General features: G+C 42.9%; 1 protein-coding gene across 1 annotated transcript; it reads left to right on the forward strand.

Moving 5' to 3' along the window:
• Window positions 1–3520: 3520 nt before the first annotated feature.
• Window positions 3521–34991, forward strand: Edem1 (ER degradation enhancing alpha-mannosidase like protein 1). The gene is made up of 12 exons (XM_051203808.1): window positions 3521–4168; window positions 12169–12241; window positions 16524–16627; window positions 17861–18032; window positions 19551–19734; window positions 21332–21506; window positions 23691–23811; window positions 24815–24985; window positions 26561–26634; window positions 28098–28194; window positions 29929–30132; window positions 31131–34991. Exons 1-12 carry the CDS (start codon window positions 3675–3677, stop codon window positions 31218–31220), a joined length of 1959 nt encoding a protein of 652 aa, XP_051059765.1. The 5' UTR covers window positions 3521–3674; the 3' UTR covers window positions 31221–34991.
• Window positions 34992–72089: the final 37098 nt, after the last annotated feature.

Consider the following 72089-nt stretch of genomic DNA (forward strand, 5'->3'; position numbering starts at 1 on the left):
AGGTCACTGACATTCTAGATAGTGTGCAATGAGTAGACTCTTAATCTCAGCAATATTGGAAATCATCCATTACACCATTTCATTAACAAGGTCTCACTCAAAACAGAGTTACCACACTTAGGTGGTGTAGATCTTCCAGCGGGAATCACAAGGGAAGAAAGATACCCCAGCCTCATTTTCCTGGGTCTTACAGGACATGGTGTCAGTAAAAGGGTTGTGGGGAAGAGGTCTCAGCTTAACATGCTGATGTAGCCTGATTATGGACAATCCCCCCCCCTTTTTTTTTTTTTTTGTTATTAACTGGTGGTATCCCTGGTGAGTTCCTGAAGCCCCAACTTTCCAGTCTCCCAAATGAGGAGAATTTCTAACTCAGCTTCTTAGAGTGATTCTGGCAGATTAGAGATCTGGACAGTAGTTAGACCAGACATATAGAATGCCTACTTGCCTAGTGACTGTGTTAGTGTTTTATGTGCCATCTACTTGAAAATACAGAAATTTTTACACACCCCCAGCTTAGTTTTAATACAGTGAAGGAAGGGCTAGTCATCACAGTTTACAGAATGATGCAACAACTTAGATTTGAAGGAAGTGCTGTTAACAAAGGCTTTACATTTGGAAAGGCATTTATAGTTGCAGGTGCTGTGTCAATTAAGGAAACTAAGAATTTTGGACTAAACTGCTTAGAATCAATATGTAACACTTCATAGCTGCTGTAGGCTCAGCAAGAATTTCAATTTTGAGAAACCTGAAACATTTAGAAAATACTTGCTTTCAAACTAAGGGAGGGATAAGGAGCCAAGCAGACCTCTGCCTTTGCTGTTGACATGGGGCAGAGAATGCCAGTCATTATTCTCCCTCCCTCCCCTTCTTTTGTCATCTGCAACAGTGAGTGGTCTGCCCTCAGTTGTTACACAATATGTCCCACACAATGGGTTATTTTGTTTCTGTGTTTTGTAACTTCATTTCTATTCACATTCTGCAAGGAGAAATTCAAATTACTTTTGGCTGCTATACCATTTGCCACACTTCACAGAAAGACTGAACATTAAGGTGATTTCTCTTTGTGACAGTTAAGTAATGAGCTGGGGGTCTGTTACATAATGTCAGTTCTTCATGGGTAGGTGCTACACTTGGGATAGCTAAAACTGGCTGAGAGAAAGTTCACTACTGTTATTTTTGGACAATGGACACACTGATGCTTAGGCTAGTCTTAGCCTTTTGGTCTCAAAGGCACCCTCTTGCTGTAGCATCCTCAGTAGGGCTTTGGGCATGTGTTGCTGTGCCCAGTTATCCCTCCCCCCACCCCATTACATATTTTTAAATAACTTTTGTTTTTTGAGATGGGGGACTCACCATGTATTTCTGACTTCCTGATATAAAGACCAGGCTGCCTGGAACTCAACAGGATTCTCCCTGCCTCTGACTCAAGTGCTGAGATTAAAAGTGTGAGCCTCCACAGCTGGTTGAGTAAGTTCATTTTTAATATAAAGTCCCTTGTTTACACAAGACATTATCTTGGTCCCACCCACATAAAGGTAACCTCTGGCTGGTGGGTGACATACCAGTTTCCTATTCATACAAAATGCAGTCTCATTAACAGGGCCAGCTGTGAGTATAGCACTGTTGTGTGAGTGTATGAGAGTTTGTGGTAAGTCTGTTCTTACCTTAAAATGGGAGGTTTTTTTTGCAGCTGAGGAAACAGGTGCGGAAACTAACTTATTAGCAAGGCACTCAGAGAGTCTGACTGGGTTCTCGCTGTCTGTCTCTTCGTGGTAGCTGCACAGTAAAGTCGTTTTTAAAATGAAAGTAATGACTTCTTATACCAGTCCCATGATGCTCTTGTGAGAATGTATTTGGAAAAATCTATCACCAACTTTTTCCTATTTTTTTTTTAAGCTGGGTATGGTGGTTCAAACCTATAATTGGAAGCTGAGGCAGAAGGATCACAAGTTGGAGGCAAAGAGATTAGAGAGTCAGATCCTGTCTCAGAACTTTTTAAGGATGTATTTTCTGATTAGATGCAGATGTCTGTTTCATCAGCTACATTCAATCTGAAAAGTCTTAAAGGGACAGTCGCAGATGCTCCACTTTCAGGGATTTCCACAAAGAGTGGAATTACATGATAGTGTCCCTAAAACCTGTCTTCTGGCACCTGTCGTCACTTGTGCCAGGAAAAGCATTTTTTTATACATTGACTGGTTTTCTCTAGCTTTTAGATTTTTTTTTTTTTTTTTGAGAACAGGCGCTGTCATCAGTGGCTGACAGCTGACTAGAGTGCAAGATAAATTTAAGCTAAAATTTGCACAAAAGTAGGAAACAAAGGGAATCTTAATATTAATTCACATTCAGTTTATGTCAGCTTGGGGAGGTAGAATCTAATAGTTCATAGTCAAGAGCTGGAGTTGGACTTCTGGAACTCTCCCCAGACGCCTTCTCCCTCCCTTCTTCCTTCCCTCCCTCTTTCCCCTTTTCTGCCCCCTCCCCCTTTATATACTGCTTGGGCCTTTGTCTCTCCCAAAATAAACTCTTAACAACCCCAAGAACTTTACTGTTCGCTGACTGCGCTATTGTACTCTGTGGCACTTCAGGAACTCCTTTGACCTTAAAAGTGGAATGAGACTGTCACAGGCGATTTACCTAAATACTCCCCATCAGAGCCTCGATGATTGGTGACATGGACCACGTTTGTAAACTTAGGGAAGGCAAAACTGATAGGTGCTCCCAAGTGTTGAGTCTTTACACGAAAGCCACAGTCCTTAAGAGATACAATATGTAACCTGCTTAATTATAGGCTTTAGGGCTTAAAGAGATTATACCCCAAATCTGCCCTACATTTCCTAGGTCGCTGCTGCCTTATACTGTAGAGATGATGGGAGGCTCAGGTAAGACTGTTATTTAAAATAGTGTTAATGAAAATGGTTTGGTGTTAGCCCCACCTCCAGCCCTATTGGGATAGGACGTGATCTCGGAGTATTGTAGACTGTCAAGCATGATTCTTCAAATTAAGGCGTTCCAATAAAAAAACCGATGGAGTATTGTCTGAGACGTTGGGCGTCCCACTCCCACCCAAGCTAAAAAAAAAATCTTTCCTGGATATACGCAAATCGCCTTTGCCTAACGGCCCAGGCCCTTAACTTTCTCACCCCTTCTACCCAAGACATGGAGAGGCTTTCTCCCACACAACCTGAGACCAATAAACATTCTAGGGGCATCATTTACCCGATCTAGGGCGGGTCAGGGGCCGCGTCCGTGACCTTGCTCGGAGTTCCCGTGCTGCGCTCCTATTGGTTGGAAGTTCTCTCTCCCAAACCTAATGAGACCTAGGCTCGCCACGCCAGCCCGACCTGACTCGGACCCGCCCAGGGGGCGTGGTCCTCTGGCGGGGCGGAGCCTTGAGGTCCGGGCGGCCTATAGAGCGGGAGGGAGTCCCCGGCCGCGCCCCTCGAGGCCGACCCGGGTGAGGCCAATCCCGGGCGGCCGGCGGTCGAACGTGGGGCCTGGCGGGCCTGGCCGGGCCGGGCCGCGGGGCGGGGGACAATGGGCCAGTTCCTGGTGCGTCACGAGGGAGTTCCTTAAAGGGGAAGTGAGCGGGTTCCCGGGCGGACGCGCGGGGCGGCGGTCGGCTGGGGACGCGCCCGGCCCTTCAAAATAATGCCCGCGGCAGCCGCGCGACCATGCAATGGCGAGCGCTCGTCCTGGGGCTGGTGCTGCTGCGCCTTGGCCTCCACGCGGTGCTCTGGCTGGTCTTCGGGCTGGGGCCCAGCATGGGCTTCTACCAGCGCTTTCCGCTCAGCTTCGGATTCCAGCGCTTGAGGGGCCTCGACGGCTCGGGGCCGGTGGGTCCTCCCGGAGGCCCGGCCTGGCTGCATCGACCAAGACGCGGGACGGAGGGGCCGCTCGAGACCCCGTCGGAGCCGGGGCCGGAGCCCGGGCCCGGCATGTGCGGCCCGGCGCACTGGGGCTACGCTCTGGGCGGCCGTGGCTGCGGCCCGGACGAGTACGAGCGGCGCTACAGCAGCGCCTTCCCGCCGCAGCTGCGTGCCCAGATGCGCGACCTGGCGCGGGGCATGTTCGTCTTCGGCTACGACAACTACATGGCTCACGCCTTTCCGCAGGACGAGCTCAACCCCATCTACTGCCGCGGCCGGGGGCCGGACCGCGGGGACCCGTGAGTAGCCCACGCCCGCCGGACGCCCCGCGCGCCGCCCTTCCGCCCCTCCGGGTCCTCTAGGGGATACCAGGGTCTTTAAGGTCCGCCACAGTCCGAGGTCCCCGCTCCCCGCCGCCCGGTGGACTGCCATCCTCTTGGTTCTCCCGGACCCTCCAAACTTCAGGACAGCAGACCCTGTCACTCTCCGTGGTACATGGGGAAACTGAGGGTCAGAGTCCGCAAGGGACAGTCCCAGTGGCAAAGCATGCCGTTGCTCCAGGTGGACCTATTATCTAAGTGCCAGCTATAGGCTTCTTTTGAAAGAAAGCGCAGCTTCAGAACCAACCCAACCCCACTCCAGATCAGAACGCCACACCCTAGGCTTTTTAATACAAAGAAGGAACCGGATCCGAAAAGGGAGCCATCCAGTAAATTGGGCACAGGGGATGGCGTGGGGAGGTTAGCGTTCCTCATTCTCAGGGGCTGCTGCCTAGGCTGAGGAGAGCTAGTTGGGAGGGATGGGTGTTGCCTGGCCCAGACTTGCTATCTGGATCCTCGAAGGATGATTTCTTAGGCACTGAATTGGCGACTGACACTGTCATTGCTTGGTCCCATCGTAAACACTAGTGGGGTGAGGGTGCTGTCAGGAGGTCAAGCTGTCCTCTCAGCCTGTTAGCCACGTATGGGAAGGTGGAGTTCCAGGGTTACTCGAGTGACTTCAAAGTCCAAGAGAACAGAGCACCCAGCCAAGGTTCCCCTCCTTGAAGGGTGCGCACTGTCACTGACCCAGTCAGGCCTGTCGGTGACGGTGGTGTTTCTGGTGGTGTTTCTCTCTCCTTAGGTGGGAGTGGAGTTGGGTTGTTTATTGTCCTGACACTATATATGAGCACCCTTGGACACCTGGTGTATTTTCCTTCTGCTGTTGGGAAGCAGAGGTTTTGAAAGAAAAGCTAAGGGCTGATGAGATGGCTCAGCCAGGAAAGGCTCTTGGCGCTAAACTCAGGAATTGAGTTTGATCTTCCAGGACCCACATGGGGGAAAGAGAAAGAGAACTGAGAAGACTCCCAGAGTTGTCACCTGACCTCTACACACCTCTGTGACACTCATGCACACCAGTCCCCAAAACACTAAAAGAAAAACATTTTAAAAGGGAAGCTAATACTCTAAAAGGACATTAAGAGTTGGTTAAGTGTAAATTTGTGTCTTAATTTGCAGCCTGATGAGCTAATAGCAAGGGAGCATCCCACACAGAGGCACTGGGCCTTGCATTGTTCCATGGGTCGGATGAACTATTTGTCTTTCTTAACCATATCAGCTTTTGAACATACAACCCTCTCCCTCTCTTTACAGCTTTCTCTCAGGCATTCAGGGAATCAAACATGTGACTCTATGCAGCTCTTTACAGCTGCTACATTTCAGCTCTTCTTTCTTTCGTATGGATATCTTCCCTTAGTTTCTTTGGGGGGAAAAAACTAATTTTTTTTTTTTTAAAGTAACACCACTCCTTTTTTGGATTATAGGGAGTTGTCTCACTCATAAGAGTCACAAGGGACACTTCATATCTATGGTTATGTTTTCTTCATTTCTGCCTCCCCCCCCCATCTTGTGAGAATAAATTTCTTTAAATATGGGAGGGGAAACTGAAAAATCTCGATGGTTATTTTCAGTAGCTCTTTTCTTGTCCATATGGTGACACATTTTATTTATTTGTTTATTTATTTTTACATAGTTGACCTTAAGTGTGTTCCTATTTTGGATTTTTTTTTAAATTTTACAAAGACAGTATTTTTATTTGTGTACCAATAAGGTTGACAATTGACACCCAGACACAAAAAAGCTTGGAAAAGCTGTAGATGACCACTGTTGAGTTGAGCCTCCCTGGAGTATTTTACAGAGCATTTCTGATACAGTCCCAACTGAATCTTAAGCATGACCTGTGTTCAGGTGACAGGATTATGACTCCCTTCCGTTAGGCCTCATTGCCTTTCTTTATTCTCCTTTTTTCCTGGAGTAGGAGCTACTGTCCTGATGACGTGGCTGTGGCACTTCCTCAGAAAGTGACTCTTAACACGCTTCTTTTTCCCCTTTCTTTGTTCCTCTTTCTTCTGTCTGCTGGTCTGTCTGTCTGTCTTTCATACTGAGGATGGTTCCTAGCTTAAGGAGAATGTTACAATAAAAGCTCTGGCTCCAGCTGCCCTCATAAACTGGGCTTGGTCACTCATCCCAAGGTGCCAATTAAGGAGACAATTACTGGCACAGAGCACCAACAAGGGAATTAACATCCTGGGAAGGGGGACAAATAAAGGGGTCCAGCAGTCCCCGAGTTGGGCTTCAGGACCTTGCCATGAGCCTTCGGTTCAAGTGGAGGAAGGGTTGGGAAGGAGGGTAGGAGAGAGTAGTAGTCTGGATCAAGCTGTGGTTTTGGCCACTACAGTATCTTCTCAGATCCTGCACAGTGATACTGTGTATTTAGTTGTCTTCGCCTAAATCTAGTTTTTGTAAGGTGATCTGCTTAGGGTATAGACTCCCCATCATAGATGAGTGGTCTCATTCTGTGCAATCTAAGGTAAACATGGGTTTAAGACAGTGCTTGTAGTCTTACAAGAATGAGAGAGGGTGTGAATCACTGGTTTTACACAGGCACTCCTGGAATGATTAACATGGCTGTGTATAGAGAAGCAGGGTGACCCAAAGGAAAGGAAAAGGGAAGATGGGAATGGCAGGCCTTCTCCCTCCTTTTAGTTTCTTTGTGAGCTCAAGTGAGAAGATGGAGCTTTTCAGCAGCAGCAGCTTCTAAGTGCCTGTTGTTACACTAGGGCCTTGTGCATGCTAAGCAAGTAGTCTACCATTGAGCCAGACACCCAGCTTCTTCTTCGCTTTCTATTTTGAGACAGTCTTTTCAAGTTGAACAGGCTGGCTTTCAACTTGTCCCACAGCTCAAACAGGCCTTGAATTTGTGATCTTGATTCAGACTCACGAGTAGCTGGAGTCATAGGCCCTGTGTTACTGGGCCTCCTTTAACGACTTTATTTTCTTTATTATATATATATATATATATATATATATCCATAAGAACTTTCTGGAGCGTTTAGGGGTGGGGGTGGGGACTTGTCAGCAAAGTGAGGTGTGGTGGTTGGTTGAAGTTGTTGGTCCCAGTGATGTCTTGGGGTGCATCGGCCTTTTTAGAGGTCTATGGTAAGTGTAGTGGTTTGCTTTGGTTATACAGGGGCAGTTTCTGTAACTTGAAGTCAGGTCTCTGGGATGATGGCATTAGGAATATTGGGGAATGGTAGCATTTGTCTTCCGGTTGGCAAGCCTTTGTGCTTCTGACATGGTAAGAGAGCATTGGGACTTTGTGGCCTTGAGCAGACCTCACACTGGCTCATTCAAGGAGCAGAAAGCTTAGCTTTGTTTTTTGTTTTGTTTATTTAGCTCACTCTCTGTAATGTAGTTCCTCTTGTGCTTTGATATTTTTAGGAGAGTTTCAAGCCTGTGCTTTGTCATTCTGGTTCTGAACAAGTAGGAAATGTTACATTTCCCAAATAAGGTGTAATAAAGAGGCTTAAACATACTCTTTTCTAATACCTGAGAATTGAACCCAGGGCTCACACATTCCAGATAAGTGATCTCCTAGTAAGCTACATTCCTGGCCCTGTAAAAACTAGACTTTAATTGTCAAAAGTGCCTGCTACTCTTACAGAGGACTGAGCCTGTCCTCAGCACTCAAAACTACCTGTAACTCGAGCTCCAGGCGATCTTCTGGTCTCCATGTGGACTCAAGCATGTACACACATACAAAGTAAAATTTTATTTTGAGGTCTGGGGACCTATTCTAGTGGTATGGTACTTGCCTAGCATGTAGGAGGGCCTTAATTCAATATTAGTGCTGCAAAAAATAAAAGTAACAAAAAAATTGCTGTGAGACAGAGTCTACCATGCTGTACTCAAACTTAGGATTCTACTGCCTCGGCCTGGAGTTCTTACAAAGTGTGCCTTTACTGTGCCCAGAAAAAGATCTTAAAAAGACTTCAAAATTCAAGTAGGTTCATTATCATTATCTAATATTAATTTCAAAAGAATGAAATTGACATTAGAATACTATCTAAAACAGTGAAAAAACAGAATGTGGATGCTGTCTCTCTCTCTCTTTTTTTTTTTTTTTTTTTTTGGAGACAAGGTCACGTGTAAAACAGACTGACCTTCAGCTCAGCTGAATAGGTTGGCAGAGGATGACCTAGGCTCCTGACCCATCTGCCACAGTACCTGGCTGTGTCATTTCTCTTTAGTCACATCCTCTTGATGCTTATCTTGATAGACATGGGCCCTGTGTTACCATGAAGTAAACAAATCTTGAACCCTGTGAAAACAGCCACTCTCTGTCCAGCTCCTGATAGCTGAGTAAATTTAGATATTTCTGTAGTCCTGTGCATGGCAACTATAAACTTGGGGTTTAGGCCTGTGACTATGTTTGATTCCACCCTGTCCCTCAAACCACATTCTTAAAACAAAAAGATTCCAAATGAACAGATCAAATATCAGTTCCTCACCTAGTTTGTTCCTAGACACTCTAGCTTAAGATGGCAAGATGGCCTCTTGGGCTAAGGAGATGGCTCAGTGGTCAAGAGTGTTGGTGTAAGTATGGAGACTTGAGTTTGAATCCCTAGCAAGCATGTAAAAAGCTGGGTGTAGTCACTCCTTTGTCTGTAACCCAAACACTGTGGGGTGGAGACAAGAGGGTTGCTGGGGCCTGCTGACTGCCTGGTGAGTTCCAGGTTCTGTGAGAGACCCTGTCTCAAGGCAATAAGATGGAGAGGGCTGGACACTAGAAATCTTGCTCGGGCTTCTTACCTACCATTCGTAAATTTGTATGCCCTCACACACATGCATATATATGTGTGTTTTGAGCCATCGTTCCCCATTTTAACTGAGGATTGAGTCCTGTCTCCCTTGCTTCTCTCTGGACTACTAAATCCTTGAGTGCTCAGTTACTGTTTGTTGTGTTATCTCTCTACCCACACAGAAAAGATAAGATTTCCAAACAGCTGTTACAGGTTGAGTATATGCAAGCACAGGTGTTTTTTGTTTGTTTGTTTTGTTTTTCAACATGTCTGCTTGATTTTTATTAGCTTCCTAATCAAAAACTTTCTAGCAGAGGCCTTGGTCTTCATCTTTGTTGTCTCCTTTTATTCTGTTACGCCCTCCTCCTCCTTTGCTGTCTTCTTTGCTTTTGTTTGTAGGTTTAAAGGTTCTAAGAACTTCAGAGTGTCAAAGTGTAATGATTGTCATGAACTTTTATGCACATGTGATGAATTAGTGGGGAGTTGAGTTGTGATTGTCAGCAGCTTACACAGGACCACTTGTACTCTTGATTTTTGCCTTGAACTGCAAGACTGGCTTCTTCAAGAGAGGTGAGACAGGTCTACAATAAGCATGTCCACAGAGCAGAGCTGTGTTGTCTGCAGGGTGGGCTGACAGATGGAAATGTCTTGCTGTAGGGCTAGGACCAGTTCTGTGGAATCTTGATTTTTCCTTCATTTTCTACCCTCTCTTCCCTACTTTGGTAATTTGTATTATTAATTTTATGGTTATTATTTTTTTTTTCTTCTGAGATGATCTTGCTGTATACGCATTATTTGGTAGGAAAGAATTAAAACTGTTCTAGGTGAACATTCTAGGTCTGTAAGTAGATTTTCCAAATAGAGTGGAACTATTACAGTTACTTTAAATACATTTAAAAAACAAAACAAAACAACAACAACAACAAAACCCAACTCTGGTAATAGGTACCAATTGTTCCTGACTCTCTTTGGCCAGTTTTACTGAGGATTTATCTTTGTTTTGGGAGGGTAAGGGCTGAGGTTCAAACCCAACATCTCAACATGCAAGACATGCGTTCTGCCAGTAGCTGTGTACCCAGCTCGAACATTGTGTCCTTTTTATGTGTGGACTAAGAGGAAAAGCACAGTAAACATAGAAAGCAGCTCAAAACTACTCGTGCCTGCCATGGCCCTGAGCAGCTCATGAGAGTGCCACTTGCCACAGGTTAGGATGTAATGCCAGGTGATATGGAGTGTTTGCTTGCTCAGCTTTTTCAGTTGGGCTCCTAACTGATATGGCAACCGTTTTTCTGGTGAGTGTTTGGAGCTCACTGTTTCAGAGCAGCATAACCCTGAGGTTAAATATTTAACCACAACTAGGCATTCTTGAGGACACACTTGAACATGAGGATGTCTGCTTTGACCCTCCTCCAACTATAAATAAAAGGCCCAGACAGATATTAGGGTTCAAACTGAAGGTCAGGGAAGCAAAAGGTCAGCCACCAGCTGTCACCTCTAGCTCAGGCTAAAGGGCTGATCCATGTGCATGCTCTTCACCAAGTCTCAAACTGCTGCCTCTCCTCAGTGTGTCTGGAGAATGAATGCCTCATACTGACTATTGAAGACCTGCTTCTATCTTTTATACCTTCTAGTGCTGGGATTAAAGGTATGTGACCTGTTACTCTTTTAGACTGATTCAATCTCATGAATCCCTGAGTGGCCTTGAATTCAGAGAGATCCAGATACCTCTTAATCCTGAGTCCTAGGATTAAAGATGTTTGCCACCACATCCTAGTTTTTGGCTGCTAGGATTAAAGGTGTGTGCTTGGCTTCTATGGCTTGTGGCTGACTTTGCTTTCTGAATCTTCAGTCAGGCTTTAATAAATAATATATTACCACATCCATCCCTTGGGAAATCCTGGGTCCTTAGCACTGCCTTTAAGAGACCTGTTTGAAGCCACAGCTCTCACCCTGAGAGCACCTTTTCCATCATGTACATTTCTTTAGAGAATCAACTAGCAGTTTTCCTGAGATGCTGTTGGTGCTTGGTTCCTGTGTAATCCCCTCTGGGAACTTTTTTGTTTGTTTGTTTTCTGTAGATTGTTTGTCCTCTGTTAAGTGCCCAACACACACAAAATAGAGCTTTGGAAGTTTCAGATAAGGCCAGATGTAGAAGCTGTTTGTACTTGCTTCTTCATGTAAGTCCCATTTCATTCTGAATGAAGCTCAAAAGGCGTGTGTGTGTGTGTGTGTGTGTGTGTGTGTGTGTCTGTGGTGTGTATAACTTGTGGGATTCCAAGTTCTCCTACCATGTGAGTCCTGGGGATTGACCTCACATTCTGAGGGTTAGCATCAAGTACATTTCCTACTGAGTCATTTTAGCAGCCCCCATAGGCCTCTTAGAGAGATACAGCAGGCCAAGCCATCTAACTGTGGGATGCTGCCCTTAAAGCTTCTTCCATAGGGAGGAAGTGGTACAGGGGCCCTTTAGGATGATATAAGGGCAGCTGGCATGCAGAGGAGATGGGGGACACCAGATGTGAATGAATCTGTGGCTGGAAATGAAAGTAGGGCTTTTTTACTTTGGTCTATCGTAAATGAGATCATTAAGCAGTTGCCTTATTTCTTTTACTATCATTTTCTTTTTCCTCCCAGACTCTGGAATTATTTCCGGGCTTTGTGGTAATAGGACAAAGGAGTCAGGGAAATCCGTGACCTGGATTTCTTCCGTTACATCAAGTTATTTTCACTGTTTGTCTAGCCTTTCCGGATGTATTAGTTCCGTTGTATGTCATAGTTTGAGCAGTGAGGAAATATCAGGTCATATGACAGGATCCTTCCTTCAGTTCCCAACGACTGTGACATTAAGAGACTTTTGAAGTTAGACAAAGTTAAAGATCCTTGATGGTGATAGTGTGTCTTAGAGGGTGAATGACTGGACCATCTCGACTTCCCCTTGAGCTTCTCTCACTACTGCTCTGTACGCGTGCTCTGCTGTCCTGTAGTTCCTCATCTTGAGACAGGCCTGTACCCTACCGCTACCCCCGCAGTCTGTTTCTGGATCAAGAGCATTGCCAGCAGTTTTAGTTTCTGATGGGTGTTTAGTTTAGTGGTTTTTTGTTTGTTTTGTTTTGTTTTTCTTTCTTTCTTTCACTTTAAAGGTAAAGTACCTTTGTTTAATTTTAATTCTTTCTTTTTCAGTTCAAATCTGAACATCAATGATGTCCTCGGGAATTACTCCCTGACTCTTGTTGATGCCTTGGATACACTTGCAGTAAGTGTTCAGCCTTTTCTTTTTTTAAATTAAGATAATTAAGATAAAGTGCTTGGGGGGTTTATTGCATTTCCTCGTTTCCCCCTGGAATGGGAATACCAGGAAATGCTATACTCAGAAGACTTTGATGAGTGTCATTTATTTTAATGACCTTCATGGGAAGGTAAGGAAAGCCTTGAAGGTAAAGTGAGGGGAAATGTGGCTCTTCTTAAAGGTAGAGAAGTGGTGCATGGCTAGTTTTCAGAAAACCTATTATTGATTTTATTTAATTTTTTGCCATACTATGGTAAAGCGTCCAGAGAATTTTGTCATTATTTAGTTAGATCACAGACTGTGTTGCTTACTTTTCTGTTGCTGGGTTAAAAAATAAAGGGAAAGAGTTTATTTTGTTTAATGGTTTGGGAGGAGAGTCCTCAGTGGTGGAAAAGGCATGTCGTGGCAACAGGGCTGGGAAGCAGGATGTTCACATTTGTATCACTGAGACTCCCAAAGGTTCCACAAGGTCCCCAAACAGCACCAACAGTGGGGACCAAGTGTTCCAATACATGACCTGTGGGGGACACTTCTCATTCAAACTACCACACTGACCTTCTAGCCTCTATGTCCCTCTCCTGGAAAGCAGACTGCGTCTTCCTTCAGCTTTTTCTCTGTGACAGAGCTAATGAATAAAAGGATACTGTGCAATGTCGTCTCAGCCCTGCACCTTTCCCAGTGTAAGCAGCAAGATAAATTTATGGTCCTACTGCCTGTCTCTGTGTTCCTTGATACACAGACCAGACTAAACTAAATTGTGAAGTATGAAACTTATCTATAATTTCTGAAAACCTGAGTTGGAAGCTCTGTTTGTTGTCTGGAACTGAGTGGCCATTTCTCCTTTTATAGTCCCTATCCTACCGCACACACCTATCTCTCCTAATTGCTCTCTGACTTTAGCTTCATGGCTGTGGCCTAAGGCTCTTCCCAGAAGGGTTACTTCTAAAGGGCAATTTTGTTTGAGCTCCCTATTACAAATCCACCATTTTTCTTTTTAGCTTATAATACAGTACATCAGGAGTAAAAACCAGAGGATGCCAGGGTCAGAAGGTACCCCCAAATGCTTCTAGCACCCCCAAAGAGTGTCTGTGTATCGCGGTAAATAAGGATCAGGATAAACAAATAGGCCGAATAGATGTTTATTCAGGGAGAAATAACTTACAACCTAGACAGATGAACACCAGGAAATTCAACCCGATCCTCTCCTGTCCGAGTCATGCCAGAAAGAGAGCGCCTTTTCTGGCCCCCTCCAACCTCCGTCCACAGGTCACTTCCGCCCATGGCTCCACCCCCCAATGGGTGTGGTCAGTGCCAGAGAAGGACTATCTCACTACTGTGCCTGGTGCCTGCCCATGCATGAGGCCCTCTATGTGAACACCCCTGTTATTTATTGCTTCTTGGTTTTGGCTGCTGGTCACTCCATATGTGGTTTGCCAGCTTTCATACTGCCTTTACCCTCTTATCCTTTGGCATCTCCACTGGCCCTGGGGAGCTGGAGGCCTTTCATCATAAATACAAGAACCCCCCTGAAGGCAACAAGCTACACTAGATATGCTGTCAGGCTGTCTATGTGTTTCATGGCCTAGTGCCATAGAGTATGATTTCCAAGGGACATTTCCAGTGTGTTACAATCTCCTTAGTAAAAGTTACTTTTACAAACCCTTCTGTTTTCCTTGTCCAAGACCATCTTTACTATTAGAAAGCTACTGAATCCTATATCAAGTACTATATTTAATAACTTGTCTGGTTCCTTTAAACATTCCTTAGGAATTGACTCATGGTTTTCTAGTAGTAAAGTAGCAGGAATTGGAAAAAGCTGGAGATAACGTCCTGTGCCTTCCTTGTGTAGATTGCAGAAGCAGGACTGGTTCTAATAGGGCTGCTGGGTTTCCTTCTAGGCTCTAGTTGCAGAGCACTTTCAGTCTCCCCAGTGTTTCCTTCTGAAGTGATTGCTGCTGCATTAAGTCATCCACCATCACTTCCCAGAATGTGCCCAGGCAAGTAAGTGCAGCATAATTAGTGCTAATGAGGTGAAGCTACTAGAGGCTGACTCAGTCTGTGGGTGTGGAAGAAGGGTTAGAAGGTGCATGGGCAGCTTGAGAAAGCTCTCTCTCCTGAGCCCTCCAGTTAACCCCCAGTATGTCTTCCTGTCTGTCCCCTTGCTTGCTTACTATTATTACTGTTGTAATTACTATTCCTATTATTATTACTGTTATTTTTTGCTGTACTCTCCCCAACACTTGACAATAGGTAGTACAAAGACTACAGGTTGTTGTTTAAGTGAATGTTTACTTATCCTCTTTTGTCCAGCATGTATCTAAGGGTACACCCCTTGACATAGTATTGTTCTCAAACACACTGAAGAAATTCTGACTATTGAAGATGTATCACACAACAGCATTTTATTTATTTAATTTTTATGAATTTTATGTTGAGGTTTAAAAATTATTTAATGAAAAAATTTTAAAAACAGTGCATATGTGTGTGTGTGTGCATATGCCACTGCATGTGTGTGGAGGTCATAGGACACTTGCAGGATTCGGTTCTCTCCTGTTTGGGTCCCAGGGATCAAACTCAGTGGCCAAACTTTGTAGCAAGTATTCTTTCTACTGAGCCACCTTACTGGCCCTATTTATTTAATTTTGAGACAGCAAGCGACGTGATTATGGGCATTTCTTTATTTCTCTATTTGTTTATTTGTTTGCTGGTGGACTTGGACATTGATCCCAGGACTTTGCTCCCAGTAGGCTTGTGCTCTTCCTTCTGAGCTACATCCCTTGCCATTTGTTTTGTTTTGGTCTTTAAGTCAGAGGCCCCAACTCGTGACCATCATGCCTCAGTCTGCAGAGTGCTGAAATGACAGGTGTGAGCTGCATAGCAGCATTTTCAGATTCTGAGAAGCCCCTCCTCTGTCCAATCAGCCTTTCTCAGGCCTGGGTGATTTCTAATGTGACAACTTACAGGGTGTAACTGGAGTGCCTGAATTTCATCACCTTCCCCAGCTTGATCTGAGATCATATCAACCCTGCAGCTGCACCACATACTGTTCTTGGTGAACATCTGTGAGGAAACAGATCCATTTCTGTGGTTGTTTGCATTGTAGACTATGTGGTCTTGAATGCTCTAAGGTGCTGAGGTTTCAGTTCTCTTTTGTTAGCATTTTCAGCAGATGTTTGCAGATGTGCTGCAAGAGCCCCCAGGGAAAACAGTCCCCTGACCATTGCATGCAACCTGAACAACATTCCATGTTCCTTTAAAAAGGAACTGCAAACAGAAAGCCTGTTTCTGCTCTGTACCCGGGCAGATAATATGATCTGAGAAATACATAACAGACCAGTGCAGTAAGAATAAGAAATAAAGCACACCCCAGAGAACGAATGTCTAAAGAATCATTGATTCTTGATTTATTTATTAATCTATCTAGTTATTGGTATATGTGTTTGTGTCCTTATGAAAAATGGTTATAAAATTTGGTGAAATCAAATCATTTCCATATGGGTTAACCTATAGGATTTTATAACAGTTTTGCCCCTTTTGAAAGGAATAGCATGCTATGGCATTTTATCTACACACCTCAAATAGGAACCTTAATTTTTAAATTGGACATAAAGCTAATAATCCATGTTATGTTCTTTTTTAAGCATTTGTTTATTTCTTTTGTACAAGTGTGTACATGTCTGTGTGAGGGCAAGCATGTGCCACAGTATTTGTTTGAAGGTCAGAGAACAAACTGTGCCTGCTTTATATTTAGGTTCAAAACTCAGGTCATCAATCAGGCTTTCATGGCAAGTGCTTTGACATACTGAACCATTTTCCAAGACTCCACTTAGTTTTAAATGGTCCTTGTTTTCCATATATCTTGGATTTATTTGAGAAGCAGAGATAGAATCATATTTTTCTTACTTAATTTTCTGACAATTTTCTCCCATTTCACAACTTTTTAGAAATTGTTCTGCCTAGCAAATAAAAGTGAGCCCAGGGCTGGGAGAGAAAGGAGTGGCAACAGTGGTTCTGTAAATGTCCGTTCACATACTTGTGCCACTTAGAGACAGGATCCAGGAGTGAGTGGCAGGAGGCAGGCTTGCTGTCTGTCCTGGAGTATAATTGAGAAGTAACTGCCTTCTACCCTTTGTGTGTCCTTTCCTACTGTGGCAAAGCCATAGGTAGTGCAGACTCATAGATGCAGTGGCTGACAGCATGTCAGTTTCATTTCAAGCTGCTGTAATGGTTTGTGTTCTTCTGTTTAAAGATAATGGGAAATTCATCTGAGTTCCAGAAAGCAGTCAAATTAGTGATCAACACTGTTTCATTTGACAAAGATTCCACCGTCCAAGTCTTTGAAGCTACAATAAGGTACAGTAGCAAATGAAATGAATTGAGGGTTTCTTTTGTGTGTGGGGTAAAGGACTTAGTTCCCCTGAGGGTATTTCAGCTGGAGTTCATACGGGCACTATGGACTCCGTACATATTATTCATTTTCATTTTAGGTTAGTGTTTATAAAATCTTGTACTTCTGATGCAAAGAAATACATATTTCTTTGTGGACTGCAAAGGAATACCTATTTAGTGAGTACATAAGAGAGGTATTCATCAAATGTAATTTCGGTGATTCTGTTCATATCCTTTCTCGTTTCCTTGTTTACTGCCTTAGGAATCATCTTTCATGGTTTTAAATGGAGTTTTGCATTCTCCACCCACAAAAATCCACAGCTTGCTCTTTTAATGTCATTTTTTTCTTGTATGGTTCTCATTTGTCACCCACTCTTTGCTAACTAATGGTGGAGTCATGACCTATGACCAGTTTTGTACCTGGATTTCTTTAGTATGAAAAGTTGACTCTTTTCTTGTTTAAATATTTTAAAAATTATATGCTATACAGCTGTCCAGATCTAGATCTGAACCTTGAAACTGAAGCTATGAAATAGAGTATTCTAAAACAAAAAAATAAGTCATTTGAGAAATGTTGCAATCCTTTTTTTTTTTTTTTTTTTTTTTTAAGATCATTGAGATGGGGCATTTATATAGCTACAAGGACATGCATCTAAGAAGGTAGCCTCTATTTTTCAATAGCTCTCATTTTGTCATTTCCTTCTCCATGTTGTCTCCCTAGACACTGGGACAGTTCATCAGTCATCAGGCAGTCAGACACGTAAAGTTACATGTTCTGTTGTACCTTCTTCTGTTTCTCATGTGGCTAATGTTTCTTTACCAAGTAAGATAAGTCAATAGGAATTTATTGATACTAATAGGAAATATGTCCTTTGAGAGCAACCAGTGGCACTTTCCTGACTAGCATAGTTCCTTTTTTTTAATGTCCTAAGATTAAGATGACCAAATTGGATAATGCTTTAGGTGGCATCCTCAGTTGTTTTGAATGGATAATTTCCTATCTTCTTGTCAGCAATGCAGTGAACTGAGAACCAGTCTGTTAGAGCCAGCGGGGACTATAGGAAGCTGCTGAGTCAGGTTCTTCTGCTCCAGGCGGCTTGGAACCTGAAAAGAAGTAGAGACATCTTTTGCCTTTGTAAATTGGATCCTGTGCACTTGTAACAATACACTTGTGATTATTTTTCTTTCTGCTATTAGGGTTTTGGGAAGCCTCCTTTCGGCTCACAGAATAATAACGGACTCCAGACAGCCCTTTGGTGACATGACAATTGAGGATTATGATAATGAATTGTTGTACATGGCCCATGACCTGGCCGTGCGGCTCCTGCCAGCTTTTGAAAACACCAAGACGGGGATCCCCTATCCTCGGGTAAGTGACTGGTTTATTCTGTTATTTCGCTGTTTCTGAGGAATGGTCTCATGCTGTGTAGCTCAGCTGCCCTTGAACTTATGGTTTTCTTGCATTAACCTTTCAGATATTAACATCACAGTTGTGAGTTACCATTTCTGGCTGACGTTCCTTTGTGTTTTCACAATTCACAATTTTCCTGAATTGAAACTCTTATAAAAGTGTTATAAAGGACCTGATAAAGGACCTGGCTTTAAGAAGAGAGTGATGTCCTTGGAGAGCATTTGGTCCTAAACATAATGTCAGTGTTTAAAACTTCTTTCAGCACTTACTTCCTTCAGTGTTCTAGACTTGGTAGTACAGCAGTTGGCCTTTCAAGTTGAAGAACCGTGTTCACTGTTCATGTGTGTTTATATTTTCTGTTACTAAATAGTATGGATAGTGTTTCTTCATTTCCGACTTGAACGTATTTCCCAGCGATCCTCACATGTGTGTAGGAGCTCAGTGAATGTTCATTTGAGCAAGTGAAGCCTGTAGGACCAGCCAATTAGATGCTGATTTAGATACAAGATTTGGAGTGAGACTGTATATTTGTGGCATCTGATTTAGCAAGCCAAATCACTCCTCTGGGAATTGTGTCAGCCTTTGCAGTAATTGGGAGAAATGCCAGACCAAAGAATCTCTATGATGAAATTGGCTGTCATACTGTGGCTGAACCTCTGCTTCTCTCAGTCTAGCAGTTGTTTGTATTTTCTGAGCAGGAGTGAGTCTTCAGAATCCTTTACAGCCTGTATATTTGTCTCTAACCCTGTAGTAGTTACTCTTCTGTTGCTGTGATGAGATACTGAGACCAAAAGTAACTTAACAGAAGAATTAGTTTTAGCTTATGGCCCTAGAGAGAGAGTCCATATGTCAGGGAAGTCATGGGGCAGCAGGAAGCTCACTGATCATATTTCACACAGGAAGCACAGAGAGCAAACAGGAAGTAGGATGAGGTTATAAACCCTCAGAGCTTACCCCCAGGGGTGTACTTCCTCCAGCAAGGCTTAAAGGTTCTTAAAGATTCCATAGCCTCAGCAAACAGCCCCCTTGCCTTGGCACCCAGTATTCAAACACAAGAGCCTGGGCGGGACACCAGAAACCCTAGAGCTTGGTGCTTCTGTAGTCTGCAAGGACACTTGCAGAAAGAGGTTTGATGAGTGATGGTAAGACTTTGCACTCTTACTGTTTTCTGGTGTCTCTCATCTTGAGTGTAACATGACAAGTTCTGATCTGAGTCGCAGTGAGCCTGCTTCATTAGCTGAGTGTCATAGCTATGATGTGATTTTTTTTTTTTTCAGCATTGTGAATTCTTAATTTTGCTACAATACTTTTTTTTGGAAGTGAAATCTTGCTACGAACTGAGACTGGCCTTGAACTGGCTTTGTAGCCTGGCTGGCCTCCAACTTATGGCCCTTCTGCCTTGACCTCCTGAGTGCTGGGGTACAATTGCTCAGCACCATGTGACCTTCCCATAACTTTTGATTCTTCCCATTCCAGGTGAATCTGAAGACAGGTGTTCCTCCAGACAGCAATAATGAAACCTGCACAGCAGGTGCCGGTTCTCTCCTGGTGGAATTTGGTATTCTGAGCCGGCTGCTGGGGGATTCCACTTTTGAGTGGGTTGCCAGACGAGCTGTGAAAGCCCTCTGGAACCTTCGGAGCAACAATACAGGACTACTAGGTGGGGTTCACCTTCTGCCATCAGTCGGTCTCTATAACCCTCGGTCCTCTTTCCTTCTCCTCTAGACTATGCACTTTACTTCATCTTCTCTGCACCAGTGGATCTAGAAATTGTTAACTTGAACAGTAGCCATTGGTGCTTCATGGGTTGAGTTTCTTCCATGACCTTTTGCTTAGTGTGAAGTTCTAGGGTTTAATAGAAGACCGTAATGGTTCAGCTGTTAGAGCCCCGTCGGTTTGAATCCCTTGGTATATTCCATTGGAAGTTATTGTTCTTTCAATATAAGGTTTTGAAAATACAGGAATTTAGCATTTCCAGTAGAGAGACTTTCTTCTAAAAAAAAGAAAAAAAGGTGGGGGAATCTAGGTGAAAGCCTAATTGAAACATGTATTAGATTCCACCCCTTTGAGAATGTTTAGTCAACATATTTAAAAATTATTATGGAAAGACTAGACCAGGCTGGGCTCAAACTCACAGAGATTTGTCTACCTCTGCCTCCCGAGTGCTGGGATTAAAGGCATGCACCACCAACACCAGGCTTCAAAATGGGTTTTTAACATCATAAAATTGTCTTATTGGGACATATTTTCTTTTTGACATCTGGAAATAACTTGTTTTGGAACATTGGATCAACTATAAAAAAATTAAGTAATTTGTTTTGTTTTGATGTTTATAAACTTTATACATTGCATAGCAGCAGTAAAAATAAAGTCACTCAGGCTGAAAGTGACACACACACCTGAAAATACAGCACTCTGGCTGAGGCAGGAGTTAGGTTGAGTTTGAGGCCAGCCTGGGCTGCATACTGAGAGACCTTGTTTCAACATGGTTGGCCACTTAGCTTTTCTTAGGCACTGTTAGTCTTCCTTAAGTAACTTTTGTGACTTCAGTTATAACACAGTCCTAAGAGAAACAGTTTGTATGCATTTGGCAGGTCATTCTGAGTTTCCAAATTGTTGCCCTACTTTCATAATTACCAATTTTAAAAGTTATTATTATTATTTTGCTTGTTTCTTTTCTCTTTTTTCTTTTCTTTTCTTTTTCTTTTTTTTTTTTTTTTTGTTTGTTTGTTTTGCTATCCAGCCCAAGATGAGCTCAAAACCCCCATCCTTTACTCCTGTGCACTAGCATACCTGGCTATTTTTTGTGGTGTTGGAACTCAGGTCCTTGTGTATAGTAGGCAGCTACTCCACCACTGATCTGTATCCCCAGCTCTGACCTTTTATTTTTATGAGCAATATTTTCGGGACAAATTCCAGTGAATGAGAATATGGGGTTAAAGGCTGTGAATACTCCTTTGGGTTTTGAAATGCATTACCATTCTGGGAAAACAAAATGTCAAGCCTATTTTTTTTTCCCCATTAAATGTTTATTTCCATTTTTCCTCTGTGACTGACTATTACATTCATGCACATCTGAGTGCTATAGAATGATCTCTCTGTTCATCAAGTTATTAGACTCAGCTGTCCATTCCTCATGTCTGCGAGGGGTAAGGATGCTGAGAAGCAGTGGGACAGGAGTAGGAAGGCCTTACCCTGCATTCTCCCCTTTCCTGCCATGGTCGAGACCAGAATGCCTTGTTTGTGTCTTTCCACAGGCAATGTTGTGAATATCCAGACAGGCCACTGGGTTGGAAAGCAGAGTGGCTTGGGTGCTGGTCTGGATTCCTTCTACGAATACCTCTTGAAATCTTACATCCTTTTTGGAGAAAAAGAAGACCTAGAGATGTTTAATGCCGCATATCAGAGCATCCAGAGCTACCTGCGAAGAGGGTATGTGTCCCTGATGTCATGTCTGTTGCCCTGTAGTGTTCAGTTCCTGCCCAGCTCTGCTTCCATTTTCATATCTATTTATTCATTTATTTCTTTTATTATCACTGCTTATTTTATTGTTTTTGGAGAGGTACACATATGGAGGTCAGAGAGACAACTTGGGGGAGTTGGTTCTCTACCATGTTAGCCCAGGAGTGGAGTCTGGGTGTTCACGATTGATGGCAAGCATCTTTTTCCGTCACATCGTCTTGCTGTCTACTTTCAATTTAAGAATTTTAGGGGTGGAGTGTCACTGGAGAGCCCCGGTACTCATTTGGACTCAGATCTGCAGCAGCCCTCTTGCTTGTGCTTCCTGAGTACAGGACTCACAGCACACAGCAAGGGTCTTACTATTACTCTTCAGTGGTGTGGCGTGCAGTCGATTCACATTTCTTGCAATAGCCTCCTGTATGCTGGGATTATAGTTGTAAGCTTCCCTGACAGCTCCATTTCTCTTAATATAAACTTTCAGCATCTATTTGTGTCCTTTCTTACTGTCTCTCTTAACTGATTGTTAGTCATTTGGGAGTTGGTCATTGTATGTCATAGTATCTCCAAACCTGGCAGCTTAAAATCTCTCACAGTTACTAAGTGGCAGAGATCTGGGAACTGGGGAATTGTGGATTTTGGTTCAGAATCTTAAATGAAGTACTTTTTTTTTTTTTGAGACAAGGTTTCTCTGTATTGTTTTGGAGCCTCTCCTGGAAATTGCTCTGTAGACCAGGCTGGCTTCTGAACATTGGTTTGTTTGTTTGTTTTTTTTTAAAATGATAATATTTTCCTATTTAAATTTGAAGCAAAATTGTTTTACATGTCAATAAATGAAGTACTCTTAACCCCTGAACCATTTCTCCAGTCCTAGGATTATCCTTTAGTGTAAAACAATGGATAATACCCCACCCCTGCTTGAAGTCTGTTCAAAATATTCTTTGCTGGTTTTTTTTTTTTTTCTTTTTTCCGTACATTCAGAATGTCCATAGAGACAGTCTATGAAGAAGCTGTGCAAGGCTGCAGAGGCTTCCACCCCAGCCCCCAGCGCTCCCTTCCCCAGGCCTTTCTCTGTACATGTATGTAGTAAATGCCTATTGCAAGTAATAGCTACTGTGCTGCTGGTTTCACAAGCTTTTCACTCATTTCTATATCAGCTATGGTAGGGACCATGTTTGTGGGAGCTCCTGGGGGTTGGAGAGACAGCTCAGAGGCTAAGAACTCAAGCAGAGAACCCAAATTTGGTTCCCCAAACCCATATGTGGTAGCTCACAACCTCTAACTCCAGCGTCAGGATATCTGATGCCTTCTTCTGGCCTCTTTGGGCATCCACATCACATGCACAGGTTTGAGTGTACAAGTAGATTCTCATAAATGCACAAATAAAAAGTTTAAACTCTTGCAAAAACAAAACAAAACAAAAACAAAAACAAAAAAACCCACACACTTTTGGAGTTGTCATTTTTCTCTTCTTTGTTTTCTTTCCCTAGTGTGGGTGCTGAGTGTAGCTATTGCTACAGCTGTTTTGGTTGTTTTGTCAGACAGTCCTTGTAGACCGCAGATGTGGACTGCTGCGGACTGCTGCGTGGTGTGAATGTTGTTGTTACGGAGAGAGTACGCTAATTTTCTCTGGATTGCAGTTTCACTGGTTTTGGTTGAAGTGTGCTCTGTTTTGCTTTCTGAGCCTTGCTATCCTCCTGCCTTGGCTCCTGTGAGTGATGATTAAAGACTGCCGGGCCAGTTCATTTTAGCTTTACGGTGCGGAAGTGAGTAGAAAGCTCTCAGGGTCCTGCCTTGATGCATCCCTACAGGCTTTTTTCCCCTTTCTGTACCAGAGAAGAGAATGAAACATGCTTCCTGCTTGGGTCAAGGCCAACACGGACTAATTCTGTTACATGCCAGTGTTCTGAAACTCAGATGTCAAAGTGCTTTCTGCAAACATAATGAAATCTTAATATTTCACAGAGGCTATGGTTAGAACTAGGTTCTTGTATAGATACCTACAGACAGTCTTCTTGCCAAATATATAGGGAAGGAATTAGGAAACAGCATTGATTTTGCTTCAGGGAAACACCGGGAGATAAACTGTCAAGGGAGTAGGGCTGGAGCTGTCTGCAGCTTCTCTTTTCATCTGGGTTGTACTCTTTGGATCCACAGCCGGGAAGCCTGCAATGAAGGAGAAGGGGACCCACCACTCTATGTCAACGTGAACATGTTCAGTGGGCAGCTCATGAACACCTGGATTGACTCTCTGCAGGCTTTCTTCCCTGGACTGCAGGTATTTTGCAGTCAGGTTTCTTGAGATGGGTTGGGGAGATGGCTCAGTGGGTAAAAGTGCTTGCTGTGTGAGCCTGCAGACCTGAGTTTGAATCCCGAAAAGCCAGTGCTGGCAGCACTATGCTGAAGGTGGGGTTTGGGCAGCTCAGAGAGATGAGAGGTTCACTGAGGGCTTACTGGTTGCTGTGCTAGCCTAGCTCCAGGAAGTAAGGTGGAGAGTCATAGAGTAGATGGCCTACTTTGGCTCCCAGGTATAACATGAACGAATACATATGTGTATGTGGTGATATCTTGCTTGTACAAATAAACCCTGTTTGAAGATTAGAGGATGAAGCTTGCCACTAGCTAACCATAGAGGTCTGGAGGCCTGTACAGGCAGATAGGAAGTGAAATGGCTGGACAGAGAGAGGATATAATCAGGAAGAAACAGGAACTCTCTCTTGTCCACTGAGCCACTAAGGAGGTAAATGTAGCTTTGGCTTGCTCCTTCTCTCTACCTCTCAGCATTTTCTCCATATCTGACTCTGGGTTTTTATTATTTAGACAAATTAAGAACTCTATTTACATTTTTCTGCCCAATGCACCAACCCATGATCCTGAGATTAAGAGTCTCATGATCTACCAATTTAGCTAGCCAGTAGACAGAGGGGGAGTTCCTGTTTCTTCCCACTTATATCCTCTCTCCGCCCAGCCATCTTACTTCCTGTCTGTCTGTGCAGACCTCCAGACCTCTATGGTTAGCTCGGGGCAAGTTCCATCCTCTGATCTTCAGACAGGCTTTATTTGTACAAGATATCACTACATGTGCTCACACGCACACACATGTACACACACAACACCAATTTATTAAGAATAAGCCTTTATTGGGAAAGTTCCCAAAGGAGCATTCTGACTCCTTTGGATTTGGGAGGTTAATAGAACACCTTGACCCCTCTGTGAAATCAGTCCCTAGACTTGAAAATTTGCCTATGATTTTAGATAGTTTGCCTGTGTTGTCTCTGTAGGTGCTGATAGGGGATGTGGAAGACGCCATCTGCCTCCATGCCTTCTACTATGCCATATGGAAACGGTACGGGGCTCTCCCTGAGCGCTATAACTGGCAACTCCAGGCCCCTGACGTTCTCTTCTACCCACTGAGACCAGAGTTAGTGGAGTCCACGTATCTCCTCTACCAGGTAATTGGCTTACCGAGCACTGGTTTACGGTTGCATGCTGACTTGATAGAGTTGCTTCTTGTTTCTGTCTTGCTAGAGGTCACTTTTCTTGATTCTGTAGGATGGAGAGAGAAAGTGTCTGTAGCCAAATATGCTTTTAAACTCACATTTTTATAAAGATTCGTTTCTTTACTATGGGTTTATTTTTCTTATCTTTGAATATTTAAGGGAAGATTTCAGTTTTCTAGATTTGGCTAAAGAACCTTTGGGAAGACGTAACTTTCCCCAGTTTTTTTGGTTTACATAAAAGCATTATTGCACAAAAAGATTTTTTTGTATGTATGTTTTTAAAAGTGTGTGCGTGCAATCACTGTAGTAACAGAGGAAATGTTATTAACAGTGTCTCCTTGATAGCTGAAGCCTGGTATATAGACATTTTTACATACATATATAACACACAGCCACAGTTCTGTCAACCTAAGCTCTTAGCTTCCCGAGAAGCTGGTTCTAATACATTTAGTAGGTATGAGACAGGCAACTGCAGTGTGCAAGGATCCTCATTTGTAGGATTCATTCTGTGCTTTAGATTTATTTTTAAAAAATTACAGTACTAGAAGTCACTGCTTCTAGGTTGAAAAAGTAGTGTGTGTGGTGGGGCGGGGATGGACTCCAGTGAGACCGCTGTTAGGACTCGTATCTCAAGAGACCTCACGAGGTTTAGAGACTGTCTTGAAAAAAGGGAAGAGGTAACCTCGGACGTGGTTTCTCTGAGCTTAGTGTAACATGAAGCTACGCCTGCTCTGAGGATGTCTTCCCTACTGGCTGCTGTGTGGCTTGTAGTAGCTTAGCTCTGTTGCCTGTAGGTTTAACACCTCGTTCTTATTTGCAGCTCACCCTTGTCCACTGTGTACTTGGAATCCAGAGGAATCTTCCACTACAGGTTTCTCCTCTAAGGCTGCCCCAGGCGCTTAATCTAGAAGCAGCCAGCATACTGCTATTTCCTCTTGTTGCTGTAGGTTGGCAGTAGGCATGAATTAGAAGTTTTGGGGTAAAAGTCTCATCTTCCTAGAGACTCTCCTCCCACAATCAGATAGCATGTGACAGAGGAGTAAAGACCTGACCTCCGATTTCCTGGGTGATGAGAACAAAGTGTTCAGGCCTCACTTAGAGGCCTTTTCTCTAGAGGACCATCGTCCCCTTCACTGTGCCTCACAGTGTAATGACTGCAATGAGGCAAAGTCCTGTTTCCCTGTCTTTGCTTCTTGTTTCTAGCTAGCTCTGAGGCAAAGATGGAAACCAGATTTGTTCTTTGCTATAGTACCTGCTGGATGGGCATTGTTTCTTTTTTGATCATGGTAGGCATCAGTAGAGCCCAAGTAGTGCATGCCCTTGTGCAGATTTCCTAACCCTAATACAGTTAAACACATCACAGGTATTTGCTGACTGATAGCCTTAGTCAGATGAAGTGGGTCTGGCCTTGTTCCTTCCTTTAGCTGGGGACCCATCTCCTCAGGGAACCCTTCAGTCACTCTGATGTGTGTTGATGATGTCTCTTCCAAGCCCTTCCTGCATCACATTCTCTTGTGTTTTGTCTAGGCAACCAAGAATCCCTTCTACCTCCATGTAGGAATGGACATTCTGCAGAGTCTGGAAAAATACACAAAAGTCAAGTCAGTGTTCTAAATGTCTTTTTATTATTCGGATGCTTGTGATTGACTGAGTTGTTCTAGAGAAATACTGTTTTAAAAAATTAAATTTAGTTATATATATTTTTATTTATGTATTTTCTGTGTATGAATGTTTTATGTCTTATATGTGTGTACCATATATGTTCTGGTGTTCTTGGAGGCCAGAGAGGCCTTAAGGTCCCCTGTGACTGGGTTACAGATTCTTGTGGGCTACCATGTGAGTGTGTGAGTGCTGGGAATTGAACTTGGGGCCACTGGAAGAGCAACTAGTGCTCTTAACCCCTAAGCCTGTTTTTTTTTTTTTTTCTAATATTTTAATTATGTCTGTGAGCATGTGTCTGTGTGAAGAGTTAAAATTGGTTGTGAACTACCTATTGTGGGTGCTGAGACCCAAACTGAGGTCCTCAGCAAGATCATGGCATGCCCTTAACCTTTGAGCCACCTCTAGTCCCTTAGTTATTCTTTAAAATTATGTTTATTTAGTGTGAGTGTGAGTGTGTGTGTGTGTGTGTGTGCGCGCATGCGTGCGTGTGTGCACATGTGTTTGTGGGAGGAGGGCTGCCACATTCATGCCACAGTGCATGAGTGGAGGTCAGAGGACAACCTGCAGGAACCTTTTTCTCCCTACACTGAGGGTCCTGGAGACAACTCAGATTGCCAGATTTGATGGTCAGGGAGTCATCTCTCTAGTAAGGAAATATTATTACTTGCATTTCAAATGTGTAACAAGATAACTTATGTTAGTTTGGCAAAGAAATTGTTTACCTTTTGATACAGTAGGATTTCTCCATTATAGTGGAAATTGCATTTTATGTTCCTCCCCTTCCCCATGTAAAATTTCAGCAAGCTGTTCTGTGTGAGAAGTTTGTTTTTATGTCAGTAATTCATGAAAGCACTTGAGCAAACAGAAGATATTAAGAGTGGAAGTTTCTTGTGATCTATACTTGTAGCTCACTATGGTAAGCACTGAAGTTAACCATGCTTACTGTCCTTTCAGTTTGTTATATTTATGCAGGTTGTGTATGTTGTGCATACACATACATAAAAACATATTTGTATTTTGTAACCTGCTTTTTTATATATTACCCAGGAGTATCATAGAAGATACTATTTTAGGATATGCCAACAATAATTCATTTCCACAAATACTGGGAAGAACAATTTAAATCAGTCCTTCTAAATTTATTCCTGGTCTTTCTTATGATGCCATGTTTGACCCTCCAGTGTCCCCAGCTGATGAGATGCAAGCAAACATGTTTTAAAGTAAATCTGCAAACAGTTTTGCTTAAAAAAGAAAGAAAGGGGGAAAGGAACAGTCTAGCATGGTTATTTTTTATGTTGTGTGGGAGAAGTAGGTTGATTCTCTTGATAATAGAATATCCTGGCAGGTAATGAGCACCGGGGAAGGAGCCTGAAGCATGGCTCACTGGACTCTCATTTTATAGATGTGGATATGCCACGCTACATCACGTCATTGACAAGTCAAAAGAGGACCGGATGGAGAGCTTCTTTCTCAGTGAGACCTGTAAATACTTGTATCTGGTACGTGTGTTGCAAGATTAACCAGAGGTATTTAGTACTAGTACTGTGGAAAGCAAACATTTGTGCAGTCTCCTGTCAGACAAATATTTACTAGTCACTGCTAAGTGCTGGATATTGTGCATTCCCTGAGTTACAAGTCTGGTCAGGACAAAAAGATATTGCTGTCTTCCTTTATGGTTGTCAACCTCCTGGAGAAATTATTTGTCCTGTAAACAGAAATGAGCTCATGGTTAGGAACTGTGGGAAGAGCGGGTAAAGACTGATAGAAAGTCAGCTTTATGATGGTGTTCTGGAGGCTTCTAGGAGGAGGAAAGCGGTGTTTTCTTCTTTTGTATTTTCCCTGGCATATTGGACGTTGAACTCAGAGCCTTGTGCAAGCCAGCCACACTACCAATCTGGGAGTGGTGTTTACAGCTCTTGACATGTGGTATTGTCTCAGACTTTCAGCAGAACTACCTCCGGGCCCCAATGCACATCTTCAGGCCTGCCTTTGTGTATGTGGGGAGGCAGAGACCTTGGGATTATTTAGTTACTCTTCATTTACTCTTTTGGGAACTCCAGCTTATACTGAGAGGTCAGCTAACTGGACTGAGGTCTTGTGGTAACCATACAGCTGAATGAGGCTTGAGCCATGTTCAGTATTCTTTCAGCTTCTGCATTTGTCACAGACATGTGTAGCTTCTCTTATATCTTGGCTACATACAAATAACACTTAAACTAGGTGGTGGCGGCACACCCCTTTAACCCCAGCACTCAGGAGGCAGAGGCAGGTGGATCTCTGTGAATTCGAGGTTAGCCTGGTCTACAGAGAGAATTCCAGGACAGCCAGGACTGTGACACAGAGAAACCCTGTCTTAAAAAGCAAGCAAGCAAACAAACAAACAAAAAAAAACCCAACACTTGAAAGGCACAGAGTGTTTGGAGATGGAGGCAGCAACAATAACAATAAGTTGTGTCCGGTAGTTCATTGGTCCTCAGACCTGGGGCTAGCTAGGTAGGAATGACCTTGGGGCCCTTGTAAAGACTTCTTTCAGATTGAGTCTGAATCTTTGAGAAGAATGGCCTTGAGGATTTGGTTTTGACAAAAGCCTGCACTGATAATGTGCAAAGCCAAGTTTTGGGTAAGGTGATGGATGAAGTTTGTGTTCTTCTCCTCCAGCATCTCCGCTTATGGTCGGGGGGTATATGAGGTGGAAGGTCGTTAGTTAGTTCTAGGATTCAGGTGTGAAGATTCTAGGAAGATGTGTGAAAATTAGCTGGGGAGCCTTATAGACTGCCTGTGCTTAGGTCCTGGCTGGGGGGGCTGGGGCGGGTTCTGATTCTCTGGCCTCCACAGGGAGTAAGGATTGGGGCCTATCCAGGCGTCCAAAATAAATCCTGCATTGCAGCTCTGGGAATCATAAAATTGGTGCTAGGGATTGACTTCAGGAGCTGGGTGTGCTCTGTAAGGATTTAGAGCCATATTCCAGCTCTAGTCTTCTCTTCTCCTGTCCTGCCCTGCTCTGCTCTGCCCTGTATTTCCCTTTCCCTCCTCCTCCCACCGTTGCCCTCCCTCCTTCCCTCTTTTCTCCCTCCTCCCTCACCATGGCTGGCCTGGAATTCACTATGTAGACCAGGCTGGCCTCAAACTATTAGCAATCTACTTGTCTCCACCTCCCGAGTGCTGGAATTAAATGTATATACTGCTATGCCAGGCCTATGCACTTTTCTTACTGCTTCTTTTTCTGTATCTAGCTATTTGATGAAGAAAATCCAGTACACAAATCTGGAACCAGATACATGTTTACAACAGAGGGCCACATCATATCTGTGGACAAACGTCTTCGGGAATTGCCTTGGAAGGAGTTCTTCTCTGAGGATGGGAAGCGGGACCAAGAGGAAAAGTTTGTGCACAGGCCCAAGTCTCAGGAGCTCAGAATCATTAACTCCAGTTCTAATGTGAGTTGCTTTTTCCACTGCATATGGAAAAAGAAAATATCAACCCCTTTGGTATTCAGAGTTCTGACGCAAAATAGATGATACACTCAGATTATGTAATTTGACAAGAGTTCATAAAGGGACCATTTACATAGGTGGCACTAGGATGTAGAGAAACTGGGACCAGCAGTACAGACATCAATCCTGGCTGCAGGGTCAGGTACGGAGTGATACAGCATCCTAGAAAAGTGGTTGTAAGAGGAGGAGCCACCGGCAGGTTGCACTGCTCAGATTTGGGTTCAGTGATATTCAGGGAGGAAGCCAGTATCAACAGGAGATCCCTCCCCTATCTCTTCCTCTGATGCCTCTGGAGTGGGGTGTTGTAATTGTATTTTGATGCAAGATCCCAGTTACTAATGGAGCACAAGCTGCCTTTGGACTGCGTAATGGAGGCTGGCCTTGAACCTCTGGTTCTCTTGCCACTAATGCCCAGTGTAGAATTACAAATGTGTGTCACCAAGTCTCACTCCTGCTGTCCTCTTACTGGTGCTTCTCCTTGACTGCTTCTACTAGAAACCAGTGTCAGGGAAGAAAGTTGCTGTAGTCCCTCAGAACACACTCCTTCAGGCCAGACCAGTGCAGGGGGTGAAGAGAGGTTCACTGGGAAGACTTCGGGAAGGCTACCTACTGCCCACTCGTAGGACAAGGAAAGCAGACACTCCTTTTTAAGTCATCTTTTTGTTGTTGTTTAGTATTTTTGAGACAGGGTCTCATGTAACCTTGATTGACTTCAAACTTGCTGTGTAGTTAAGTCAAGTCATTTGGTCAGGGACATTGGCAATGTCTGGAGTCATTTTTGGTACAACTGGAGGCAGGAAGTTGTCGCTGGCCCCTAAAAGTGTCGCTGGCACATACTGAGACAAAGAGAGCTTTGTCTTAAAATGTCACTAGCCTTGGATTCATGTTTCCTGGGTTTCTAATTAATTTCTCACAACTCCCCTCATTTTTTGTCTTTCTAGTGCAATCGCGTTCCTGACGAGAGGAGATACTCTCTGCCCTTAAAGAGTGTCTACATGCGCCAGATCGACCAGATGGTTGGCTTGATTTGACCTGCTCACCTTAGAGTGGCCAGACCTTAAACCAAACCTAAGCATACCAAAATCTCCTCTGAGATGGAAGGGTGATGGAGTCTGTCCATCTGTGACGCTGTAGAAGTTTCTGTCCAGCTCTTACCTCTGCTTGATTCTTGCACATAGTGTTTCCTTTCTCTTTAATAAAATAGCCTATTTTTCTGAAGGCTATAATTAGAAATGGGAAGCTACGTAGGAGCTTCTTGTGATGTGCTGATGTTCTTAAGCACAATGGATGTATTCTCTTTGGATTGTTCTTCCCAACTTCATGAATAGAATGCCTGTCTCCTCGCTCTGCCTCCACTTGCTGTGCTGAAGTATTGCTACCTCTTTGTTAGAGGATCGGGAATTCAATTCCTGTGCAAAGGTCCTGAGGTTTACTTGGCATCACTACTTACTACAGTGAAAAGTGTCATCCTTTCTCTCCTGGGTTCATCATGCATCCCCAAGTTAGCCAGCTGTGATTTTGGATCACATGTGGGAAATTCACCTGGTTTATTTATACCCTAAAGTAATTTATACAGTGTTACTTGTTTTAATGTAATGGTCTAGCCAGAAATCTGACAGGTAGCCTGTGAAGTTAGATTGAAATCTACGAGCTTAACTAACAAATCTTTTGAGCTGTAATTTGCATTTCTTTTCAACCTCATCTTACCTAAAGAACTCCTGTGGTTCCAGAACCAGGTGCCTTCCAGGGAGAGGAAAACTTTAGGCTTGTGTAAGCTTCCATCTCTCGTGTTTCATAACTGAGGATGCTCAATGCTGACTATCTTTGGGTTAGACTTCTGTTCTTGTTGGCTTATGTGTAGTGCCAATTAGCTAATCAGGGACAAAGAAATGATCAGATGACTTTCTGACATCCTTGAGCCATTTCTCTATGTGATACAGGCTTTAGATTAGTGCCTTATGGGTTTTGTTTGGGCCATTGGCTGTGACAGCCACTGTGGTGCCTGTAGGCAGCTTGTTTTGTAATGCCATATAATGGAATCAATAAAGAACAGGGTAGGTATGAGAAAGATTCCTGGAAATCAGTTTGTCAGTCTTTGCCTTTTTAACCTGTGATTGTAGCCAGGTCTAAAGGAAGAAATTATAAGAAAATACCTTTTGTTGTTTCTTTAGCTGTAAGAGAAAGCTCTCTGAGTTTACAAAGACTGTTCTAAAAAGCAGAGCTTGTCCTGACCCCTAGCCTGACCTTCTTGCGTTGCAACATGTTAAAAGGCATCGTAGGCAAAGGGTGGGCAATCTATGAGAAAGCTGATCCAGCCTCACGTATCTTGTGTCTTCCCTGTGTACTGTGTATACACTTAAAATTAGTTCATTTCAGTCTCTTACAGCCAGGAAAAAAGCCTTTGAACCATTTGATTTTAGTCAAAAGGGAGAAATTGTATTCTTTCTTCAAAATGTGTTACCATTTTGAAAATGCCATTCAGTTCCTTGACATTTTTAGAACGGAACGGGGTTTTCAGTTATGAATGTGTCACCTTTTAAACACTTACTATGCAATTGGTTTATTTATTTGTTATGAATATTAAATACTTCTGTTTTCTTTTGATTTCACAAGCATTGTTTTGTGTGTCAACAATGTCTCCTCTACTGTATAGAAAGCTTTCTTTGAGAAAATGATCTGTTTCACATGTTTTTGTTCATTTAGTAAAAGTGTTAATCATATGCTTGCACAGGTATGTGTGTGTGTATGTGTGTGTGTGTGTGTACCCCTTTTTACCTTTGCTCTAGGCAAGTTCACACACGACTGAATGATCCACTAGGAACAATGAAGACGTGTCAGGGAAGGAAGTGCATTCTGCAAGCTTCTTTACCGTCTTCCCTGTGTCTTTGGTTTTGTGACAACCAACAGTAGGGTATGTCAGCACCCAACAGACCTCTCTCACTGAGCTTTTCATCTATCACTCTTGAATGGGCTTGGGTTGTTTCTTCTCCCTGTGCTCTTGGAATCTTGATCTGTGTCTGGAAGTAAAGTACATGGTGCCTTGAGTGCTGTCAGTGGGTCTTAGGGGTATAGGCAGACATGCAGTGTATTTTATTGAGTCTCAAACCCTCTTGACTTTTGGCTACTGGACTTTTCACCTGTTGAAAAGTCTGGGGTAAGTAAGATAATGTCAGAGATTCGTGGGCCCAGATGAAGAACACCGGTGCCAGTCATATAAGGAACATCATTTGAGTCAAGTTCAAAGCTGACTTATTTGCTTTCTAAAAAAAAATCAAAAATGTCAGCAACTATGGCGTACATCTTTCAGTGTGTTTGCTGTTCCTTCTGTGTGCTGAAATATGGGTAAGAATTCTCTAATTCTCTCCAGGAATACCTGGAATATGAACAGATAGCTTCACAGATGTTTGCAAGGTCTATAGAGCTGGACCATGCTTGTGTTCCCACGAATAGCCAGTGTTTAGTGTCCAGTTTGGCCAGCATGTTCAAAGTGTAGCAAGCTGCCTTATGGTTAGGTATGGTGGAGGCCTGTTCTACAACCAACAGGCTTGCCTTAGTGGCTATAAATATTGTGACAGAGGAACTCCATTCTCCTAAAAGAGGGGTGACAAAGAAATGCTTGGTGGCTCTGATTGCTTTGGCCGTTGTGAAAAACAGGTTTGTTTTTCGAAGTTTCCCTTTAGTTTCCTCCTGATCTGCCAGAGCTTGCTCTTGGAAACTCAATTTCTAGTTCTGATGATGTCTGGGGTTTTCTTGCCTTGGATTTCAGCCTCTGTACATGATGTTCCAATAGTTTTCTGTGTGTTGAAGGGAAAACACGTGAGGGCAGTGCCTGGGCAGGTGAGTGTCAGGGAGTCCATATTTTTACCGGTGGGGTTAAATGTAGTTGTCTCCATACCATCTCCCCTGTCCTCTCTCCCCTGTGGAAGAAAAATATCCCTCTTAGCCATCTCCTCCTCAGCTCAGTGAATGAGTGCCTGCTGTAGTTCTTCACTCTGGATCTTGTAGACTGTCCATCAGACACTACTTTCCTTCAGCGCAATGAGGTCTTGTTCTCTTGACATGTACACATTCAGTGCTGGTCAGAGGCTAGGCCTGAGTGGTCACCTCAGTCACAGAGTGGCTGAGCAGGGACTTGAGAAGAAGGTGCTGATCTTTGCTCTCCTGTCCCAGCTGTCCAGCACTTTCTCTAGTCCCTCTTCCCTGCAGGGCAGGGACTCCTTGAGAATTGGAGAAGGTCGTGTGTGGGCCGTGTGGCCCCGATTCAGCAGGGTTCAGGGTTAGGGTCCCTCTTGAATTTGGATGTGAATCTCCTAAAGATGTCAAGTACCTGTGACACCCATCTTCACTACGTCCGAGAGGAGGACCAGTACTATTTTTAAGGTGTTTGGTTTTAGTGTTAAATAGAAAACTACAAGCTGCATACAGCTTTATTTATTACATACGTGAAAAGTAAATCTGTTTTTACAAAACAAAAAATCTAGAGTTGGAAACTCTGGGATAACTTACAGAGATGCACAAATGCTTCTCTCTCTCTCTCTCTCTCTCTCTCTCTCTCTCTCTCTCTCTCTCTCTCTCTCATTCTCTTCCTCCCTTCCCCCCCCCTGTGATGTGCAATATGCTTGGCCACCATAGATGATACTTCATGTTTAATCTGTAAATAAGAAATGTATTTAAATTAAATGGGAGATTTTTGTAAAAGGACCAAATGTTCTTTTATAAATGTACTAAGGAATATCTTGCTCTTTGAAATTTATTAGGATTTTTATGAATGATTTTTATTAAAAGATTCTTTTTTGAGTTGTTACTGTGTTTCTCCTTTGAATATTTGGATATATTCATTTTGTGCAGGAAAAGGGGAAAATCGCTTAGAGAAGTGATCAGCTTTGATGACTAAATGCTTTAGTTTTTTGTTTTGTTATTTTCCTTAGCAGCTAAGCTTTGAGAGGTGTCTCTTTAGTCATCTGACACAGCTTTATGTTTGAATAATATCCTTCATGGAGGACAAAACCCTTTTCCAGTGCCCTGTTGCTATCCTCTTACTACATTCCTGTCGAGTGGTTCCTTCTCAGTCTTGTTTCCAGTTACCTGTGTTCTGGAACCAGTTCTCTATTGTCCTAAACAAGGCACCTCATATCTTCCTCACTGGTGGGGTAGTGAGTGGTGCTGGGCGATAATGGCACACATCTGTAATCCTCACTCTCCAGGGGCTTGAGGCTAGCCTGGGCCACCTATCTTTAAAAGCAAAACAGCATCACCTTCTGGTGATATACGGAACATTGTCCTCAGGAAACTTGAAATGCTTATAGAGGTCTGCCTTCCCTCCTTGCACTGCTTCCCCGGGTTTCTCGTGGTAAAGTTAGCACATCATTTTTATGGTGCTTCCATATCCCATCTTCTGGCCATAGGCAGGTCTGACAAACCAGGGAACGAGTGATGCCCTAAGGTTCAGGAGAGATGGGAAGTATTTGCTGTAAGAAGAGCTTGGGAAGTGTTTGCTTTAAAAGGAGCTCTACCTTCACCAGACAGGGGCTCAGCAATTAAGAAGACTTTCACTTGCTGGAGACTGGGGTCAAGTTCATAGTACCCATGTCAGGTGGCTCACACCCTCCTGTGTTTTCAGTCAAGGGGATCTGACATCCCCTTCTGACCTCCCTGGACACCCACACAAATGTGCACATGAACACATGTGCGCACACTCACTCAAGTACACAATCTTTTTTTTTTAAAGTGCTGTGTTTGTGAAGTGCCATGGGTTTTGTACCATCCTCATAAAACCATACTGCTCCATGGTCACCAAGACAAATAAAAAACATGGATTTGTGTCTATCCCATTTTCCCAGAGTTCCTTGCCTCCATGATTGTGAGCATACAACCTTGGCCAGCCAGTACTGAGTGTTATGGAGCTTTGCCGATGTCACTAGCAAGTTAAGATTATTTTTATTATTTTTAATTATGGGTGCCTGCGTAGACCTGTGTATATGAGCGTAAGCACCTGTGGAGGCCAGAGGCTGCAGATTCCCACAGGGCTGGAGTTCTATGCAGTTGTGAGCAGTCCAATTTTGGTGCTACGTTTTGTGGCTCAAGCTGATCTTGAACTTGATCCTACCTTTGCTAGGATTAAAGAAAGCCGTGCACCACCATGCCTGGTTCTGACTTTTTTTTTTAATTCTACAGTTCACATGCAGTTCTTTGGCCAGTTATCCTCCATCCTTTTTACCCTCTCGTTATCCCTTAACTGTCCCATCAAACCCTTCTTCCCAAGCCTTCCCAAGCCCTACTTCTACTTTGGTGTGTGTGTGTGTGTATGACTGTGACTACATTTACTTAGAGTTGCTTTCATGAACATGGATGAGGAATTATATACGGGTACAGTGGCCCCATCCCTGAGAAATGCCTGCAGCTCCCTGGGGAGGGGTGTGTTGATGGGCCCAGTCTTGTTTGGGTCTGGGCTGCTGTTTCTGTGAGTTCATGTGTGTAACCACTATGTCATATCCAGAAGGTGACTTCTAACAGCACCCCACCCCACCCCCTGCTTCCACTGGGTCCTGAGCCTGTGTTAGGAAGGAGAAGGGTATGGGAGTAGTGATGCCATTTAGGGCTGAACAGCCTGGGTGGCTTCAATTTTCCTGTCATGTGGAATAGTTTATGTACCTCGTGTGGTGGTGAGGACTGGAGCAGATTCCTATGTGCGATGTGTATTGGTTTCCTGAGAAAGGTCTTTGTGTATATTTTATTTATTTTTAAATTTTGTATTTACGTGTGGGTTGGTAGGGTTGCATGTGTGGAAGTCAGAGGACACCTTGGGACTTGTGAGAGTCGTTCTTCCACTATGTGGGTCCTAGGAATTGAAGTCAGGCTTGGTGGCAAGTGCCTTTACCCACTGAGCCATCTTATAGGACCCCCCTAGAGTATATTTAAAAGTGTGTGTGTCGTCCTGGGTTAAACCCAGAGCTTTAAGTAAGTATTCTGTCACGGAGCCATCTTAAGTTTCTCTTTATATTTTTACGTTTGAGATCCTCCTGCCTCAATCTTCCAAGTACTTGAGACTACAGGTGCGCAGCATCAACCCTGACTTCAACAGGACAGTAGGAGAGGTGTGGACTAAGTCAGAGAGGCCTGCTTGGAAATTCTGTTCTGGCCCTCTGAGTGTGTGGCTTGCGTTCAGTTGTTAGCCTCAGGTAGTATCTTGTTCATAACACCCGTGCTCCCAGGCTTCTCAGGATGGCGGGGTGCACTGCAAACTCATTTTGTCAGAATGTGCTGGTGGCAGCATCTAACATCTTTACCTGTGTCCCTTCTACCCTGTCTTCAGGGAAGTACATTATTCTGCCTTAGCACATGAGGCCCTATTGCCCTGATGCCACCCATCGTTGAGGGACACACCTGTCATATGTTGTTGCACATAGCTTAGCAGGCTTACCCTACACACTTCAGCAGTGGAGGTGAGTTCTATTTCTGTGTCTACCCCTGAATGCACTGGGAAAATAATCTGCCCTGTAGTCAACACTGGGACCAATGACCTGGAGTTCTTTGGGAACCATTGTTAATTGTCTGTAGTCTCAAGAGAAATGGGTGTTCCCAGAGGACACAGTGCAACATGTCTCGTCCCAGGGACGCCTTCCAAGTGGGTCAGGAGAAGGGTTGCTCTGACAGACCTGCTCTTGGCTTCGGGAACTTAAGTCCTGGGTGCCGGGCCTCTAGATGTATCAGGCAATAAAGACCTTTCACCTCAACTTGGAGTATTCTGTGTGACTTTGTGGGGGTGGGAAGAGGTTCCTTTGGGGGTTGGCACTGGCTCAGCACACAGAAGAGCCCACTTTGAAGAGATTTCTCAAATACCACCTTTGCAAGTTGGAGTTTCTTTGACTGAGCTATTTTGAAGCTTAGCCCTGGGAGACCTGATCTAGCAGCCATAAGTGATCAATTTCCTACAGAACATGGCATGCTCCTACAGAAAAGATCGAAGGTCTGCTTGTGAAAAGTTTTTATTTTTTGTTTGTTTTGTTTTAGGGACCAGCTTCTGTTGTTCAAAAGCCTATCTGGGTGAATTATTATTTTTTAAACAAATATTGATGTTAATTTTTGTATTAATTTTACATATCAACCTCAGTTTCCCCTCTATCTCCTTCTGTTCCCTCCTCCACCTCCTTTTTACCCTCCCCTCCCACCCACTCCCCTGAAAAGGTAAGGCCTCCCATGGAAGTCAACAAAGCTTGGTCTATCAAGTTGAGGCAGGACCAAGCTTGTTCCCCATGCATCAAGGCTGAGCAAGGCATACCACCATAGGGAGTATGTTCAGAAGAACCAGCTCATGCACTAGGGACAAGTACTGGTCTTTCTGGAGAGTGGGGGGAAGGAACAGACCAAGCTATACAACTGTTACCCACATGTAAAGGGTTTAGGTTGGTCCCATGCAGGCTCCCTAACATGTCCGATTAAAGTCCATGAGCTCTCATGAGTCTCAGCTGTGGGCTTCCCCCATCATGTTATTGATCCCTCCTCCCCTTGCTCATATGATTCCTTCTCCCTCTCTTCAACTGGACTCCCACAGCTCTACCCAGTGCTTGGCTGTGATCTCTGCATCTGCTTCCATCAGTTACTAGGTGAAGGTTCTGTGATGACAAGGTAGTCGCCAATCTGATTACAGGGGAAGGCCAATTCAGAGACCTTCTCCACAATTGCTAGGTATCTTAGTCGGGGTAATCCTTGTGGGTTTCTAGAAGTTTCACTGGCACCAGGTTTCTCCCTAACCCCATAATTGTTCCCTCTATCAAGATATCTTTCTTTGTCCTCCCTCTCTGTCTCTCCCATAACTTGGCCAGCCTGATCCTCATGTTCCCATCTGCTACCCTCTAACACCCCTGTCCCCATCCTCTGTACTCAGTTTACCCAGGAGACTTCATTTGTTTCCCCTTCCCAGGGTGATTCATGCCTCCCTCTTAGGGTACTTCTTGTTACCTAGCTTCTCTGGGGCTGTGGATTGTAGACTGGCTATCCTCTGTTTTATATCTAATAGCCATTTGTAACAGAGTACATATGGTGTTTGTTTTTTGGGATCTGGTTTACCTCACTCAGCATGATTTTTTCTAGTTCCATCTTTGCCTGCAAATTTCATGATGTCATTGTTTGTTTTTTCCCACTGAGTAATACTCAATTTTGTAAATGTACCACATTTTCTTTATCCATTCTTTGGTTGATGGGCACCTGTCTAGGTTGTTTCCAGGTTCTGGCTATTACGAATAATGCTGCTATAAACGTAATTGAGTAAGTGTCCTTGTGGGAAGATTAAGCATCCTTTTGGTATATGCCCAAGAGTGCTATCACTGGATCTGGAGGTAGATTGGTTCCCAATTTTCTGAGAAACCACCATACTGGATTCCAAAGTGACTGTACAAGTTTCCACTCCCACCAGCGATGGAGGAGTGGTCCCCTTACTCCTTGTGACTTCCAAGGGGACACATATGCACTATCTGGCCCTGAACAGAAAATTCTGTCCACTTTCTGTCCTTTGGATGTAAGACATTGAAAGATAACAGCGCTATTCATAGCAGCATTGTTTTGTCAAAGTAAACAGAAAAATAACAGCCCAAACAAAAACAGCCAAAACATCACAAAACAAACATAAAAGGGAAAATTACCCCACTGCACATCAGAAGTCAACAATCTACATTGGAATGTTACAGAATAAAGATCGAGTAACAATCCATTTATCTGTTGTCCACAACCCACCCGAACTAAATCCATTGCTTAGAGATACAAAATTAAATAAAACATAAGTGACATAATCTTCCTAATAAATCAGAAAGATGCTGCAAAATCCTATAATTTTATATTTCTTTGACTCCTTTTTTTTTTTTTTTTTTTTTTTAAAGAACTTTTTGTTTTGACTTACTCATTTCGTTTTCAGAATCTGCCAAGTATGCCTCAGGCGTCTCAGGGAAGGAGGCGGACAAACTGAAGTCTGAGTCTGGACTTAAGCAGGATGTGGTAGTGGGCAGTAGAAAGCAGCCTAGAGATGAGCAAAAGGGTGAGCTAATGCTAGGTGAAGAAAGTGAAACCGGCTATTGTGCTAGCTAGCACACAGTAGGGTGAAAAGTTCCCAGGTCAGCCCCAGCTACATAGCATAGTAGGCCTGTAAGAGCCCGCATTAGTGGCTACCTGCTCTGCAACATGACAGGGCATGACAGGGTTGCTGTACATGTGAACTCAGAGCATCAGTGCAAGACCTTTGCAAGACCAAATCAACCCAAACCCAGCATAGATGATGTGAGGGTTCATGAAACCCTGGTTGAGGAGCTATTGGTGGCTGCTGGCAGATGGAGAAAGTCTTCCTTAGGAATGTGTCCGCAGAGAGGCTATTCGTGCTCCAGCAGGTAGCCTTGCCCCCGTGTGTTTGCTGACAGCAGTAAATGGATTCAATGTTAAAGGACATACAGTTGAGATAGGGGAGGGGCTGGAGTGGATTTAATCATACATGCATGTATAAAATTCTCAAAGAAAATGAAAGAAAAAATATGAGCTATGATAAAGAGACAGGTGAAGGACAGCTTCCTTAGCTGCTTCGCCTAGGGTTGGCAGCTCTGAGGCACTGTATTTGAACAGAGGTCTGATGGAAGTGGGCATGTAGAATGAGACAGCAGCTGTCTAGGATGAGTGGGTGAGGGATGAAAGGCCCCCAAGCCTGCAGAATGCCAGTCGAAGGCCCTTCCAAGCTCACTAAGATGGAAGTATTATGTTCTTTGTGGGGGCTCTGATTGCAATCCCCTTCTACTTTCTGACTCGGGGTCAGAGGTCACTCTCAGGTTCTTGCCCCGTGCCACCCTTCATTTCAAAGTCAGCCCCTGCTGCCTAGTCCTCCACTTCCAAACTCTCTGACATCTTAGTTTCCATTTGGAATCCATGAGAACAGGCAGCTGTTGGTTACTCTGTTACAAAGCAACAGCCAGAACCTGATTTACACTGAGTGAAAGTGCCAATAAAGACTATCTCTTCATCATATTTACATAGTGAGCAGCCACCAGCTGGCAGCACACCCCGAGGCACAGGATGATAATTTATTTGTGGCAATAAATAATGACAACTGAAAATAAATCTTATCAGAATCACCAATTACAGTGAGCTTATCAATCTCACCAGAGGCCATAAAAGTCCCCTCATCTGGGACTATAAAAGAATGATCCCATCTGAGTGGGGCAGACCTGATAACTAGTCACAGCAGGAACTCAAGGCAGGAATCTGGAGACAGGAACTGAAGGAGAGGCCATGGAGGGATGTAGCTGGTTGGATTACTCCTCATGGCTTACTCAAGCTACTTTCTTTTACTACTATGGACCACCTGCTCAGGGGTGGCATCCCACACTGTGGTCTGGCACCCCTCCCCCATCAATGATTAATCAAGAAAATACTCTACAGACTTGCCTACAGGTAAATGCTATGTAGGCATTTTCTCCAATTGAGAATCTCTTCCCAAATGACTCTAGTTCCTGTCAAGTTGATGTAAAAATACATCACACAGCAACCAGCCACTTTTATATTGGATTAAGGGCCCACTGCATGAAACAGAACCCATATAGGATATTATTAATAAGGATGATATTATATTTCAGCAATAATAATAAAAAGGATATGGGAGCAGCTCTAAACCTAGCATACTTGGGGGTGATGTGGCATGTCCTTCTGTACACTGAGAATAGGTGTTGCTTTTATTGGTTGATGAATAAAACTGCTTTGGCCTATGGCAGGACGGAATATAGCTAAGCAGGAAATGCAAGCAGAGATACAGGGAGAAAAAAGACAGAGTTGAAAGAATACACCAGCAGCTGACCAGGAAGCAAGACATGTAGAAAATGAGGTAGTGTGCCATGGCCATGTGACAATACACAGATGAATAGAAATGGGTTAATTTAAATTAAGAGCTAGCTAGTAATAAGTGTGAGCCATCAAACAACTGCAATTAATATTAAGCCTCTGAGTGATTATTTTATAAGTGGCTGTGATCTGGGCCAGACACATAAAAGCCTGCGGCTACCTAGGGGCTCCCACTTCCCCTTCCTGCATCCTTTGCCTGAACACTTTTGCTACACAAGCAAGCAGCCCTGATCCTAGTCAGCTGTCCTGGAGAAGGGCTGCTTGCTGTGTACTTCCTCTCTGTCAGTCCAACTTCATTGCTTCCTCACGTCACACTTACAGAGTTCCAGGACAGCCAGGACTACCCAGAGAAAACCTGTCTCAAGAATTGAATATGCATGAAGCCCTCCTTGCCCAGAACCTGTAAGTAAATATGTAAGTAAATCTTATATGTGCATGTCCTGAGTGGTAGTATATTAAATTTGCACTCATCATCTGAAGAGCCAGGGGATGACCTAGGCCAGCATCTCCCTCAGAGTCTAGAAGCTCCAGAGGGATACTTTGGACTCAGACCATTGGCTGGTGCCTGCAGAAGTAACAGCCCCTTGAGGGCCACTGGTTACAGGCACTTGGAGGTCAACCAGTCAGAAAGGGCATCTTGTGAGACCTCTTTCCATCCATTCAGCTTCCAACTGAGGGTTACCAGCTTTGGAAGTGAACTCCAATTTATCTAGAGATTCTCAAAACAAGGGATCTTTTCTTGGGCAGCTGTGATCATGGACTGGCACATAGGGGCCTTCTATGGCAAGTACTGGTGACAGTTTTGCATAGTGTGAGTAGTGGTTATATGAGTAGTCAGTGTTTTTTTTTTTTTTTCTTTATAACATGTACACATCTGTCAGTGAGTGCTATTGACTGAAGGTTGTGTCCCTTCCTTCCCATTCACATGTTGAAATCCAGCCTTCAGTATGGTATTAGGATTAGGGTCTTTGAAGATAATTAGATTAATGAACACAGAGCCCTCATGATGGGGTTAATGTCTTTCTAAGAAGAGGCACCTACAACTACTGCTTTGTGAGTTAAAAATGGGAAACTGTCAAACTGAAAAGGAGAAAACACTTTCCTCTGAACTGGATGGTGCTGGCACACTAGTCTCAGACTTGCATCCTCCAGAACCATGAGAAACTAAAGTTTATTGTGTGAGACACACCCTGATAATCTGTGGTAGCAACTTGAATCAACTAAGACAGTGTGTATCCTAAACATTGCAAGTGAATTTTAACATTATATGATATGAACTTGTCAAATTGTGAGATATAAGCTATAGGTTTAGTTTGTTTTGGTGCAGTGTAAATGGTGGCAAAAATATCCATCAAGATATGGGGTGGGTTGGGAAGCAATGCACATTATCCCTTGGAGAAATCCACCAAGTATTTTTGTTCCCTCTGAACCTGTTAGTTCTATTGTACCCTTATTCTTTGCCTTCCAGGGACACAAACAAATAAGAGCAGTTGCCAATAGGTTACTAGTGCACTTCTGAGTGGGTCTCTGGGTAGAAGGGTTTAATTAGTGTAGCTCCCTTGTGACAACAGCTTTTAATGAAAGTGTAGTGATGTGCCTATACCAAGCTATCGGGACCTGCTGGACCATGAAATCTCAGGGTCTCTTGAACGTTTGCCTCAGGCTTACCTGGGTGATTTGAGGAGTGCAGAGCAGGAGGGCTGATGGGGAATAAGGAAAAAAAAAAAAAAAAAAAAAAAAAAAAAAAAACAACAAGAAAGTTTTCATGGCCCAGAGAAAAGGCTCCTAAATGTATCTTTAGGTTTTTAGGCCTCAACTTGTAAGTGCTATCCACTGTCAGAAAGGGCCACTTTCAATCATGGGCCTTAAAATATCTTGCGTTTCAATGTTAGGTTATAAAAACAGTTGCAAATGCTGCTCATTTCCACAAGAGACCACTATTGCTTTGCTTTCTCTAGTGGTGCCTTTTTGAAAAATAGAATTAGAGCAGCTAGTAGGGGAAAAAAATAACCAAAAAAAAAAAAAAAAAAAAAAAACCAAACAAACCCCAACACCAAACAAAAATACCACCACCACCATACAATGCCAAAACCTATTCCATATTTTTAAACATAATGTAAACCCTGTCTCAAAAAACCAAAAAAGGAAAAATAAATATAATGCAAAAATGTAATTTCATGGTCTTTTGGGATCCTGTATGGAAATCATGGTGTGTGTGGCTGACAGAAATGAGGGACAGTGACCACCGAGAGACCACCATGTCTGTGTGGGGTCTGAGTCCCCACACAGGTCTTTCACATGACACAGTTAATGCAGTGTCCCTGTGCTTGGCATTTTCATTTTACAGAGAGTAATCCTGAGTTGTAGAGAAGGACCACATCTTCTTAGTGAGGTGGCAATATTTCAGCTCTAGCAATAAGAGAGAGGAGAAATGGAGGCTTGTTCTTTGGCAAGCACACCAGGATTCTCTATGTTTAGATGAGTGGTTTCCTTTCCATTTGTGAAGCCGTTTTCAGCTTGATGAGGATCTGAGATAGACAGTTCTAGATGGAGCTCATAAGGCAGTCCCTGCCTCAGCACTCAAGAACAATGCCTGACTGGGAGTTCCCTGAGAGGACAGCATTGCTAGCCTGATGCCTCTCACCATGGAAGTATCTCTTACCTCCTGGGGCCTCCTACTGCTTCCTGACTGTTTTCAGTTTCCATGAACTAGTTTAGCAGATGGAAGACGGGACTCGGCATCAACAATTGTGGGATTAATCTGGACTCTTCCCCAGATTAGTAATCCTTCCTAGGTCTCCAGTCCTCACCTGAAAATGGGGCCGATTGTACCTGACCCATAGGTTTTGGGAGGTGGTTCTGTTGTGATGATCAGGGGTCTGGACCACAGTAGAAGGCCCAGGTTCCTCCTCCTTCACTCTCCCATTTATCCTCTCTATAGCTACAGCTCTGGGTTCTGAGGCCACTTCACAGAATTCTCATTTGTGATCTCTTTACGGCTCAGTTACTTGGCAGCGATCCTCAGACTTTAATCTGAATTCCTGGGTGTGGCTGTGAAAACATTCCTGATGGCCAGGAATCAGGCTCTGTGTTTCAGGGAATTGGTGGAGGTGGTTGATGGAGGACTGCTGCCCTATCCTGGTGCCCAAAGCCTACATTCAGGGACTGAGGTACCAGCGTTTGCAAATGTGGCTGCCTGTTGTGCCTTCTTATGGACTCTGCTGTTCAGGAGATGCTGTGTTTTGTTCTTACAATATGGCTTCTGAAATAGTAGCTACACCTCTTGGGAACTGGTAAGAGGGTCTTATTCAAGAGCCACACTCAAGACTTAGTGCATATGAAACCCTGGAGATGCCACCCTGTGCAGGAAAGCCTGTCATCTGAGTCCAAGTAGAGAGGCAGCTACCCCATCGAGGGTCAGGTCCCTTCCTCTGCACCAGGTGTGACATACCTGGGGGGTCTACTTATGTCCCCCTTGTCGACATTTCAGTTTCCCATTACCTAGGGTCAATTGAAATCCAAAACATATTAAGTGGAAAATTCTACAAGTAAGCAATTAATAGGTTCTATGTTTACTATAGCATATTGTTGTGATTGTGAAGTTTTGCTATCATTGTTAATTTCTTTTCCTACTTTAGAAGTTAAACTATCACAGATATGAATAGGAAGAATACAGAACATATGGGGATCCCTAGTACTGTCCACTGTTTAAGGCATCTGCTGGGGGTTTGGAACCCATCCTCTGTGGTAAAGGGGGACTACTGTACTCTTTTCCAGCCTTAAGCTGATGGGGGTGAGGATGGAAGCTGTTCCCCATCATTCACACTGTCACTCCCATGTGTGTGAGTGGACCGTGAACATTTAGTGAGAACCTACTAGGTACACTAAGTGGTCATTGATTTTCCTCCCTAACCTTATCTTGCTGCCTAGACTATGTGCTACTAATAAGTGAGAGGTAGGTTGGTACTCTGACTCCTTCATTCAACTAATACCAAATACTATTTTGTGCTGGGTGGGAACATGGAGATGTAATTACGCCTTTGCATAATGACGCATGCTTTTGAAATCTCAAAGTCTACCACTAGTGACACACCTTTTCCAATAAGGTCACACCTCCTAATTTTTCCCAAACAGACCAAACATCCAAATATCTGAGTCTATGGGGCCATTCTCACTCAAGACACCACATACCATAATAACAAATAATGGCCAGAACTCTGGGGCATAACAGGGGCTGAGGATAGATATTCGGAAGAGGCAGAGTGATGGATATAATGGGAAGAGGCAACTATTTGTGTTTTCTTGAGTAACATAAGGCCTGTTTCTGTATCTGTTTTATTTTATTTTTTATTTTTTTAACCATTTTTTATATAATTTTTTTATTTAATTTTATATAACAAAGTCCAATTAAATGAAAACAAACATTTATACACAATATTTGGGAATTTGGGCGTCGTTCTTTCCAAACTACTTCCTGCTGGTAAGGGGCGCTGTCTTGGGGGATTCGAAGAAGATTCAGATATCCTAGCTGTAGTCTGCAGGGCTGTTTTGTCCAGCTGTTTTGAATATAGGATCAGCTTGTACTCTGTTTCAGGCGGTCTGGCGTGATCAAACCACCTTAGTCTGGAAGGAATCCACATCTTTTCATTTTCTGTGGAAACAAAAATAGAAATCCTTTTCCCCAGTAACTTGTTCTTCAACTTAAATTTTGCAGTCAAAGTGTTTTTTTTTTTTAATTTATTATTTTACATGTCGATCCCTGTTCCCCCTCCCTCCCTCCCTCCTTTTCTCCCTCCCTCCCTTCTTCCCTCCCTTTTACCCTCCCTGCTCTCTCACATGCACTCTAAACACCCTCCCCTCCCACAATACCATATGTAGGGGAATGCCATCCAGTTGGGGTCATGTAGATCTGACAGGTCCTGTGAAGTAGGACTAGGGCTTCTCTCCTATCTCTAGAATAAGGCAGTTATCCCTCCATGGGGGATATGTTTGCAAAGTCCTTTTGTCCACCAGGGATACATCCTGGCTCCACTGTCTGAGGTCTCTTAGACTGCTCAGACCTTCTGGCTGAGACCCATATTCAGGGGGGTCCGAGTCAGACCCCTGCTGGCTTCCCAGCTATCAGTCTAGTGGCCCTTAGCTCCTCCTTGTTCAGGTAAGCTGTCTCTATGTACTTCTACCGCATGGTCTTGTCCTCTCCATCTGCTTCTGGGTTCTAGTTCGACTCAGTGTTTATGTATGGGTGTTTGCTCCTATTTTCAACAGGCATTAGTTGAGGGCTCCATGGAGAAGTTAGTTGTTGATCTCACTCTCCGGGAAGGGCATTTATGATAGCCTTTCCACGGAAGCTGAGATTGTTAGTTGGGAGCAGTCTTGTAGTTCCCTCAACCTTTCTTTGTGTTCAACTTTATCTTCAAACCAATATTGGCTCCCTCTTTTATGTTCTCTCTCTCTCTCTGTCTCTGTCTCTGTCTCTGTCTCTCTCTCTCTCTCTCTTTCCTATTTTCCATTCCTAACCAGGCTCAATCCTCCTGGTCGCACATGCCTTCCTCTCCTCCCCCTCATTTTCTCCTACTTCTCTCTCCATTTGCTGTCCTCCCCCACTTTACCTGAGCTCTGGGGGACTTGTCCCTTCCCAGTTCTGGTGATGTGAATTATAGGCTGGTGATCATTTGATCTAGTTCTAAAATCCATATATGAGTGAGTACATACTGTGTTTCTCTTTTTGTGACTGGGTTACCTCATTCAGGATGGTTTCTTTAAGTGCCATCCACTTGCCTGTGAATTTCAAGATACCATTATTTTTTTCTGCAGAGTAGCATTCCATTGTGTAGATGTGCCACATCTTCATTAACCATTCTTCAATTGAGGGGCATCTAGGTTGCTTCCAGGTTCTTGCTATTACAAATAGTGCTGCTATGAACATAGTTGAACAGATGGCTTTGTTGCATTGATGTGAATCCTTTGGGTATATGCCTAAGAGGGGGATTGCCGGGTCCTGTGGTAAACTAATTCCCATTTTCCTGAGGAACCGCCATACTGATCTCCAAAATGGCTGTATGAGTTTGCACTCCCACCAGCAGTGGAGGACTGTTCCCCTTTCTCCACATCCTCTCCAACATAAGTCATCACTGGTGTTTCTAATTTTAGCCATTCTGGCAGGGGTAAGATGGTATCTCAAAGTTGTTTTGATTTGCATTTCCCTGATAGCTAAGCATGTGGAGCATTTTCTTAAGTGTCTTTCAGCCTTTTTGATTTCCTCCATTGAGAATTCTTTCTTCAGGTCTGTACCCCATTTTTTAATAGGGTTATTTGGTGTTTTGTTGACTAGTTTCTTGAGTTCTTTGTATATTTTGGAGATCAGCCCTTTGTCGGATATAGGACTAGTGAAAATCTTTTCCCAGTCAGTGGGCTGCCGTTTGGTCTTGTCAACTGTGTCCTTTGCCTTACAGAAGCTTCTAAGTTTGAAGAGGTCCCATTTATTAATTGTTTCTTTCAGTGTCTGTGCCCCTGGAGTTATGTTCAAGAAGCGGTCTCCTATACCAATTTGTTCAAGGGTACCTCCTACTTTCTCTTCTAAGAGGTTCAATGTGGCTGGATTGATGTTGAGGTCTTTGATCCATTTGGACTTGAGTTTTGTGCATGGCGACAGACATGGGTCTATCTGCAGTCTTCTACACACCCTCATCCAATTGTGCCAGCACCATTTGTTGAAGATGCTGTCTGTATCTGTTTTAATCCACAAACTTGGAAGGACACTTTGATTTTCACCCTGTGGCTTTTAGTCCCAATGATTCCATCTGTCAAACCAAAATCTCTCTCTCTTTCTCTCTGAGAGGAGGGGTGTTTCAGGACAGGGTTTCCCTGTGTAACACTTGCTGTCCTGGAACTCGCTTTGTAGACCAGGCAGTAATGCATGCTTCAGAGAAGGGCACAAATACCTAAGGAAAATTCAGTCAAGAACTTTTCTGACATGATGTTAGAAAGATAACAACAGAACTCACTGAGTAATTAGTAGAGTTATCAGAATGGGAGGATTCCAGCCTTGAGATTTCTAGGGACCACTGTGAGGGACTGTATTTCCCAAGGAGCAAAACCCACCCAAGGACGCACAGTAGAGAGGAGGGAGTCCTGACCACATCATTTTAACTGCTATCTCCTGAAGCCATTACTTCTGGACGTTTTAGTTTGGCGAATCTCTATATTGCATTTGTGTTGGTGTCTTTATTCATTCCTTAAAACACAGTGCTTGTAATGTTAAAACGCACATCCATTACCCATCTATGCCACCTTTGGGCTGAGCCAATAAGAGTCTCTGAAAAAGGCAGGTTGAGGGAATTCATGCAGCAAGAGGAGAGAATCTGCAAGGCAGGTACTGTATGCAGCCCTTGACCTAATGCAAGTGTTCAGGGGAAGAGGTGAGTGGATGCCAGAAAAAATAAAAGCAATAAACAGCAATAATAGTAGTATAAAGCTTCTTTTGCTGTAGCCTGGTGGTGTTTATGATTTATGTTTAAGGAACATGTGACTACATTCCCAATGAAGAGCAAGAGGCTGCTTTGTTTTTTATGCTTTTTTCTCTATTTTTATAGAACAGATGGCACTGGCTTGAGTGGTTGAGGAGAGACATTTTCCCCCTTTTTTCAATGAAATTACACTGCATTCATGGAATTGATGGTATTCATTGTGTCAAATTCTTGTGTTTTCTGGCACTGGCTGAGGACATATATAATACAATACTGATAAGGAGTGGTGGGCAGTGGAATCAGTCATTTTGAGGCTTATTTGCATTACACCTTAAAAAAAAAAAAAAAAAAAGAAAATCCATCATTTTGAAAACAGATTTCAAAAAAAAAAAAAAGAAGTACCAGACACCCATAAGGCATGGTTTTAATAATGAACAAAATAAGAATGGAGGTGAGGGGGCAAGTCCGTGGGCAGATGAGTTCCTGACTGGAGGACCAGGGCAGGAAGTGCTTTCTCCAGCAGAGAACAGTCAACCACATCACTGTAACCCTGACAACCCAGGAGGAGACAAGGATGCAGCGGTGTTCTGGAGGAGCGACTTTTGTTTTTAAGATTTTGGTGTGTGTGTGTGTGTGTGTGTGTGTGTGTGTGTGTGTGTGTGTGTATGTGTAGATGCGCATATGCTCTGCAGCTGGAGATGCAGGTTCAGCAGGCCACCCAGCACCTGGTGCTGGGATCCAAACCCTGGTCATCTGGAAGACTAGCCAGTGTTCTTAACTGCTGAGCCATTTCTCTCCAGCTGTGGAGAAACAGTTATCATGACCAGCCCTTAATGCTGGTAGTCTGCCAAAACAGCTCTTAAAATTTTAGAAATTATTATTTCATTATTTTATGTGTGTGGGCAGAGAGGCCAGAAGAAGGTATCAGATTCTTTGTAACTGGACTTACAGATGGTTGTGAGCCACTATATGGGTGCTGGGAATCAAAGTGGGTCCTCTGGATGAGGAGCCAGTGCTCTAACTGCTGAGCCATCTGTCCACCCAAATACAAGGTCCCTTGTATCTCAGGCTGGCTCTTGAATCTACTGTGTAGTCAAGGATTACCTTGAACTTTTGATAGTTCTGCTTCTACCTCTGGGATGCTAGGATTATATGATACGGCATCTAGTTTTTGCAATGGTGGGGATTGAACCCAGGACTTTATGAATGCTAGACATGCACTCTGACAACTGAATTACATTTCCAGTCCAGTTATACTTGTGGTTACTTAGCACTCATGTTGGGTGCTTTTTCTTAATCTATTTTTGTCCTCTCTCTGGATTTATCATCATCATCATCATCTTGCAAGACAGATGTCTCCATGTGTGGTCTCAGCCTGCCAAGTGCTGGGGTTACAAGTGTACATTGTACACCACAGGCAAGCATACCATCATTGACTACAGCCCTAGCCCAAAGAACTGTTCAAGAAATGTATTTTCCTGTGTGTGCATGTGGTATGCAAGCATGTGTGTGCATGGTCAAATAGGCATATGTGTGTACATGTATGTGGAGATTTGAGGTTCATGTTAGGAATTTTCCTGATATAACATGAATATTATAATTATTACAAAGCTTAGTTATTGTAAAGGTAAGGATAGTCATTTATCCATTTTTCTGAAGACTAAACGGAATGTAATAGGGCTCAACAATGCTCCCCCAGCCCACAAAAACAAAATTTGAATTCCAGAGGTCTATAAATGTTACTTTATGTCATCTGAGTTTGATCCTCAGAACACACTGAAGAAGCTGGATTGGGGAGTGTTCATCTGCAGTCCCGGTGGTCCTACAGCTAGAAGGGAGGTGGAGACAGGAAGAGGGCCTGCCAGATAGTCTAGAGCAGGTGGAGACAAGAGACACCCTGTCGAAGGAAAAAACAACTTACTATTGAAAATTGTCCTCTGACCTACACACACACACACACACACACACACACACACACACACACACACACACTGACAACAACATTAATAAGTATTCCAGGTAGGGTCATTCTTTATTGCCTCCTCCTTCTGTTGCCTGCTCCATTGATGGCTATCTGGCCTTCCCATCTGTAACCAATCTTCAGGAACTTGGTGCACATCCTGCACTGAAGCTATTTCAGCAGGGCGTGGCATCTTTTGTTGTCATGTATCATTTAGATCATTTGGTTTGTCTAGAGGCAGAGCTTGGGGCTTGAGAGAGATTTGAGCCGAGATATTTTTCTCCCTTCTGTCTCTCCTTTCTTTTTCTTCTTCTTCTTTTTTTTTTTTTTGTGTGTGTGACTGTATTTCATACTTTAGCCAGGGCTAGCCTGAACCTCACTGTGTAGTTCACACTGACTTTGAATTTGTGGTAATCTTCTTGCCTTGGTTCCCCAAGAGCAGGGTTTGTAGGTGTGAACTTCCACACCCAGCATAGCGTGGTTTCTTATGGTGGGGAACCTAAAAGAGGTTGAAAGATAAAGGACAGTCCTGGGGGTGCAGCCTGGTCTCCATCCTCCACCCCCGAGGCTCCCAATTTACTCAGGAGATCTTGTCTTTTTCCCCTTCCTAGGCAGATCCTGTTAGGATCCTGTTACCTAGCTCCTCTTTAACCAGGTGCTTTTAATGAATAGGACATGACAGAAGAACTGGGTGTTTCCTTCACATTCCAACTGTAAAATACTGACTATACCCTGCTGCTGACAGGTCCTGTTGTTTGCCCTGATGACATCAGCTGTTGTGACCGGCCTCATGGAAAAGCAGGATGTGGAAGCAGATGGTTCACTAGTTGAACTTTGAGGGGACTTCAGCTCTGGGGGAGATAGGTGCAGAGAGATCAGCCCATGCTTCGCAACAGTGGTTGGTGTTCTAAGCTGCTGAGTTTATGGGGTGGTCATTTGTTAGGCAGCAATCGAACACCGATGCAGACTGTTGTAGAGGTTAGAAAGTGAGGCAGAATCATTCACCTGGTTCATTGCAAACTAGGTGTGAACATGATTTTTCATAAATGACTCATGATCTTTTAACCTAGTTCTTCTGAGATAGCAATCCTGGCTGTGCTTTGCATTTCATGTGATGAATAATGCTACTAAGACTTACATATGAACTTTGATCTATAGCCAGTATTCACTCACTAGAAAGTTTTGTTCTAGAAAGAAACTTATCAGAACACATAAAGGTTTTTTTGTTTGTTTTTGCTGTTTTGTTTTAGTGGTGCTGGGGATGGAACCCAGGGCCTCATGTGTGCTAGGCACACACTCTACCACTGAGGTACATCCAAGCCTTGGTATATTATGCCTCACTGCCCTTCAAAAGGCCAGGGAATCTCATAGTTTTGCCAGTAGAGTATGATAATGGGTATAGAAAGAAATCTCACTCTAGAATGCAGATCTCTGTTTTTCCATTGATAAGATGGCTAGATATTTGTGTCTGAATGCTGCAACACACCTCAAGGGATGCAAAGTAGAGCCTGTTATTAAAATAGTATGTCTATCTGGGAGGTGGTAGCGCACGTCTTTAATCCCAGCATTCAGGAAGCAGAGGCAAGTGGATCTCTGTGTGAGATCATCCTGGTCTACAAAAGCTAGGAAAGCCTCCAAAGCCACAGAGAACTGTTTCGAACTCCCCCCCAAAGATATGTCTAGCCTTTATAAATGCTCTGTGGTCAGGACAAGCGAGGTCTCGGTCACACTGGGAGAAGTCCTTTGATGCTAGACATCTGCCATTCTTTGGTTCAAGCTTCACCATTCTTCTGAGTTGCAGACCAGGAAGGAAGGACAGTGCAAAGATCCTGGGGTGTGGGGCTTCAAGGCTAAGAAAGGTCAGAGTGGCTGGAGCTTAGGAGGTGAGGGCAGCGTGGCCAGAGTTCACTCTAGGAAGGCTTAGACATCAAAGAAGTCTTCATTAAAGTTCATACAATTTTGTGGTCTTTCGTAGAAATATTTCAGAAGGTGTTTTTTAATGGACTTTTAAATTTTGTGACAGAGTCCCACATAGCCCAGGCGGATCATGAACCTTCTATGTATCCATGCATCCTAGACTAGCCTTGAACTTAGAACCAGCCTCCCTAGAGATAACATTGCAGGCATCCCTTGAATACTAATTAACATTATTATTTTTAGCTTTATTTGTTTTATGTTGTGTGTATCAGTGTCTTGCCTGCATGGATTCATGTGCACACACATGCCCATGCTTGTTCAGGTCAGAAAGGGCATCAGAGCCCCTGGAGTGGAGTGAGTGATGGTGTGGGCCACTATCCGACTGCTAGGAACCAAACCTGGATCTCCCGCAAGACTGAGTGCACTCACTGCCGAGCCTTCACTCCAGCCTCATGAATACTAATTTTTAAATCCAGTCTCTGTTTTGTTTGTGGGGGACAAGGTCTTGTATGTCACACTAACCATGAACTTCTAATTGTACTGTCTCTATTTGCTGGGTCCCGGAACATGGATGTATGTCACCTGACCTTAAATATAATTTTTAAAAATTAAAATTTAAAAATTTTTAAATTTAAAATATTTTAAGTGTGTGTGTGTGTGTGTGTGTGTGTGTGTGTGTGTGTGTGTGCACATGCACGCTTGTGAATATAGGTGGTTGCAGAGGCTGGAGGTGTTGGATTCCCCTGAAGCTAGAGTTACAGTTACCTAATGTGGCTGTTGGGAACCAAACTCACGTCCTCTGCGAGAGCACTATGTTCTCCTCACTTCTGAGCTATTCATATTTTACAAGTATTTACTATCCAGGGTCAGCAAGGAGGATTAATTAGGAGATTATGGTAAGTACTCAAAGTAGGACCTGAGTAGCTTGGATTAGGGGACTAAATGGTGGCAGAAAGAAAGGAATGGGTAGATTTAGGAGTTCTATAGGAAGTAAAACTGAATGCTGGGCAAATTAATTTGACTAAAGTTATAGAGTAGCTACTTACGTTTATACTAACTAATATTTAAATAAAAAGTTTTGTTTTCTCTGTGACATGGCCACTTTATGAATGCCCAATAGACATGTGGCTACTGTCCTGAACTGTTTAGTTGTTTTTCAAAGGTACTTGTTAGGCCAGCTGAGCTATACCACCTTAACTCTGATAGGTAAGTATTTTGGATATTGTTATTGTTACAGAAAGGACAGTTGGATGCAGCCCCAGAAGTCAGGTCTTGTGCAATGTTTTGTCTGTGTAGGCTGCGTTGTCTCATAAAATCATGCGTCTTGAAGGCTCTGACTGTATAGAGACAGAAGTCACAGTTGGACCAAGGGCTGCTTCTTAGTCTCTTGAACAAACAAGGGTCCACAGCTGCTTCATTACCTGGCCTCCTTCACTACAAGAGAGTGACTGAGCATTTGGAAGCAGCTGTCACTAACTTGCTCATGTGAATTTGGTCATGGGGATGATGGTGTTTTCCACCCAGAAAGGCCAGGTGTGGATGGATGCTAGTGCTGAGGGTTTTCCCCAGTGCCTGAAAGTACAGGGCATGCAGGGCACACATTTCACAGGTGGAATCATCTAATTCTGAGTTAGAGAAAAGATGTCTGAAGAATAATAAAGTCACTTTTGGTGAGTACATATTATCTGTAACAAAATAAAATGGGGATTGCAGCAAATACAACTCAATCTTCCATCTCAGAGGTTTATTAACTCTAATCCCACTGGAATCAGCTGTAGGACTGGGCAATGTAATAAAGTAGACTCATTTTTCACACCTTTCCCCCCCAAGGGTTGGTGGTACACAAAAAACAATATTACAAAAAAAAAAAAAAAAAAAAGAAACTGTTTAAATTTCCCCTGCTAGTTTATGACCGACTTTTGTGCTTTTTAAAAATGGTTTTATTGTTTCAAGACACCAGTGGCTTCTACCATACCTTAGTTCAGAGCCAGGGTGACAAATCTGTGGCACTGGGCTTTGCTTCCTGATCTCTTGCAGAGATCATTAACAAATCATTGAAGTCTTTGCTGGCGACTCTGGGTGAGGCTTAGAACCCTTCCCAGCCTGAGCAGTTCAAGAAGAGAGAACAGGTCTGAAATATGATTGCTGTGTTTGGATTAGCAACAGACATCTTAATATAAACAAGAAGATAATCATTTCCAGAATCCCAATAAAACTTGCTCAGAACTGTCTACTTCTAGGAAGGAAGGGAATAGTCTCCTTGTTTTGAGGGTGATTAAGGTCCAGGTGGACCGTGCAGTGGTTAAAAGATGATCGTAGCACTGTGGAGTGTAACAGAAATCAGCAGGACAAAGATCAAGATAGTTGTCAGCACTTCATAAGCCTCCTCCATGGCTTATATTTACATATCTAGAGTCCTTCTCACAAGGCCCTGGCTGCCTTTGAGCCCAAAGCTTGAGAAAGAGTGCTGGGTCTCACCTCTGGTTCTACCTCCATTGGCTTCCTGACGAACTATGTGGCAGATGTCCTAGAGAAACAGGCAAACAAACTGAGGTTCGATGAAGGAATTCTATAAGCAGGGAGACTCAGGGCGCAAGTGTTAGTGGAAGGGTTGCTGATCAAATGAATGTAGTACAGCATTCCCCCAAACATGGTTTCAGAGGATTCCATGACTGGGAAGAAAGGTCAGTGGGGGGATGGTGTACCATGGTGGGAGCATGTAGTGGATCTGCACACCTCAAGGTCAGGAAGTGAAGAGAGTGAGGAGAGGGTTGGGATCCTATAGTTTCATCAGAACCATGCCCGTGATGACCTAAATTATATAGTAAGGCTCCACCTCTTAAAATCTAAACAACTTCTTAACAGTGTCAGCCTGTGCTTTGACACATGGGCCTTTTGAGAACACTTAAGATCCAAACAGTTGGATGTATATCACCGTTAAAAACTTAGTGTTGTTGATCTTGTTACTAAATAATAGTATACATTTCTCCAATTGGTTTAGGTATTTTTCTTGGGGGCAATGAATGTTTTAAATTGTAAGATTCATGAAGTTATAGAGATGATTTGGAGTTCCCTTGAACCTTACTAAACTCTATCAAGTGCTTATTTAAATATATGCAAATAAAAACCACTTTACCTAGGTTTTGACCATTGACAATAGTATATCATGACTTTTTCATCATCTGGGCAATAAACGAAACAAATGGGTTTTGGGCATTTCCTAATGGTCTTTGCAAGATGGTCCCATGGATTCTGTTTCCCTTCTCAGAGATGGGCTGCATATTTGTCTGGTTAAAATAAGAGTGTACTTAACATATGTTAATGCATGATGAACAACCCATCATTTAGAAACCATGCCTGCATGTGTAGTGTTGGCCCGTTTTTACTTTTTAAAAACTCATTTGTAAGAAAAATAAACTATACTTTCTATGCATGTTACACAGACATCTAAGGAAATTCTCTGCAGCCCAAACAAGGACCAAGAGACTCGTAATGGTGTCATAATGTCTCCATAGGAAAAAGCTCTAGAAGTCATCCAACTACTCTCCTTAGAAGAAGGTAGCCCAGTTTTACCTGTGGGTCTTCCTGTCCTGTTTACTATGCTGAGTGTGCTATGCAAGTTGTGATGTTCAGAAATGTCTAGAGCATAGAAGAATCTCATATTTCCAAGAGGGTTGTAGTAGAGTAGGAAAAATGAGTTTACACTAACTGCCTTTTTTTTTAAATTGGTTCTGTAAGTTCTGCATTAATATGATCAAAATATTGTTAAATCATACAGTATTGTTTAGGCCATAGATGGAGACTACCCCCTGCTCAGTATGGTAGATTTCAGGACAATAGTCAACCTATTTGCCACTTAGTTCTTCAGGTCTAATAGAATTTATTAGACCTTACCATATTCACAGGTCAAGTGAAATTCTGTTTTGTTCTGGATACAATGATTATATAAGAAGTTACTTCAATACTTAGTGTATTGGAATGTGTGTGTCTTAGGCAATGAGACTGGGGATGGCTTGTCTGTGCTCTAGGATGTCAAGGTTTTCATTTAAGAAGAACTAAAATTTGAGAGCCATGCAAATTCAGAGAGCTGAAGTCCATGCAGTGGTTCATTCCTGTGTTTCTAGTGTCTGGTTGAAGATACAGAGTTCATCCCTGGCCTCTGAATGCAGCTTGCTTACCTCACAATGTGGCGATTTCATGATAGCCATACTCTATAAGTCCTGGCTAAGCATCTCTTTTTTCCAAGCTTCCTAATCCATGTCTACTACCTCTTCTCAACCCTTTTTTCCCCCAATCATGGTTGGCTTTGAGATTGGGGACATGGAACTTCATCTAGTAATGGGAGAGTCACACTAAAGAAGACCAATGTGAAGCCATGTTTGGAAAACAGAATCCTCCATTTGTTTCATGAGTGTGGTATGAGAAGATCTAGTCAGAAAAGTGTGACAGCTTTTAATGTGTGAGTTAGACTAAATCCCAGGTTCCTGCTGCTGGCCAACTTTCCTCAAGTACTGTTACTTCTATAATAGGGAACTCCCCACAGGGAGTTGATAATCTTGAGTCTATTAGCATACTAGCTAGTGTGTAACATTTAACCTTAAATACTAACTGAGGCAGTTTAGCTCCCATGAGACCTTTAGCTCCCATGAAACCTATAGAGAAATTAGGGGAAGATACTCTCTGAATCTGGGGGAGCGCATCCCTTCCCACCATGACACTCTTGTTATGAGTAAGTTTTTCCCCTGCCGGTCAGGTCCCATCACCTCATCAGCCCCAAATAATACACAGAGACTCTGTATTAGATATAAATCCCGTTAGCCTGTTACTAATTTCTTATCGGCTAGCTTTCTTAAATATTAACCCATTTCTATTAATCTAAGTATTTCCACATGGTCTTATCTTACCGGAGAGAGGGGCCAGCATTCTACCCTGTAGTCCTCCATCTTGAGTCTCCTCCCTACTGCTTCCTCTCGCCTCCTTGTCTCCTAGTTCCACCTATCATGCTTTCCTATTGGCCAACAGTGCTTTATTCATTAACCAATGCAAGAAACATATTTATAGAATGACATCTCCCATCATCGCCTCTTTTCTGTCTAAAATAAAAAGAAGGGGTTTAACTTTAGCATAGTAAAATATATCATACAACAGTTATCAAATAAGAATCACAGTTAACAATATTTATCCATTATCCATTAACATTTAGTAAGATAGTAAAGAAAATATTCTATCATCTATCCTATCTTTGTGAGTCTAAAGTCTTATATGTAACTTATCTTTAATCCTAACTAAGGAAAACTATAACCATGACTATCTGCCTTCAACTCCATCAAAGACCACAGAAGGGTAATATATAAACTCTAGAAATGACAGAGACATCTTTCCTGGTCAGTCACCCGAAGTTCTTCTGTAATGTTCCATCTTCAGCCTGTAGGCCATAGTGTGTCTAGCAGACTCCTCAGCAAAGCAGGAAACTTTAAACTGTCCACCTGTATTGGCAGTTTGTCAGTCACTTTTCTCTGTGTCCTGCAGACTGGCAGACTCTTTCGTGAAGCAGGAATCCTGTAGCAAATGTCCATCTTGTATCGGCAGTCATTTTTCTGTGGGTCCTGCATGCCCAGTTTATACAGCATAAAGTCAAACAGTCTAGACAAGAGCAGTATCTTGATCAAATGGCTAGTCTTGCCATATTGAAAGCAAACTTCATAATGAGTTTCTTTGATGGCCATCTTCCTTTTTGACACAAGTGGTGTTGCCAGGAGCAGTTGTGCCTCAATGTTAAGAAAAACCATAAGCCATTTTAAATGCCATATTCTGTAGGTCTTTGAAAGGTTTGAAGAATGCTTATCCATCTCAAATACATCTTTGTATATGTAGAAATACTAACTAACTTAAGTTTTGATTATCATAGGTAATTTTCTATAATCTGTACTACATTATATATTATTTTTAAATGAGCTATATAAACATAATACCTAAACAAGAGGAGAAATATACATATCACAAAATTGACCTTAAGTTTGTATCAATAAATGAAAATCCATTCCAAAATAAAGTATTCATATCTATACCATAATCCCCTTTAAACATTTAAAGAGATTGGTTGTGGTCATTAACCATTTATAACCAATCCCATTTAAATGAAAACAAACATTTATAAACAATATTTGGGAATTATAGAATACCAGCCCCTCTCTCCGGTAAGATGAGACCACGTGGAAATACTTAGATTAATAGAAATGGGTTAATATTTAAGAAAGAGCTAGCCGATAAGAATTTAGTAACAGGCCAACAGCATTTATATCTAATACAGCGTCTCTGTGTGTTATTTTGGGCTAGCGCGGCAGTGGGCCCAGGCTGGCAGGGAAAAACCTGCTCCTAACACACTCTTGCAGTATACCACATAATAACAAAATATCATCCTGTTAACTATTATTGTAATTAATTTCCTCATAAAAACATCAAAGCCCTCAGCAAACCCAGGGCTGGCTTGATTGCTTTCCCCAGCATCCATTCCCAGCTGCCCCCCTTTTTTTTGTGCCTCAGTTCTTGCCCCCATCCCTTTCTCCTATGATCTCCTCTCCTGCATTTACTCAGACATCTGAGGCTTTATGGCTCAGGTCAGATGGTTTTGGAGGGGACACATTCCCAGGAATGCTGGTGGCTTACCACTACTAAATATGCATCTGAAGTATTTCTGAATCTTTAAGACCTTCCAATTTCAGATGTAATACATGTGTATTATACACACTTAAAGAAATGATAAAGTAAGGGGAAAAAAAGGAGGATGCCCTTCTGTATGCTGTGAATATATATTTCTCTTAGTGGTTGATGAATAAAGCTGTTTTGGTCAATGGACAGGCAGGATGTAACCAGACATGAAGTATAGGTGGAGCTACCAGACTAGGAGAATTCTGGGAAGAGGAACTCAGAGAGTGAGTCTTGAGTGAGATGCCATGTAGCTAACCAAATGGTAGGATACCAGGGCATTCTCCGGTAAACCAAGACTACATAGAGATGCATGGATTAATAGAAGTGGGTTAATAATTAAGAGAGAGCTCACCAATAAATAGCCTGAGCCATCAGCTGTACATTTTATAATTAATGTAAGCCTCTGTGTGTTTATTTGGGACTAAATGGCCGAGGGACTGGGCAGGACAGAAACTTCCGGCTACATGTAGTGACTCAGAACTCTCCTCACTTGTAGGGCTTCCAGCAATGTATTAAGTAGGACAATGTGGAAGGCCAACATGAAAGTGGAGGGAGAGGTGAAGTCAAACAAAGTGTAGGATCCTCATTTAAATTAGAATTTCAGGTAAAGTGTTTGTTTTTAGGGCAATGCCTTAGTTAGGGTTACTCTTGCTTTGGTGAAACACCATGACCAAAGCAAATTGGGGAGCAACTAGTTTGTTCTGCTCACACTTCCACATCACTATTCACCACTGAAGAAAGTCAGGACAGAAACTCAAGCAGAATGGGAACCTGGAGGCAGAAGCTGATGGAGGCAGAGGTCATGGAGGGGTGCTGCTTACTGACTTGCTCCCCATGGCTTGCTCAGCCTGATTTCTCATAGAGCCCAAACTACCAGTCCAGAGATAGGCACCACCCACCATGGGCTGGTTCCTCCCCCATGGACTAGTAATTGAGAAAATGTCTTACAGGCTTGCCTATAGCCCAATCTTAGGGAGGAATTTTCTCTATTGAGGTTTCCTTCTTTCAGATGGCTATAACTTGTATGAAGTTGACATTAAACTATGTAGCACTGGTAGATGTGTCTGAAATATGTTCTCCTGAAATTCCTTCAGTTGGGTGTCATGTGTCTAGTGTTTTCTAAATTTGGCAATTTCTCTCTCTGTGATGTATCTGTTGGAAGAATATGGTATATGTATAGGCCTGGAACATTTGTGTATATGAATGTATGTGTGTGTGTGTGTGTGTGTGTGTGTGTGTGTGGTGGGCTGTGTACTTGCACAAAGTATGGGTTTAGGCAGGAGGATGAGGTCACCTAGAAGAAGGAAAGAGGAGTAAACTGTATGATGTGTCCCCCAATTTGACTAAGTTCATCCATTTTTTTTTTATTTTATTCTGATAGTAGTTTATTGCAAGTTACTGGTTTCATAGTTCCATCTCTGTCCAAACAGAGTCAGGAGCTGAGCCTTATCTTTACAGGCCATTTGATAAGCATTTAGTTCACATGTAGATCTGGAAGCTGTCACATGCTGAGAAGTGACAGGATATGTTCCAGTGCCTCTGGCTCCTTGATGTCTCCAGTGTCAGAGCCTTGGAGTCACCTGGGGTGTTTGCTTAAAATGTAAGTCACCCAATTGCCAACACTTCCTAAAGTTGGGGCCAACTTCATGCCCACCTCCTCTCTCCATGATAGGGCTCTTTTTTTTCCCTGGCTTGATTTTGTTTGGGTTTTGCACATACCATCACAATTGTTATAACAAAAAATAAAATCCTCAAGAATGTAGGTTCTTAGGTGCTACTCCTTTCAGAAGGTCAAGAAACCTAGAGTGAGAAGGAATGAAAGGTAAGTTGAAAAGTTAAATGTATTCATTTTTCAATTTTGAGACACTGTATATTCTTGGCTGGCCTGAAACTCACTATATTGACCAGGATGGCCTTGAACTTGTGAAGGTCCTCCCGTCTCTGTCTCTCAAGTGCTAGGATTATGAACATAGGTCACCAAGCTCAGTTTACAATCTCTTCTTTTTCTTAATTTACTTTTTTAAAATGTTATTTGCTTATTGTAGAAGTCAGAGAACAACTTTGGAGAGTCAGTTTTCTCCTTCCACCATGTGGAGTTCAGAGATCAAGCTCAGGTTGTCAGTCTTGACTTCAAGCACTTGTATCTGCTGAGCCATCTTGCCAGCCCTAACCTGTAAAGCATGCTACACACAAGTGTGTGTGTGTGTGTGTGTGTGTGTGTGTGTGTGTGTACAGTCTACATGTGCATGCACATACACATTCATACACACAACCCAGAGGCAGTATGAGGTGTTTAGAGTGAGCTGTAGTTCACTAATGTTTGATATTTTCCTCTATAAATTTATGAAGGTGCTGCTTCTGATAAATCACTTGCCTTGAGCAAATTTGGAGTCATAAAGATCAGGTGTGCCCAACAAGGTCCGTAAGGAAACATGGGGAAGGGGAGGGAGAAACAAAGGTTTGATATGCTAACGGAAGAGCCAGCAGACTCTGCTTCCCTCAAGGGGGACATATGGAAAGTACTGCTGTGCTGACATTAGGTGGAGAGTTTCAACAGTGGGAATGAATTCTAAAAAACGAAAGTGAAAATTTACAAAGAAAGCCTTGGGGGTGGAAGAAAAGCAGCCGTTACAGGTCCTTCTGATCTGTCCAACAGGCTTTCAGTCTATAAAATCACAGAATTGTAGTTATCCTCAAGAAAACCGAGTCTGTGATTATAGTGAAACCTTGAGTTGATTGTACAGTTAGGGTGGGTAACTTACATGACATGTGGTTTATATACTAATACCAGCTATAAACAAAAATTTAAAAGCTGAAGAACAAAATCCATATCAAAGCTTTCTCTAAGAACCAGGTTGTTTCCACTCTATATTAATAGGTTGGTGCAACATGTTAGGATCATTTATCTCTGAACTATGATCTGCTTTGCAGACTTTCCAAAGAAGATTTTGTAATCAAAGCACATAATATAAAATTTATAAAGTGCAGCAAGATGAGTGGTTCTATTTCAAAACAGTCTTGAACATTGATCCCCTCTATCTATGTTTTATTTCTTTTTTGCTGCCCATTTGGACTTGGGGGAAGGGAGAGGGGTGCTTGGCAAGGCATGAGAAATAATGGCGAGTTGGCTACTGTTAATTTTCGCATGTTTCATTTACTGAAATCTATAATTTGAAAATGGCTGTTCTTTGAAATGCTCTCATCTGTCTGAGTTTCAATCAATTTCTTAATCATGTAAAAACAGCAGGAGCCTCCGAAAAACAGATACAACTTCAGAAATTACACATTTCCTTTTACAGAATACAAAGTAGGGAATTCAATTCATCCTTCCCAATATCCTACCTAATGGTGGAGGCACCTCTGCATGGCTTGTGGGCAGGGAGAAAAGTGTTTTTAAATGAGAAAATATAATCAGAAATGATTATTGTTAGGTTTATAACAGCATTGACAAAAATCAAGCTTCTAGCAGCACCAGACGAAAGTCAAATTATACTACTCACATTGATCGCTTTTTCTACCCCATTTCCCACCTGATTTATTAGTCTATGATATTTCGATCATTCAGCCAACTGGCTGCAGCATAAATATGTGATCTTGGGCCAATGTTTCTTTCACATCTCCGTTTACTATGGCCTCCCATTCTTTCTGCCTCCAACTTCCCTTGAATTAAAGAGAAAGAGGCAAACACAAGGAATATAAAGTGGGTAGAAAGAACGACCTGCAAGTTATCCAAGGGGAGTAAAGAAAACAGCAGACAGAAACTACAAAGTTGTTCCCTGGGTGTGATGTTGGGTGCATCTTTTTCTGCCCGAATGGGGACAATCAGCATCCCCCAGGGTTCTGTTTGTCTGCTAGCAATAGTCTTTGCTCATTAGATGTTAAGTCTAGCTGTGTGAGAAGATCAGCTGGTATGCCAGTCACCATATATCTAAAGGTGTAGATCTGATGAAAAGGGGCAGAGAGAAAACTCTTTGCAGCATCCATCCCCAGTGGGGATTCTGCAGGATCATGTGGCTCTGAGAAATTGACAACCAGGCCTTAGAACAACTTGGGGTTAAGTTGTTCTGGGAAACTGTGGGGCACCACCGCCTCTGTTTTACCCACTGTCTTCAATTTTGTTTTCTCAAATGCACAGAATACACCTTGTTCAGAATCCCTAAGACACAAGCTTTTGGATTCTTAAAGACATGGCTTTGATCCCACTGCTGTTTTCTTTAGGTTCAATTCAGTTTAATTGGTGCCCACACACCACTAGGTTTAAAGCTTGCAATTGCACTTACTGCTTCTCTTTGGGGTTGGGATTCCAGATAGAAAAATAGGAGTGTCCTGGATATGTGATGAGGAGGCCATGGGTAAGAAGAGGAAGTCAGGGACTCAAGTGTCTGTGGCATGCCATGAGAATTGTGCATGTGAAGGGCCGGGCTCTGTGCCTGGGGTAAGGCCGCAAGGCTATCCTTTAGCACATTGTAGCTCTTGTGATTATCCTTAGAAAGACACTCGCTGAGATCTATGATAGTGGCTGCTGGCCTTTTCCCTGGACTGGAAGCAGTACCCCCAACCCCTTTCTGGTATGGTCTACTTCCCGGTTTGGATGTTGAGTTATTTAATGCACAAAGCTAGGTGCTGTCATGACTCAGTATTATTCACTGTTTGCACTGACTATAATTGCTCCTCTCTGAGCCTCAGTTATCTCCTGGAAAGACTGTACCTTCCTTGGGAAAGTGGTGGGATGAAAAGAAACAAGTAGTGAGATATCTGGCAGAGAGTGAGCAACTCAGTGCTGATGGAGATTGATCCTGTTTCCCTATACCAGGCACCTGTCCTGCCTCACATCCATTCTCTGCTCTGTTTATCCTCTGTTCTCAGATCTCAGCTTGGATGGCAGCTTCTTAAGGAGGACTTCTTTGATCACCTCACATGTGAAAAGTGTGAAAAGACACTGACTGGCCCCTTACTCTCCCAACCATTATGATATGTATGTATGTATGTATGTATGTATGTATATATATATATATATATATATATATGTATGTATGTATATGTATATATATTTTTGGTTTTTTGAGACAGGGTTTCTCTGTATTGCTTTGAAACTGTTCTGAAACTAGCTCTGTAGAGGCAGATCTGCTTGCCTCTGCCTCCCGAGTACTGGGATGAAAGGCATGCACCACCAACGCCCAGCTATGCTATAATCTTATGTTTGTATTGTGCACATGCTTGTCAATCTGTCTTCCCACATCACATTCCTAATTGTATGATGCCAGGGCCCTTCTCTTGCTTTCTGTGTTATGCCTAGTGCCAAGCACACCATACACATGCAGTGTACATTTATTGAATGAATCATAGTTTTAATTAGTGTGACAGAAGGCTAAGGCAGTGTTAAGGTGGGTTTCTAATTACTAGAAGTTTCAAGTACAGCATCCTTTAATTGGGTATAACTTTAAGCAAACTCTCAAGTATCAGATTTCTACATTTTTTGTAATTATAGGCCTGAACTGATGCTTAGGAAATTGGGGGGGGGGAGAGTCTAATGTCTAGATGTTTTGCATTCTAATTATATTCCCATACTCAAGTCTCCTTCTTACCTGAAAACCCTCTTTGAGATTTAGGATTTTTCTTTTGCCATACAGGTACCAGCTTTCCAATGAAAAATGACCAGTATATATCCAGCATGTACTATGTGTCAAGCATCCTGCCCAGGCCTTCATATGTGATTCAATGCAGTCACATTTTGAGTTCAAGTCATGATTTCTGTTTTCAGATAATAGCATTGGGCTTTGACTGTGCTTCTTTTGGAGAGAGATAGGGATTGGAGGAAAGGATAGGAAGGGAGGGAGGGAGAGAGGAGACAGAGGAGAAAGAGAGGAAGGAGAAAAAGGAGAGAGAGAGAGAGAGAGAGAGAGAGAGAGAGAGAGAGAGAGAGAGAGAGAGAGAGAGAGCGCCCAAATCCTTGCAAGAATGGAAATGGAAGAAACAAGGTTTGGAGCTGGGTATTAGAACAGAAGGGCTAAACAAGCTTAAAAGACAAATTCCAAGTCAGTCAAGGTCCTTGATATCCAAGGATAAGAAGTAGATGTACCAAGGGCTCTTTCCCCAAGCACCACTGACATGGAGGTCCTGGTCATGTTCTGCTGGGGTTAGCATGGCATGTCCCACTCAAGCTTTGCTTTGCCGGCAAGAAAGAGGTTAGCCTCACAGAGGAGGGCCCAGTAGTAAAGGCATCAGCAGAATCAGCTGTATCTTCCCAAGGCATCTTCACCAGAGCTGTTCTTTGAAAATGGGACATAAACCTCTGAAATGTCAAGAGATAGGGTTTTTGCCAAGGCAACAGAATGCAAAGGACTGCAAGCAAAGACTCTTATTACAAAAAGGTGCTAAATTCTGGAATCGGGTTTAATTATACCTGAGGTATTTCTGACTCGGTGTGTGGGTGGAGGCTCTGCCTCTCTTTCTATTGCTGTTATTATCACATGGGTGTACATCTTAATTTTTCCCACCATGGGGCTTCTTAGTCAACTTCCCAGTCTCTCCCAGCCAACTACCCTGGGAGGCAGTTTCTGACAAAGCACTCAATACTCCAGAGGCCAAATCTGTAGAGCATGGATGCTTGTGTCAAAGCAACATACTGGTTGAAAGTGCTTTTTGTGTTGGCTGTGGGAGTGGAGAGGCATGGGGAATGTGAATTGCACCTCACTCTGTCTAATGGGAACCCTCTTGATAGATTTGCTTTTCTTTCAAAGATGCTTTCCTTTCCTTTTTTTTTCTTTTCTTTTCTTTAATGCTGTGTATGCTATGCTCCATACGTCGGTGGTCTCCATTTGTTTTGCAGGATGCCTCTGAATAATTTACAATCAAGTATTCCTCAGTGCTTCTGGAGGTTATCAGGTCTCCATTGACAGAGTTGTTTTGTTTATCATTACATTGAGCAGTGCTCAGCTATGGGGTGAGGGTGTGTGTGTGTGTGGGTGTGGGTGTGCGCGCGTGTGCGCGTGCACAAATAAAGGCCATATTTTGTTGTTGTTCAAACCTTGAACTTCATTCAGTGGAAATTCCCATGGCCTTAGTGTGAAAGCCTGGTCTGGTCTCAGGTGGCCTTTGCTAGCTGTCATCTCAGCAGCCCCTCTGGCTTACCTTACTCGTGCTGTACTGACCTTCATGTTGTTTCTTGGTTTTTTGATGCTGTTAAATAAACGACTACATAGTGTTTTCACAATGATTCCTGCTTATTAGCATCTTACTGTTTTGTGGGTTGGAACACGGGCAGATGAGCTGGTTAGAGTCCGCCAAGGCTGAAATTCAAGTGTCATCTGAGCTGGATGTTGTATGCAGATGTTCTAGGGAAGATCAGAGTCTAGAATTTATTCAGGTCATTGTCAGAATTCAGTTCTCTTCAGTTGGAGGAATTAGTTTCAGTGCAGGCTATATCACTTGAGAGCTTCTCTCAGCTCCAAGAGACCTCCCAGATTTCATAGCACATGGTCTTCTTCAATTTTAAGTCAACATCGGTGCATTGTATCTTCCTCTGACTTCTGTTGCTTTTACAGGGTCCACGTTATTAGGTTAGGCCCATCTTGGTACTCTTATTAAGGCCCATTTTTTTTTCCATTTTTTTTTAAGTAGAATCTTCCTGTGTGGTGCAGGCTAGCTGTGTCCCCAGAGGCAGCCAAGGTTGTACCTCTCACTGACATCAGGACTCAGTAGTGTAAAAGTCACCCACGTGTTGCTGCTTTTGAGGAAATGTAGGGGATATGGAGAGCAGTTGAGATTTAGCACTATAAGAGGCCAGGAGGGTTCATCAGTGAAGGTAGCATTGAAGGCCCAGAATTGAAGGGGTCATGCAGAGAAGTTGAGGCTTAGCTCCCGGAGAGGCTATTGGTGGAAGTGCAGCCCAGTTGCAGCAGAAGACCCCAGCATTTTGGAGATGCCAGTGCCATGGGACAGCCTCCAAGCAGCAGCAGTAGAGTGGTGCTAGCCAGGGCCTAGAAGGCAAGCTGTGTGCTACAGAGGGCAGAACCAGAGGAAAGGCCCAAGCCTTTGGAGGAGCCTAGATCATGAGTGAATCCAAGAGACTGGACATTGAGTAATTTACACCACTGGACTTTGTTTTTGCTTTCTTCTTTGTGACTATGTTCTGGCACTTCTCTCTTGAGGTAAGACAGTTTTTAACTTATTCTTGATTTTACAGGAGTCCACAGTTTGAGAGATTGAACTTTAAAATAGAGTTCAGGTTTTAAAAGAAACTTTGGATTTTGTTTGTTTGTTTTGAGACAGGGACTCATTATATTTTGGCTGACCTGGAACTTTCTATGTAGATCAGGTTGTCCTCAAACTCATAGAAATCTGTCTGCCCCTACCTCCGCTGGGCTAAGATTTTGGATTTTTTTAAATATAATTTTTAAATTTAAATTTGAAACAAGCTTGTTTTACATATCAATCCCAGTTCCTGAACTGTTCCATCCTCCCTTGTTCCCCCCCCCACCAACCCCTATCTCATCCCCTTTCTACTCCCCAGGAAGGGTGAGGCCTTCTACGGGGAAACTTCAAAGTCTGTCATTTCATTTGGAGCAGGGCGTAGGCCCTCCCCCATGTGTCTAGGCTGAGGGAGTATCTCTCTATGTGGGATGGGCTCCCAAAATCCATTCATATACTAGAGATAAATACTGATCCACTACCAGAGGCCCCACAGACTGGTCAGTCCTTCCAACTAACACCACATTCAGGGCATCTGGGTCGGTCCTGTGCTGGTTTCCCAGAAGATTTTGGATTTTAAAGAGACAGAATTTTAAAGTGTTTGCATTTGTAAAGACTGTGGGACTTAAGTTTATAAAATATTTTGAATTTCAATGTTAATATTAGTGTGTGATCTTGAAGATGAACCAGAAAGGAAAAGTTGTGGCTAACAGTGATGTGCTTGTATGCCAAGCTGACAAGGGATCAGTTATGCTGGATAGTTTTATGTCAATTTGATACAAGCTAAAGTCATTTGAGAGGAGGGAACATCAATTAAGAAAATACCTCCAAAAGACTGGATAACAGGCAAGCCTGTAGGGCATTTTTCTTAATCAGTGATTGGTGGGGGAATGCCCCGCCCATTGAGAGAATCAGAAGGAAAACATCAAGACTAAGAAAGAAAAAAGATAGAAGGAAAGCATCAAGTCAGATAGAGGGGGCATTTCTGGCCAGAGATAAGAATAGAGAATATAAAAGAAGAATAAAGAAAAGGTCAGAAGGAAACCATCAAGAGAGTGTGAGTGCCTTACCCTTACCCCCTCAGATAAACAAATTCACAGTACACCGACTCTGTAGATTCCTTTTGCATTCTGTGCTGCTGGATGTTGGTTCCCCAGACAGAAAACAAACAAACAAACAAACAAAAAAGAAAACCAAAAGAAGAAAAGTTTATTTTATCTTACATCATTGAGGAAGTCATGGCAGGAAACTGGAAGCAGGAACTGAAGCAGAGACCATGGAGGATGTTCCTCATGGCTAGTTAAGCCAGCTTTCTTATGGATGCTTATAGAAGACACTGCCCACAGTGGACTGGACCCTCCCACTTCAATAATTAGTCAGGAAAATGCCAATCTGAATGGAGGCATTTTCTTAATTGAGGTTCCTCTTCCTAGACAACTCTAACTTGTGTCAAGTTGACATACAAGCAAACAAACAAAAACAAAACAGAAAACCAATCAACCATGACATCTGCTATCTAAAACTTGTGCTATTTATAAACCACTTACTGACACTGGACATTCCTGATGTGTTTTTTAAGTGTGGAGTTCTTACAAAACCTTAATGTATTGTCTCTTAAATTAGTTTATTGCAGTATAGAGACTATATCTGTATTTGTTTTCTAGAGCTGCTGTAAAAAGTTGACATAAAGTTGTAGACTTGAACCATTCTAATCTCATAGTTTCATAGGATGAAAATCTGAAACCAAGATGTTGGCAAGGCCATGCTGCCTCTGAAAGCTCTCAGAGAGTCTTGAATGTTCTCCAAGAGCCATAGGTCACTGGGAAATAGTGAAGGAGGTAAGGCTTGGGAGAAGGAGGTCTTCTGGAGGTATGTTCTTGAAGAAGTGGCAGCAGCCATGCTGTCACCCCTGGGAATATTGCAAAAACGTTTTGCAAGTGGAACTCCTTAGACGTCAAAGCCTTTTGGAGAATACCATCCATTCAGCAAGGATGCAATACTGCAAACTCCTCTGACCTAAGGGAGCTCATGGGCTTTAGGTTTCTCTAACTTTTGCTATACTTATTCTTATGCTAACTCTTAGTTTTGCTTTTTTAGTCACAATTATGTCTGAGTTTACTTAGAACAACAGCCTTTACAGAAAAAATTAAATTTCTCTGATGTGTTGCTGAAACTGGTTTCTTTTGTTTCCCCTGGCTGCCTTTGCAGTCATCCTGAGTAAGCAGAAGGAACTCACTAAGTTGATGATTATTGCTTATTCAGTTCTAAAAAGAGGTTAAATATACTTCAAAGAACTCAAGAATTAGGAAAACAGTTTCTTAAAAGATGACATTAAAAATTTATAGGAACATATAAGGAAAAGATATAGGACATGAAAGGTCAGATATTTCTCTGGCACCAGTACATGAACACTCTGATATTTTTCCAATATCAAAGTATCAATAAAGGGATCTAAAACTCTCAGTTCCCTTAAAAGACAAGTACATGCAGAAATGCCCAGAAGAAAAAAAAATTCAGTCCCAATGGTTAAAGAGTTAGGTATTAATCATCTCTATTTTGAGAACTTATAAAGAATAGGATTGTAACTGTAATCCACATAATAAAGGTGACACACAGATTAAAAAGAAGTTAGTATACACTTGAAAATGATATCCTAGGCATCACAATATACTCAGCTGACTTTGTGTTGTTAAGAACTAATCACGGGGTTTAAATATCTTACTTTGTAACTGCATGTTTGCTGCTGGCTAGGGCACAGTATGAGTAAGAGGCACCTAGCCAGATACAAACATTTGGCTTGCTATGTAAAGATATGGGATAAAGGTCAATGACGTCAAGAGAGTGGAAAAGAAGAGAAACTAAAATGTTAATGAATCTTGGAAAATGACTAAAGAGAAATGATTTGCAACTGCTCGTGCTTGAAAGCATTAGAACTTGTATAGATAAAGACAGTCTGAGCTAGTTCGGGCCATCAGATTGGAAGACAACTGGTGGTCAGACTCTTCATTCTTCACTGACTTCACACATCCATCCTGTGACACAAGAACCTTGCTAGAGCTGGACACTGGCAAAGAAGATCATGGAACTTGTCCACTTGTTACTTCCCAAGCATGGATTGAACACAGTTTTATTATCACTGCCCCTGCCGTGATGTATTATCTCGTCTTTGGATGAGAATGTCCCCACAGTCTTGGGAAGTTGAGCAGTTGGTGTCACTGCTTGAGGAGGTTTGCACGTATGGCCTTATTGGAGGAAGCATGTTACTGGAGGTGAGCTTTGAGAGCTTCAGACTTCATCTCACTTGCAGGTTTTCACTCTGTTTCATGTTTGTGGTTCAAGATGCAAGCTCTTGGGGCTGTAGAGATGGATCAGTGGTTAAGAGCACTAGCTGCTCTTCCAGAAGTCCCCAGCATCCACGTGGTGGCTCACAACTATCTATAATGGGAGCTGATGCCTCATGTGGCATGCAGGTGTACATGCAGATAGAGCACTCATACATAATAAATAAATATTTAAAAAAAAGATGCAGGCTCTCTGCTTCCTACTCCTGACATCGTGCTTGCTATGTTGCCAGGCCTTTCTCCTACCACAATGGACTCTCAATTTTCTGAAACCATAACCCCAAATAAACCCTTCCTTCTAAAATTGCCTTGGTCATGGTGTTTTATTACAAGAACAGAAAGATAATGCATGTAAGTTCTAAGCAAAAGAGCCAAGTGACTATGGGATGAAACCTTCTCTGTTTTTAAGTTTATTACTTTAGGCATTTTGAAATCTTACCATTACTCCTT

The sequence above is a fragment of the Phodopus roborovskii genome, unplaced genomic scaffold (assembly GCF_943737965.1).
Source record: "Phodopus roborovskii unplaced genomic scaffold, PHOROB, whole genome shotgun sequence".
Taxonomy (NCBI): Eukaryota; Metazoa; Chordata; class Mammalia; order Rodentia; family Cricetidae; genus Phodopus; species Phodopus roborovskii.

Excerpts from the sequence above, each read along its gene's own strand:
- Edem1 (XM_051203808.1), top strand. The coding sequence starts at position 3,675 with ATGCAATGGCGAGCGCTCGTCCTGGGGCTGGTGCTGCTGCGCCTTGGC. Across the intron at positions 18,033-19,550 it reads CGGGGATCCCCTATCCTCGG|GTGAATCTGAAGACAGGTGT; the intron begins GTAAGTGACTGG and ends TTCCCATTCCAG. Across the intron at positions 28,195-29,928 it reads CCTGTAAATACTTGTATCTG|CTATTTGATGAAGAAAATCC; the intron begins GTACGTGTGTTG and ends TTCTGTATCTAG.